We start from the raw sequence: 71227 nt of genomic DNA on the forward strand, positions 1-71227 counted from the left end.
CGGCGCGTGGCCAAAACTGCTAGGCTATTTCGTGCCGCGGCTCCTGAAACTGCTGGGGTATTTGACCGCGCCGGGTTAGACCGCGCCGGGTTAGGATTAGGGTTAGCCATGAGGCTATATGGCTGTGCCGCGGTTCCTGAAACTGCTGGGCTATTTGACCGCGCCGGGTTAGACCGCGCCGGGTTAGACCGCGCCGGGTTAGGATTAGGGTTAGGGTTAGCCATGAGGCTATATGGCTGTGCCGCGGCTCCTGAAACTGCTGGGCTATTTGACCGCGCCGGGTTAGACCGCGCCGGGTTAGGATTAGGGTTAGGGTTAGCCATGAGGCTATATGGCTGTGCCGCGGCTCCTGAAACTGCTGGGCTATTTGACCGCGGCGCGGCTCTGTAGCCAAGGCCGAGTTGCAAACTCTAGCCACACGAGACCCCCTACTCTGCTGTTGAGAAAGAGGGCCTTGCCATCAAATGGGCGTTGGAGAGCTTGCACTATTAGCTGCTAGGACGAGAGTTTGATCTGGAGACTGATCATAGTGCCCTGATGTGGCAACACTATGAAGGATCACAATAGTCGCCAAACCAGATGGTATCTTGCACTTCAGCCCTTCAGATTCTCCATCCGTCACGTGCCGTCACAATGAACATTGTAGCTGATTACTTGTCCAGGTTGCCCCACAGTGTCAACCTTCCGGAGGGGAGGGATAATGTGACGGAGCCAGTCCGTCTCTAATTGTGGTTCGGCGTTTGTTTGCTGAACAACCGTCCGGCCCGTTCATGCCCGTGCGCACAGTCCAACACACACTCGTTCATTCCCGCTTTCCCTGCTGTTTCATTCATTCGCACCAGACGCACCACACGCATCATTAACATCTTCCCCCACACTCCGACACTAATTTGCCAAGGGTGCACACTTGCGCGCATTAGGTTAATTCTAATAATCATTGTCTTGCAGCCTCGCTCCTCCAATGCGACGTGTTGGACCGAAACTGAGGCAGTATTTCTTGGTAGTTTAAATGGCCGCTGTTCCCGCCGTGGTGCTGACCATGTGACATCCGCAACCACAGTTTTACGCATCCTTCTGTTAATTTGAATATGAATGTTTAAATAATGAGCTCTTGCTAAGTAGGAAGAGGCAAAACATAAAACTTTATTTTGGGATTTAATTATCCAAATATTTTGCTCAGTGGGAGGGGCTAGTGAGGGATAAAGGAGAGCCGCTCTTGGCCGGGATATTGAGTCTGTCACCGGCCACAGAGAAGGTAACAGGGGTGAAGAGAGTCTGAGATAGTTAAAGGAGACATGAGTTAAAGACATTTGACTGCTGTAAATATATGTATGTTTGGGTTTTTGGACATTCTTCCTCACTGTAAATATTTTGCACTGTTTTGGCACAATAAATCCACCTGAGCGCTTGGAATTTGACTTTGCCTATTTTGAAAGAGCCCCGCTACAATCATTGACACCACTGCTTTATACCATCCAGACCAGAACCTTCCGCCACAAGAACAGTTTCTTTCCCTCTGCCGTTAGACTCATGAACACTTGACACCTGCCACTTCAACAATTATTCAAACCAATAACTATTCATTGCACAAAAAAGCTCTGTGCTGACCAACTGTAAATTCTCTTATTTTTTATTAGTAAAGTCTTAATTGCCCTTTTGATATATTTTTCTACTATTGTTATTCATTGTTGTAAGTTGCACTTGAATGTCAAAGCAAGTTCCTAGTTTGTGAATTACCGTATTTTCCGCACTATAAGGCGCATGTAAAAGTCTTTAACGTCCTCAAAAGCCGTTCGTGCGCTTAATAGTCCGGTGCGCTTAATATATGGTTTATTTCAGGTTGTGCTTACTGACCGCGAAGATATTTTGTGTGGTACACGGTGTAAGAAGATTTGGGACACGAGACGCCGATGCACGTCTAGCTTTACAGTACTCCGGAACCGGAAGTCCCAACAACATGTTTGCAAAGCATTCTGGGGACAGTAGTCTACCTAATCGCGGCACTCTGTCAAAACGTAAACAACTTTTTCAGTCAGGCACAACACACCTACCGGTAAATAAAGGACGGCAAGAATATTGGCCCAAGATGGCTCCTGCCAAGAGACCATTGGATCTGTTATATTATCGCAATAAATGCGCTTACGGGCTAAATTATCAGTCAACTGTGGTCAGAGGCCGGAAGGCAGGAAGGCCGGAATCATCACTGAACTGCCACGTGGATCCGAGATGCGGGATCACACTGACCAAAGAGATTTTAGCACGGAGCACCATCGACGCTTTGGCTGCTTTTACCATTTGCGCCCCAGCAGAAATTAAACCGGGACACACGGGACGAAGTCTGTGCAAAACTAGGACAAATGCACCGGGGCTGTCCCAGGTAAATCGGGACGTCTGGTCATAGCTATACGACATGTACACGGCGGCATTTAAAGGATTTGAGGACGAGGAATGAACTGAAAAAGTCAGTGTATTGTGTTGTATTTTACGTGTTTACAAGTGATCTTGACTGAGAATTGATTTGGATATGCTAACGTGTCTGTTAGCGGTAGCAGAGTGTGTTTTGATGTTGAACAATGTTGATCTGAATGAGTTGAACGCGTTTAATAAAGCTCAACTGACTCTGACTTATCCGTCTGTTTTGTTTATCTTATGCGCTTTATCGTCTGGTGCGGTTTATGTATGGACCAGTACACATGGTACACAAATGGCTGATGGTGCGCTTAATAATAAAAATACAGTATGTTCACTGACAATAAAATAGCAATAAACCCCTTTCAGACCCTGATTCAAGTAAAAGCATGTTTAACCTTTAAAAATGCAGTAGCCACCCCACACTTCTCGTTTACAGTTGCTACGCTATTCTATTGTGCCTTTTAACTGGTTGTTTGTTTTTTAAAGCTTTAAATGGACTGGCCCCACATTACATCTCGAACCTGATCCAGATTTACACTTTAATTTAATGTTCTTTAACACCGCATACATTTGTGGGCCTCTGTTTTTTTTTAATTTCTTTTACCTATGTTTCTACTTTGTAGTTTGATTTGATTTGACTGGTTTTATTGTTTTGGTAGAATCAAATTGAGCACTTATTATACCTTTTGTTTTTTTAGCCCGGCTTTAAACCTGATCTCGTCCAGTATTATTTCTGAATTTATTCCCAGTTTAAACCAAATTTCGATGCGGTCTACATGTTTAGTTTGGATTAGTTTAGTCTTTATTTGAGGGGACAAAATATAGGGAAATTAAACTCATAAAAAACAGCTGTTCCGCCCCAGATTAGTTTACATCTGCAGTCCCTGATTTACAGGTATGAATTTTGTAATAAAAAGGTGTGAGATTATTCTGACCTGTTGATGTGCTCAAAAGGCTAACATCTGCAAAGACCTAAATTAGCATCAAAATGTGTCCTTGTACATTTCTATGAATTCTTTTTTGTTCTATGGTATTGTCATCTATTGTATTGTGAATCCACCTCATCCAAATGAATGTTGTATTTTTCCAGTTTTAGTTTGTGGAAGATTTTGCACTTATTTGCAGGCTGCAGGTTTGAACCACGGATGTGCCACATTAGATTACCCTCCGTGACGTTCAGCAGGACACGTCTCACACTGCACCAGCTGAAAATTGCTCTGGAAGTCCATCTTGTCACTAAATACATTTCAACTCCGGTCCGCTGTGACACTGCGAACATTTTTCCAAGATCTGCGTATCATAAAACAAGCAGAGATTAATAACTTGACTATTCTCAACACATTTTCTGTAGCCCGTTTCCACAGCGCTGATGTAACTGCCAAAGGGTTGGTGGTGCAATTCCCAGAGGAGCGTCCAGGGGAAATATAGTGCGTTTTAATAACTGGCAAGAAGAATTCATTTATTCATGCTCTTGTTGCTTTTTTCAAACTCCCAGGTGGGCGCACTTGAGTGTTTTAATTTTAAATACCAAGTGATATTCCTCTATGCTTTCCCTTGGTTTTGTTTGTTACTTGCATAATTCAGAGCCCACCACAGCACTGAAACTGCACTAGTTAAAGTCACAAATGATTTGTTATTAGCCGCTGACGATGGACTGGTCTCAATCCTGGTTCTGTTGGACCTCAGCGCAGCGTTTGACACCATTGACCACAACATTCTACTGCAGAGGTTAGAATGTGATGTAGGTGTTGGAGGAACAGCCCTCAGCTGGTTTAAATCCTATCTATCTGATAGGTTCCAATTTGTTAATGTAAACCAGAGCTCCTCACCAAGCTCTAAAGTAATTTACGGTGTGCCACAGGGTTCGGTACTCGGTCCAATTCTGTTTACTCTTTATATGCTACCATTAGGCAACATTATCAGAAAGCATGACATTAACTTCCACTGCTATGCAGACGACACTCAGCTGTATTTATCAATGAAACCTGATCAGAGCGATCAAGTAGACAGACTTAGTACTTGTGTGAAGGAGATAAAAACCTGGATGACACTAAACTACCTGCTTCTTAACCCTGAAAAAACCGAGGTCATTGTGCTTGGCCCTAAGCATCTACGAGACGCTCTATCTGAGCAGATAGTCACACTGGACAATGTCAGTGTAGCCTCCAGTTCTACTGTAAGAAACCTTGGAGTCTTATTTGACCAGGAGCTCTCATTCAAAGCTCATATAAATCAAGCTTGTAAAACAGCCTATTTCCATTTGCGCAACATCGCCAAAATCAGAAGAATCCTGCCTAAAAGTGATGCCGAAAAACTTATCCATGCATTTGTAACGACTAGATTAGACTACTGTAACTCCCTGCTTGCAGCGTGTCCTAAAAGCTCCATAAAAAGCTTTCAACTGGTTCAAAATGCAGCAGCAAGATTACTAACAGGAACAAAAAGAAGAGAGCACATTACGCCAGTGCTGAAGTCTCTTCACTGGCTCCCCGTCGAGTCCAGAATCAAATTCAAAATTCTACTCTTGACCTACAAAGCCATAAATGACATGGCCCCATCCTACCTCAAAGATGCTATAGAACCATATCATCCAAACAGAGCTCTTCGCTCTCAGAATGCCGGCCTTCTGGTGGTGCCAAGAGTCTCTAAAAGTACTGTAGGAGGTAGAGCGTTTAGCTACCAAGCTCCTGTGTTATGGAATCAGCTCCCGACCCATGTTAAATATGCTGACACAGTCTCTTCATTTAAGTCCAGGCTTAAAACGTTCCTCTTCGAAATCGCTTATGGTCAGACTAGTTAGGAACAGAAAGATAAACCCACAGCTTTAGCTACGCTGCCCTAGGAGTAACTATGCTGGGGGAAGTATGTCAGCTTGAGCACTATCCTCTTCTTCTTCTGACTACTTATGCTATCAAACAATATTTATTTTTTGATTCCACTTGCAAACTGTTCACCGCCTTCTTTTCTTTCTCTCACTCCTGAGGACCTGTGGACCCAGATGCCCCTCCCCTGGTGAAGTGGTCCCTGCCCTGTGTGGACGGTCCCTCATCTGCCTGAAGAGTGGCTCCAGTTCGCCTCAGTTGGTCCCTCATCTGCCTGAAGAGTGGGTCCAGCTCGCCTCCGACGGTCCCTCATCTGCCTGAAGAGTGGGTCCAGCTCGCCTCCGACGGTCCCTCTTCTGCCTGAAGAGTGGGTCCAGCTCGACTCAGACGGTCCCTCTTCTGCCTGAAGAGTGGGTCCAGCTCGACTCAGACGGTCCCTCTTCTGCCTGAAGAGTGGGTCCAGCTCGACTCAGACGGTCCCTCATCTGCCTGAAGAGTGGGTCCAGCTCGACTCAGACGGTCCCTCTTCTGCCTGAAGAGTGGGTCCAGCTCCAGTCTCCTTGTGTCCGTCTGTCCGTCTGTGAGAGTCGGATCTCTCCTTCACTGGAACTCCTCCAGGTTTCTACGCTTTTTTCCCAAAGAGGTTTTTTTTGTAGTTTTTCCTGGCCGAGAAGGAGAGTCTAAGGACAGAGGACCCTGGGACATCGTCCCTCGCCACCACAGACATTGTCTGACTTCATCGCCACCACAGACATTGTCTGACTCCATCGCCACCACAGACATTGTTGATTCATTTCTCCCTGTGGCCCTCAGAGGCAACTGTTGTTGTGATTTTGGGCCTTACAAAAATAAATTGATTTGATTTGATTTGATTTGATAATTTTCACACCTCCTGCCACTATTACGATTCCTCCAGCATCCATTTTCAACCAGCCTTGCTTATCTATACTCTCATGCAGAAAAAAACACTATATAACCATAAAGAGCCCACTTGTGTTTCATTGTAGCCTATTTATATGGAAATAGCACTGCAAAAGAAAGAAAAGAGAGCACTGCGGGTTACATTAGACTTTGATGCGTCCATGTGTGGGGTTATTCTAATTTCCTCTTTTCACTGAACCTAATGAAACCCACAATTATCTGCAACATCACAAAACCATTTCTCCACTGGACACACTTATAATCACTTCGCAGGTTCTCTCAAACAACAGGCGTGGTCACATTTGTCTCGGTTTACGCTCAGTTTAGTCCTGATGTAGACCTGGTTTGGTCCCATTCTAGTCCTGGGGTAGTGCTGGTCCAGTCCGGGTTAGGTTACGGGTTGATCCAGGTGTATTCCCAATTTTGATGTGTGTTCAAGCGTGAATGCACCCAACCTTATTTGTTCCAGTCGGGCAATTTGCAGCTCTCTGGCCATGACCAATAAAAACAAGAAAAAACAATATTCACAAATACCACATCATTTAAAACAAGCATTTATGGGAGACAAACTAACAAGCTAAAAACTAGATTGAAAGAAAGATAAAGCAGAAGGATATTCTAATGGGACATTTTATTTGGTCAGATTTGAAAGCCCAAAAATGTTTAGTATATGACAATTATTGCAATTAGCAGTGGTTGAAAGAGCACTGAAAATATACACAAATAGTTACATGGCAACTATAAATACTCAATTACGAGTACAAGTGCTGCTGTCCAAGTAAAAGTATAAAAATTAAAATGATATGTTGCTCATCTAGTTTATTATGCTGATATTTAATTGTGATGGTACAATACACTGCTAAATTATTATTACTTTTGTGTGTTAGATTGTACATGTTAGCACGGAGCACTTTAATTAGAGTGAACGTTCATGAAAGGGGCTGTACCTGGACGGCGTGTGGCGTTAAAAGTAGGTCAGCCACGCCTATTCATTGGTGTTGAGTGTGGCCCAGGTGTGTTGTGGGTGTTGTACCCCTGCGTGCCTCAAATGTGTTATTCTGAACCGTGGACTTAATAAAAGTTGCAAAACGGAATGTATCGTCGTATCATTCAAGGGTGCAACAGATACTCAACGTTAGTTACTGGTTCCAATTTAACAACTTTAATAGCATTTTTTTTTTTTTAAACTTGAGCAATTAAACTCTTTAACCTGAATCCACATATTCCCTGAACTCTGGCCAATCAGAGCAGGCAATGCAGGGCGGTTACGTGTGTTTATAGATGTAGAACGCAGCAGGCAACTGTGCTTTGGTAGGACTGGGACTAATGCTGTACTAAGTAACTCTTATGCTTTTAAATTAAACTAGTAATTACAAACTGAAGCACAAGTACAGGCTAAAAATCTACTCAAACTACCCAAATTCATTGAACATACCACGAGTTACCTCACCAGCAAGTCTTATTTTCATTTGACAAGCTACTGTTGTAACTTCCACTACAATACTATTACTTTCACAAACTTTAGTGATTTTTGATAGAAAAAATTCAATCATTCTAATCATCATTTCAAGCAGGTTTTCTTGTAAATGGCTGGCATTGATCTAATTGAGACATCGCTGCAGACTGATGATTTATCCAGGTCAATTATGTGTGAAACTCTCTCTGTACAGGGACAGGGGAGTCTTTCTGCACCCATTGATTGCCACTTTGACCTCCACAGCGCTGCAGGATAATCAAAAAAACAAATTAACCCAAGACCAGGGTCGACTGTATCTGGTCTTGATTAGCACTATGAGGGATTCTCCAGCCTCACTGTTTCAAGGTTACAGATTTAAATCATTAAACGCAAATTGCTGTATCTTTTCTAATTATGCATTTGTTCATTGAGAATGGATTGAATTGCTGATGTGACAGTTCTGTTCATTACCACTAGAGGGCCCTTGTTTTGGTCTGATGCACATTGTCACACCTGTCAACTGTAAAATAGACCTACAAACAGGCCTTCTCGCATATCATTATACTATATTATATAAACAACGTATTATGTTGCGGGGTGAAAACATGTTGTGTTCCCCAGTTAATTACATTTTTTAAGTATTTTTAATTTTTTTAAAAGATCAAACGTTGGTGATTAAAAGTTATTTTTTTTTAAACAAATATGGTACACACAATTAATGAATAAATATTGTGTCATAATGTACTGAATCCATTAAAATTAGGTGTTGTTTAGTACTATCCTTAAATTTAAAAAAGCTGATTCGGTTTTGGCTTTATCTAATACAAAATGTTTTATGATGTCATTGTCAACCTTCGCCTTTTTAATTTGTTTTCTCTTTTAATTATTATTACGCATTCTTCTTTTTATAATGATTGACTTTATATAAAAAATTGCTGTGTAGGAAACAAGCTGCACATGGAAAACTTTCAGGGACAATAAGTGTAAAACTGGGCAAAGTTGGATGAGTTTAATTCTCCCAAAACACATCGGTGATTGATCGGTTGCCATCGGCGAATCTCCCACTCGCAGGGCTACTCCGATGGCCTTTTGAAATATTGTGTCTACTGCTCATATATAAAAAGCGGTTTTCTGTAACCTGAGCCGAAGCCTGGGCTGCGGCAGACGTTGAGCCGCTCTTAATCTTAATCCATTTGTACAGATTTGTCCTCAGATAGTCGTCTTCTCCTCCTGGATCGGGCACTGTCCAGTCACGCTTTTCACACACATGTCAAAACAACGCAGAATTATGTGGGTTTATGTCTGCGCTAACGTATCGTCTCCAACTGTTGTTTCTGACTCCTGGGTGCGACTCCAGTCTCTACATCAACCATGAAATGTCTTGGAGATGTGTCGTTTTGTGATACAATTCAGTTATTTAAAAGTCTTTTGTTTTTTGGGGAATTTATTGGGGGGGAAAAAAATTACATAAAGGCTTTGCCGCTTTGAAATATTAGCCGTCCCTGTCAGCTATGGTGTAACGACTCAACAATAACTGCTTTTTCTTGACAAAAAGACAGCCAAATCCAAAATTTGAAGCAAAAAGAAGTCAATTATTCCTTGTGTAAGCTTGACATAATGAACATGATAAATACACAGAGTCGTGGCCTCGTACCTGTGATAACTTGAACCACAGTAGACTTTTTGATCAGATTAGGGATGGTATAACCGTTATCGGACCGTCCCTGGATCAGATACACATTTTCATTTTTGTGTTGGCTCGAAAAGCAAGTGTAGCAGAGAACTAACAGTAAACAGTAATATAAGCTTGTGATCCAGACAACATTTGAACTGCACAGACCACTGCAGCCCAGCTCCATTCGATTCTTGTCAAGCTTGCCACTTTTCTTGCTCCCGACACATGATGCAGGAGGGATTCTCTGCCTGATGTGAAGGGCCATGTGACACTTGAGATGGTAGTTACGTGAAAACCTTTTATCGCCGACTAAGCACTTTTTACGTCGGCTTTCTGTCAAAACAACACATTCACAACCCAGTCACAGGTGAGCAGTGGCAGTCACTTCGCGCTCAGTGGACTTTATGCCTGTTTAAATACGTTATACATTGTTGAAAATGAATAATACCAGCCCAAATAACTGCCTATTTAAATGTATTCCAAACTAGTATTTAAAATCACTCGAAAACCTTCCAAATAAAAAGGCTAATTACAGTTATCCATCTATAAAGAATTCATTTATGTCATCTTACTTTATTTCTTACATTTTATATTTAAATTAGACTGTACTTTTTATGTCTAATTCTTCTTCTTCTTACTATGATTGTTTGAATAATCAATCATGTAATGTAATATAATTGTCGATTTTGAAAAAAAGGAAAACGCCCTTGTCAATTACCCCCGAACGCCTATAAATACAGATGAGATCTCAAATTCAATAGAATTGTGGTTGTAATCCATCAAAGCAAAAACCCGGGAGTTAAATAATGGCCTTGAAAAGTGCACACATACACAGGCACATACATGAATAAAGCAGCAATAGCCTGTCCAGTAAGATGTATTACCCAGCGCGCTAACAAACAGCTCTTCATCCTAAACTGCAGCCAAAGAGGCGCTTATTAGTTCTGCAGGTGTCCAGGTGAAAAGTAGGGTTTACGCATTGCAGTACTTTTACCACGCAATGAGGAGGCAGTAGTTTGTTAAAGATTGATTCAACACTCCCATGCAGTCGCTCGGTGTAGAAACAGACACGGCAGGAAAAGCATCGTGTGCCAAAAGGTTCCTGAGGCTACAACTTTCGCTTAAAAAACCAAGTGGAAACCAAAAGTTTCAACGCACTCGAAGGCTGTAATGGTGGCAGACTGTATATGTGGTAAAATGATTGTTTTTCCGGTCACTTAAATGTGGTTCTTCAAGTACAACATGTAAAATAGTAGACTTTGGAGAAGAATTTGGTAGTTGGTAGTGACTGTGCTGTCTCGTATTGGTTATTATAAGGAATAGAAAAGGACAGAATCATAAGCCATGTCAACTGTAAGCACCAGACATGAACAAACATATGTATTTATAGAGTTTCAGTGACATTACTTCCTGATTTGATGGACTTTTGCCTATTCGGATTGTATAATTTGAGTGGTCCACATACATTAATATTTGACTGTGCGTTTCTGCCTTACATTTCACACGTGTAGTAGCAAAGCGTGTGTAGTTTGAGCTTCACACAAAGAACCAGCATTTATTCATTAAAGAAGTCTCCTCTCTCTTACTTCAACAAGCTCTATGTTCAGCCGAAGAAGAATTAATGCATGGCCACACTGCCCACTCTGACTTAAACATGCACTGTGCAACTTTTCTGGCCCATCTCCATCTTCAGGCCAAGTTACAGATCAACGATGAGGCGAGCCAACTCACACCAATACATGTTCTCCGAGGTATGGAAAGCTGTAATGGAATAAATGCACGCTCGATGGAACAGGATGGAAGTAATAGCATCTCCAATGAAACGAGCAAAGAGAAGTGACATAGTGAAGTGCACCATTAAATAAAGTCTTAACTTGTACCTAAAAGCTCTGTGTCTAACGATATATATGCAAAGTAAAGTAAGTTAGTCGCATTTTCCTGTTTACCTTGTTCTCCCTCGTCATCTAAATGGAAAATTATCGATTTCCTTTAAATGGATTGGCCTGGCTTTAGACTTTACTCGACTGTAAAATAATGTGTGTAAATGCCATTCTGCTCCGTTGTCTTCGCAGCAACACCGGAGCGCTTTCACAAAGACGTGCTAATGACGGACCACTCTTAATTCTGATCCTACGAGCTCCACAAAAAAAGACCCCCACCTTTGAAGTCAAGTCTGGCACTGTGCTTGGACCTCTGTTGCCATGGTTTCCCAAAGAAATAACTCGCAATTTGTCCATAACTCAAAGTCGGCAGTTTGAGTATTGTCAGTTCAGCCACGCCAAGAGCACGGGGTAGACGTTTCCTCCTTCCTGAGACCCCGGGAGTACATAATGATGCCACTAAATAATGCAGAAATACACGGGGGGGAAGCAAGAGCGACACCGCCAACAACATTTGTGCTGTGTTGAGATGAAATGATATTGTTTCGTTATCAGGTGTCAAGGTTTTTGTGTGTGTGTAGGTATTTATCACATTGTGGGGGCTAAAATCTGTATAAACTCAATTATTTGAACCTGCCTCTTTCATGGAGAAAAACATCAGGCTCCCATAAAGTAAATCCTTTATTATTATTGAATCAACAACATGGAAAAAGTGGTTGGGTTTAGAGTTCAGATTAAGCAAGTAGTTAAGGTTAGGTGTGTGGGCGGGTGTGCGTGTGTGTGTGTGTGGGGAATTTTCCAACTTGATTTCGATTCTCAGGAAAATGCTCAGTGTTTGCTTTGAATACTGCATTTTTAGACAATTTACAACATTGAGTAATAGTAGTTTCTATAAAGTTACCATACTTGCTCTGATGTAGATCGAGACCTTTCTAAAAGTATTCACAAAAGGGCTGACATCGTCCTACTTGTGCGTTTTCACATAGCAATAGTTGATTAAGATATAGAATTTTGGTACTGGTTTAAGTGTTGATATGAATCACAGCTCATCAGGTTCAGCAGGAAAATCCTTTATTTGATCAATATCCTGGTATAAAGTTATGAGTAAGACATGGGACGATTTAGGTTAAGGTTAGGAAAAAAGGTTTGGGACAAAATTAGGCATGAGTCACGCCAAATTATATAATCTCCTTACAACCGAATGTACAATCACTGGTGTGCTTGGTCGACTTTGTAAATTCTTCATCATCCCTAAATTAAACATTTTGAGCCTCAATTTAGTTGTAGGAAACAAATTAAATATTCACACGAGCACAAGAGTTGCACGATGACAAATGGCGCGGGATTCCTTCAGGGTTCTGTCTCTTAATTGACCTAAATTCTATCTTTCTATGACGGTTACACTTTATTTGTTGATGTAAAAGCTCTGTGCTTCATTTGGCATAGCACGTACCCCAAATCCATAAACCACTGTTGGGTATAGGTCAATCAAATTTCAGACTTAATCAAAGTGGTCCATTTAAGTCAAGAGTACAACAAATGTACCACCTCTAACCACAAGGGGTCAGTAATTGCACAAACACCAATATGTTCTTTTTTTAAATAGGGTTTGAAATCTAAATTGGCAAAACTTTTCATATATAATTCAGCAGTTTCTGGTTAAACAACAGGGCTGGGCAAGGTGGGGATAAAAACGCTGATCACCAGGGTCAGTAAAGCCAACATTTTTAGCGCTGACGTTCATTTAATGGATATGGTTTCATGCTGTTGAAGGGCCAAAGCGTTGATTCCTGAACAAGAGCACTAATGACCAGATATAATATACAAACATGGATGTAATTGAACCATTTTAACTTGAACAACCTTGTCCAGTTCACAACGTTTCAAACCTTTGTCACTATACTAATACTGTCATATTCATTTTTTTTCAATATTCTCCATTGTCCATAATTGTCCAGAAACTCTGATTATTGCCCCTGATGATGCCATTCCAGGGATAAACCAGTACTTGGGTGTTTTAGGTCAGACTGCTAAACCAAGTCTTAGAAACTTGGGTGTTGTCTTTGACAAAGACATGTCTTTAGAGCACCACTCTAAGCTGTTGACGAGGAACTGTTTCTTTCAGTTGAGGAAAATCTCTAAGCTCAGGAAAATGGTGTCTCAAAATGACCTGGAACTTATAATTCATGCATTTGTGTCTTCACGTTTAGACTATTGTAACAGTTTGTTTTCCTGTCTTAACAAGAAGGAACTCTCTCGTCTGCAGCTGGTCCAGAACTCTGCAGCGAGGATCTTGACCCGCACAAATAGAAGGGCCCACATTTCACCCATTCTTAAAGCCCTTCACTGGCTGCCGGTCTCCTACCGGATACAGTTTAAAATTCTTGTTTTAACTTTTAGAGCTTTAAATGGTCAGGTCCCATCGTACATCAGCGATCTGATTAAACCATACGCTCCCTCTCGCTCACTAAGGTCCTTGGACCAGAAACTGTTGTTGGTTCCTCGCACCCGTTTTCGGACCAAAGGAGACAGATCCTTCCAGGCTGTTGCCCCCAGACTCTGGAACGATCTTCCGTTCTCCTTACGGTCACTGGACTCAGTTACTGCTTTTAAGGGTCAGCTCAAAACCTTTTTATTTAGTCAAGCCTTTTAAATGCACTTGTTTTACGGACTGATTTTACTGTATATTGTTGTATATGTATTGTTCAATGTAAGTTTTTTGTGTTTTTATTGTTTTATTCTGTGTTTTGTGAAGCACTTTGTGACCTCTGTCTGTGAAAGGTGCTATATAAATAAAATGTACTTACTTACTATATAACAGCTGTAAATAAGAGTGTCACTAATAAGACCTTTTCTATAAGAGTATTTTTATAAGTTTTTGTATATGTTTTCTTGTTTGTTTTTTATTATTCACTTCTGTACCTACTGTGTGTTGCAACAATGGAATTTCCCCATTGTGGGACAAATAAAGGCTTATCTTATCTTATAGCAACAGAGCAAAGATGTACAATGTTCATTTCCTTCTCTGAACTATACAGCGGAATATTCCACTCTTCTGCATACAAAAACATACGTGTGTTTGAAAGTGCTTTATTTTCCAGGAACTAAATCAAAATCTCTACAAGAACCGCACGAAGGGCTTTGATTTGTCACTATTTGTTTCCCATTATTTCAGAGTGCACTGCTGTGTGTAAAAATCAGAGTAACCCCAGGTAACGGCGCCGCATTATCAGAGGCGACAGAGGCGTGTTGCTGAAAGCACAATGAGAAATCCCAACCTTTACTGTGAGAAAAAATCTGCATTTTCCCTTCGCAGAATCTGATACCAACCCAATTTACTGAGACCACGCAAGCAGAACGAGCAAGGCCAGCGCTCAGTACCAGAGGAGGGTAATGACTTGTTTACTGCGCTTTATTTACTTGAGTAAGCACTTTTTCAATCCACTACAGAGGTGCTGGCTTTGGTGCTGAGACGATGTGGCATTTACCGCCATCTACTGTAGTTGTATACGTCTTCAAAGTGTGTGTTTTAGGCTATACCGTTAAAAAAGAAAAAGGAGAGAGAGAAAGAGAAAGAAAGAGAAAGAAAAAGAGAGAGCGTTGAGACGATGTAATTACCATGTTTTAACTTCTGTCTACGTCAGAAGAGAAGAAGACAAGATGAACATTCTTAATCTATCGCACTGGTTGTTTTATCACACACCAGACTTCTTATCTATGCATGGATAATAACACTGAGAGGGATTTTTTGTTTTTTTTTCTTGTTATTCTTCAAAATATTCATGATTAGAATGACAAAATCGAGAATGTGCTTTTCTTATATATTCTTTATGCGTTCAAATGTAATTATGTTTGTTCTAAAGCAATGTTAAAATGTGCCTGTATTTTTCCATTATATATTATTATATATACATTAATATAATAAACGTGTTTATGCATTTCCCCCTGAAATGTGTCTCGCTGAGTCATTACTACATCTAAAACAACCCAATCAACCCAATATTAGTCACAAAATATTTGAATTACGGCATTTATTTGTACTTGCGCGGCTTTTTTTGAAGTAACCAGACACTTCATAAATGCAGATTTGTGTTAATTTATCCATCTCTGCAATAAAAACATGGTAAAATGGTAGAAAAAAGCCAGCTTTGAACGATGCCTGTATATCTTGAATCAGCAGATCTCCAGTGCATCCATAATATCAGCCCCCCTCCTCTCTCTCCGCTGAGCCCTGTGCATATCGCCATGTTTACTTCATGTTGACATGGAAAATATTTTAGGGTGAAATAGGTAATGATTCATATATACACACTCTACACTGTACTGTGTTTGTCTTTAAACTTCACTTTTCCCAAATCGTGTATATAAGCCTGGTTTAAGAACGCCGCATCACTCGCCAGCCTCTCGTCGAATCGCTGGGACGTAACTGTGTGGACTTTTTATACTTTTGAATGGAAAATTTCTACGGACTCCCGAGGTTGATATGCTGACAGGGCGATGACAGCCCTTGCTATACCGTTAGCCGTTTATATTAGGTCCAACAGACAAATCTTTCATGTTTCAACGAGTCGTCTGTCGTCAAACTTGCTCAAGGGGGATTTGATGTTTATCTTCTTTCTTTTTTTCCCCTTTTCTTTCAAGAACGAAAAATGTATAGACGATCACTTTGACTCTGTTCGCTTGACATGACAGGCGTCTACTCTTTAAGCTTGATAAGTCGAAAAGATGTGTGTGTCGCGCCCCCAAAGATGTCAAGCGAAAGGTTATCCGAAGCCCGTGTGTCTTTGGCACCTGTATCTTTGTGCGAGGAGTGTGCTTGGCTGTTTACACAACACGCGAGGTGGTACTGCCATGGGCCCTCGTCCCTGCAGGGAGCTCTGGGCATCAGGATCTGACTCCGGGCTGGACGCTCTCCTCCAGCGTTTACTAAACAGCCTGCAGAGGACATGACTGTTTTAGTATACACAGAGGCAGCGCGTGTGTTTTGGGTAAAGAGGACTTGGTTTTGTGGGCAGTTTGCGGCTCGCGGTGAACTCTGTGCCAGAGGTGAATCGTACTGAGCATGATTTATTACAATAACTTAAGAAACGTATTTGAATTACATATGATTTACTTGGTATAACTTTATATTTAGTACACCTTAATTAGCCTTAATAAAGCATGAAGGAATGCATATAGTTTATTAAGAATGATTCAGGCTTAATAACTACGTGATTCATGTACGTACTAAGCCTGAATCATTCTTAATAAACTATTTATTAATTGTGAATTAAGTCTTTGTTTCTGCTGGATTACGGTTGACACAAGTGTAGTCATTATATTGGTTGACTTTAAACTTTAATATGACATTAAGTATTGTCAAATTGATTGTTTGCGTGGTACCAATCAACATTTTAGACACTTTTCCATTATTAGTACTTTCTTTGTGTTACCAGGAGTATCTAGTTTCAATACTATTTTTCATTTTATTTTCTATTTTTTTTAGCATTGATTAGGATCTGTTTTTCCGACACATATGACAACCCTAATTGTAGTGACGCTACGTTGAACCACAAAGCTACCGGAGAAATAATTTACGGTTTCCCTTCACCCTGGCCTTTGCCACGTTTACGCGCCGTGCCACTTCCCCGGCTGTAAAAGTCGACCGGCTGTCACGGGTTCGACAGCGGCGCGTGAAATCCTCGTCTTCACAGGCTTCACGTCATCTCCAAACTCGGTAGAAAAACACAAATCTGTCAAGCGCATCAGCTCGGGGTTATAATGGCCGCCTATCGCCGTTTGTAATATAAACAATGGGTGTTGTGTTGTGTGTGCGGCGCCTGCGTAAGTGTGTGGGGCCCGTTCCGTTAGTCAGACAGGTGCGCGGACCACTGCCACGAGCCGGGCGGCAGGTGGGGAGGAGGATTTATAGATTTTAATCATATCACTCTGTTGAGCAATAATTTCATCGCCTAGAGCAAGTTCAGGCTCACTGTTTGAGATTGATGGATGCTGCGCTGGGTGATCCCTGATTCTTAGGAAACTGGTAATATTCGCACGTTGTGTATGTAAGACTTCACTTTGAGACAATAAGTCCTGGATTTACAGTCAACACTTTGAGCATGAGGGTAATGACAAAACATGCAAAACGATTAATGAAAGAGAAGGAGATTAGTAGCTGTCCATATTGATGATACTGGTTTACTCCTGGTTTAAGTGCACGACTTGTACTGTAGCTATGGAAATGAATGAAAAGCAGATGACGCCACCTGGGCAAGGTACAGGTTAACTCTGTGGAGAGGTGACGCCCTTCACAGTAAGAATGCTGTTTTTTCAATGTGTTTTGGGGCCATAATAATACCCAATATGAAATGAATAATGAATAATCGTATTAAATGACTATAAAAATAATCATAATTATTATCTGAACTATACAGACTATTAAAAACATGCCAAAAGACTGTGTCATTATTAAACAAAAATGTCAAAACAGTTCAAACAAAGTGTAATTTTCAGCAATAGTACTTCATTTGTAAATTCTATCAATATAGTGTATATCTAGAAGCCTTCAGTCAGAATGTATTTGTAAAAAAATATATAAAAATATCAACATACAAGCAAATTAATGGTTTGACTAGTCAACTTAAACCAGGGGCTCCCAAACTCTTCAGGCCGGGACCCCCACAACAAAATTAAAAAGATGTCTGTAATCATTTCAAACCATTTAAAATTAGGTTTAATTGTGTTTATTTTAGCAGATGATTATATTATCGGGCCAATTTTACTCAAACTCAATCAAATACACTGTCACAATTTTACCATTACATCCTGAAATCATCTTACAACCCCCACTTTGGGAACCACTTTCAACAATCATTAGTTGTGGCCCTAGAACTAATGAATGTCATCCAGTGGAGCATTCCAGGAAAAGCAATAACATCTCCACAGAGACAAGAAGTGGCAGACCCTCCATTAGAAAAGTGTCATAGTGCACCTATAAATATTGCTTTGCCTTGTTCTGGTTTATCCTATTTATAGAAACTCATTTTTATCCATTAAGATTTCCAAAGAAGGGCACGCACTGAAAAAAAACATGTGCGTCAGATATTATTCAGTGAAAAGGGAAGTCGCCTTACAGGGAAATTGTTCATGCTGAGTGAATGGAAGACGGATGAACGCTCGTCATATGAAGATGAGCTAATGACGAGCTTCATGTGCGTGGAGCGTTCAAATGTCAAGGGCAAGTTGGCGTAATTGCAAAGTCGGACTGTAACATTATAACAGAAGCAATAAAGGGAGCAGGAAATAGCCTCAGAAAGATCAGTAGCGAAATGGAGAATATTAGAATCGGGACTAAAATGTGTTGGACTTTGGACCAAATGGGACACGATTACATGACATGTTTAGTACTGTTTATATTTCTTGCTTGCTTGCTGTCTTTCCGTGTCTCGTTCTGTGTTTTTTTGTGCCGTTATGTATAAATAAATAACGAAATAACGAAAAAGAAAGGTCAATAGTGTGCATTGTGTCGCAAGTTTCACATTACACCGACTAGTTTCAACGCGGCCGGCTGACAAAGTAAATCCCTCAGCTTTAAACGGTTCTTATAAAAAAAATAAAAAAAGAAGAAAAAAGTCTGTCTTCTTTCCCCTCCTGACCACGTCATCCCCGCCGCTGCCATGATTAACGGTTGCAAATTTGCATCCATTGGAAACTGTCTGGGTGCGTCAAGGTGCTGTTAATGAGCTTCAAAAGACCACGAAAAAAAAAATCCTGTTCGTGTTTCTGTTGGCAGGCAGACTCAAAGCAAATCCCGGCAGAATCAACATGCAAAGCGCTGCCCCTATGGTCCTAAAGCCGCCGACTCGACTGCTTGCGCAAAACCTGAACGCGACCATGAACGGAAAGAGACTGGCTGGCTGCTCGGAGTGCCAAGAAAAAAGTTAGTTACATTCGTGACATGTCGGGGCAGTGCGGTTTTATGACGTTTACAAATGATCGTCTTCTTTTTATCTTCTTGTAAATGTCCTCATGTGCAGATTCCTGTAAAAGGGTTTTGCATACTAGTTTGGCACAAAATGTCGGGAGCGCGTTTTGCACAGTTGGGCCAGACGTTTTCAAATGACGCTCTACGTAACGAGGCAATAAAACGTAATTGCGGGGTCAGCGTTACAGTTATGCAAATGGCTGACCGCCGGCCGGTCGCCGATTGTCCCAAAAAGCTCCTCGATCCAAACTCTGTTCTTTTCCTGTCGGCTTTGTGTACAGTGTAAATGTCATGCTGCCGGTGTTGTCGGGTAAACAGAAGGGGCTGATGGCGACACGGGTCAAAGCGTGGCCCAAAACATCTGCAGGACAAACGCAGCCCGGGGAAACACAAGGTCGAGAGACTATCCAAGAACTCAAAGGACAGTTCCAACTACAATAGAGAGATGTTTTGTATTGTCTACGGAAGTGGCCGAGACGTTCCACTTCAAATGATTAATGGTGCTTGACTAGAAGAAGAACATTTACGTAAATTAAGCACATTTAAAGTCGTAGTTGGTGAAAAACTGTAACTAAATTTATATTTGATTTGAATTTTTATTTTTTTTTGTTTATTGTAACAAAAGGCGCTCAACATTCAAGCACAAAACAAAATTAGAGATACATTTATGTTATTTGACCAGGTGTAGGCAGAAGCTAAGGCTTATTGTGCCGACCCTTCTCTCAAACTCTCAACATTAGTGGACATTTTATAGTTCACAAGCGACAGTTCATCAACAAAAACAACACTACATATTACTGGACAGTCTGCTCACAAGTATTCAAGGTTTTATAACAACAAAACTGCATTTTTATTCTGCTAAATATTTTTCTATTTTCTTAAAGATTCTTTTAAACTGAAATAAAGAAGTGGCATTTTTTAATTCATCGCAACAATTGTTCCATAATTTAACTCCTTTACGAGACAAACAATGTTCCCTCAGCGTGGTTCTGTCAAACATACACGCTCCTCTTAAATTATATTTACTTTCCATCTGGGTAAACTTTATCCTCAATGATTTAGGGATTTGATTACATTTAACTAAATACGTCAATTTAGCAGTATACAGGTCTACCAAATCATAAAACTTTAAAAGCTTAGATTGAATGAGCTAAGGGTTACTCGGCGAATTATAAGATGCATGACTCAAATAATATAACTCATTTCAAAATCATTTTTGTTGTTATTTTGTGTTGTTGTGTGGCTCCCCATTAAAGCGGAGTCAAGTTGTTGCTGCTCCTCCTGAGGTCCAACAAATAATTAAAATACAGAAACATTATTTCCTGTAACTGTTGTGAAGTGAATTTTACACCATTAAAAGTTGTGCATTTTTATTGTTCAAAGTCACCGTAAACATCAACGTCAAACTCATACCATACAGATGAGGCCTTACCTTGAAACATGTGCTCTTTCTTTTAACCAAATACTAACATGAACTAATATGATGCAAAAAAATACTTGGTGTGGAATCATTTAATAATACTTGTATATTGTATGGTTTTATCTTGTTCGCCCTATAGATAACAGTTTGTTGTAGGCAATTTGATTTAATTCAAATACACTTTCATACAGATTCATGCCAAGTGCTACAATTGTTTCTCTCTCTCTCTCTCTCTCTCTCTCTCTCTCTCTCTCTCTCTCTCTCTCTCTCTCTCTCTCTCTCTCTCTCTCTCTCTCTCTCTCTCTCTCTCTCTCTCTCTCTCTCTCTCTCTCTCTCTCTCTCTCTCTCTCTCTCTCTCTCTCTCTCTCTCTCTCTCTCTCTCTCTCTCTCTCTCTCTGTGTTGTTTTAGTTCTCAACAACATAGAACTGTGATAATGGGTAGGGGATCAATAATTTTATTGCAAAGTATCAGATTTGTAATAGTGTGATTGTGATTAGATTTGCAATTGAAGTTTTATCAGTGAGATTTTGTTCACAGCTCACATTTAAACAACATTTAAACAGCATTTAAACGACATTACCCAACATTTAAACGCATCCAGTAGAATTGACATTGGTATTCCAGAACTTCATTAATAGCCTTTATGATTTGACGATTGCGTCTATTCCGGGGGAACTTAAACACAACAGTACAACTGTCCTTTACACTTTTCTGAAAGTGGAACAAGGAAAGCTATAAAAAAGAAAAGAGACATAAATCCTACACTTTTCAGGTTTAGCACATCCAATAGCTCAAGCCTTTTGCACATTTTGGCAGATTGTTATGTAACAAGGTCGCAGTTGAGAACCTTGTGAAGCTGCTGGAGTGGAAAAAAATGTATCGCAATCGAAAGCTAAGACAATCGACTAAGAAACAACTAGAATGGGAAAAAAAAGAATTGAGTGATGAAAGCGGTAATGTTGAATTGCAAGATGATGTTTTGTTATGTGATTCTAATGTTTGGCTTGAAATAAAGTGTTTCCTTACTTACCTTCATTAAAGCAGAATGAACAGTTGGTCTCTGCTGGTTTGTTTGTCTCTTTATCTCTGTGCAAAAACAAAAAAAGATAAATGGTTGAACGGTGGATAATAGTTGAGAACGATATAAAATAATAGGTGTATGTTTTTGACTGATATTGAACGGAAATAACCTGGCTAATACAAACCATGAATACATATCATAATACAGTTTTCTATTGTGTAATTTGAGTTCTCTTTTTGCATAATAATACTATAGCTTACATGCTTGGATGAAAGGTTCTAGTCCTGTATTTGTTTTTGTCACGATATGGTCTATATTTAGACTGGACATCGCGAAATACAAGAACTTTATTCTCCTCTGATTCTGTGACTTGATACCAAATGTCAAACGTTGGTGTTTTGGACATACTTTCCCACTGTCGCTGTGGGAACATGAGGAGAGGTGAGTGCTGAATCAGGCTTTTCTGTCCACCTCTCCCCAAACCATACGCCAGACTAACGAAGTACTTTGCATACAGTCAGCAGTGTCTTTGTAAATGCATTATTCAGGGCTGAGCTGGAGGAAGATCCGCTGCGTGCATGGGAATGTGGGGCTTCACCGTTTTTGGAGATACCGTTTCCCATCCATCACACAGGGATCGGGTTTCAGAGACATGCTGGCTCTCGACTCCTGGTCATCGCTTTTTCTCTAGGACTGTTTTCTGTCACTGGGTGCTAAAGGTCCACCCGTTTGTTTAAAATGTGCAACTGTTCAATGAGAGAAACAGAAAGTGGTATTGTCCCATTATTATTACCGTATTTTCCGGACTATAAAAATAAAAAAAAAACATAATAGAGAAGAAAAAAACATATGTAAGTGTGAAAATAACAAATAATATCACATATAAAGTAGCTCCGGAGTATAAGGATAAGTATATAAGTATAAATATAAGCCTGCACCTAAATATAAGTCGCATTCCGGCCAAAACTATGAAAAAAGGTGTGACTTATAGTTTGGAAAATACGGTATTATTGTTTGTGATGAGCTGCATTTACTGGAGTACGGTAATAACTGTTTTAAGTGGTTTCTCAACATATACAGACAATTTTAAGTGTGATTATTTCTATTTGTCACCTATATTTGTCTCTAAAATGATATATTGAACAATGGGATAACATTTGTTTTCGATATTTTTCATATCAACTTTACTTTACTTTGGCTTTTTCATTGTACGCGTTGTATGTTTGATAATTATTTTCAACGCAATAGTTTTAAATATATATACAATTCAGAACCTCTGAGTAGAACATTTGTTTTTTTATTTTTTTTATAATAAAATAAAAAGAAGAATGAAATTGATGAAGATTTTTTTTTTATTCATATCAAAAACAGACATTTAAACCATACATTAAAACCACATAAACCTCAATAATAGATAGCAATAACAAACTCAGAATAATACAAATGATACATAAAAACCACAGTCAGGATTACAGTATATTACAGTTAGCTTCAACACTGCAGCAAGTGAAAGTCTGTGTCATGTTGTTGATACTGTGACTTGCTTGTTGTAATGACATAGCTTCTGTTGACTTAGTGATGGAGGACAATAGCAGATAGCAGTGTGAAAGGACCTGATCTCCAGATAGCAGTGTGAAAGGACCTGATCTCGTATGTGTTAATAATGAGTCAGATCTGATAGAGCGGCTTTAGATTGGATAAAAGCTGACTGGGGATCAGATAGCGTGAGCTGAGTGTGTTTTTCTTTTTTTTTTCAGAGACCTCGCTAGAGCTGCGCTGACTCGGCCGTTTCTGTGGGAATCAAAGCCTTCCTTTTCACTCTTTGTAGTCACGCCGCAGTGATCTCCTACGTAACTGTCAGCGCATCTTCCAAATGTAAAACAAAATCATTTCGATACAACAACAGGCGTGGATGATGGGGAGAAGAAAGAAAGAATATAGGGCCCAGAATTTACCGCTACGCCCCGACGTAGCAAAGTTATTCAGTCTTTATGCCGGTCCCATGCCTATAGAAACAACCAAGAGAGAGTTTCATGTCGAAGTCAGTGGAAATGCCGATTACTGATGCGGTTTGCTGTGGCTACATGACACGGAACATGCGATTTGTGTTTCAAATTTCCGTGCCTTCTCGGTGATAGATGATGCCAGTCGAGCTGAGTCCAGGGTAGAAATGCCCACTGGGGCCGCTGTACTGGCTGAGTATAGGGCTTGCGTATCCCAGTGCAGAGTGCGTGGGTGAGGAGGATAGCACTGGGGGAGGAGGAGGGTGCACTTGCGGTACCCAATCTGTGCCGCCAGAATTGGGCGAGAAACTGCCAAAACTCGGCGGCCTGTGCGAAATATCTATACTGGGCAGGCTGATGGGTAACGGCCTCGTCAAACCGTCGCCGCCGAGTTCCCCCGCTGCGGTGGTCACCCCGGACATCTCCGTCAAGAAACTGCTGAGGCAAGGAGTCGACGTGGGCACGGAGGGGGAGGGTATGCGGTCGGACGGAGGGGACAGGGTGAGGGATGAGCTGCCTGGGTGCTTGGGACTGCCTCTGTCACTGTCGCCGGAATCTTGGGCCATAGATCCACCCTCTGCTCCTGTGAGCGTGTCGGACTTTCTCTTCCTTTTGCGGCGGAAGTTGCCATTGTCAAACATCTTCTCACAGTTGGGGTCGAGTGTCCAGTAGTTGCCCTTGCCTGTAAATAATGAAGAATATGTGGTTAGACTCATTCAATAACTGTTCCGCTAATGCTGGGTTCTATTATTGGTTCCAGTATTCAAATTAAATGAGCCATTCACAAAAATGTATTTATTAAATTAATTAATTATAGACTAATAGACTATCCTATTAGACTATCCAATTAGTATGCATGAATCAATCTTAAAATATTGTAAGGAATAGAAAAATGTAATAATAAAACACTGAAACATTACCTGGATCATCTTCATCTCTTGGCACTTTTTTGAAGCAGTCATTGAGCGACAGGTTGTGTCTTATGGAGTTTTGCCATCCTGCTTTGCTTTTGTTGTAAAAAGGGAAATTGTCAGCCACATACTGATAAATCTGACTTAGCGTTAGTCTTTTATCTGGAGCCCCGTGGATTGCCATAGCAATGAGTGCAGAGTAGGAGTACGGTGGTCTCACTAACTTCATTAAATCTTCTTGTGAGGGCAGGGAGAACCAATTCAGCTCTCCTCCTGGACCTCCAGCCGGGCCGAGGTACGGCCTCTGCATCCCATAGTGCTGCGGGACAAAGGGGGGCCCAGGGTTCCCTGGCGGAGCAGTGCTGCCCAGGTAAGAGGGTGCAGAGTTGTTGAACCAGAGGTAAGGATTCGGAGACGGTGTGGTATAGTCGCTGAGCTCGTAGGACGTCGGGGTGGTGCGCTGCGGACTGGGCAGTGAAGGAGGAGGGTAGTAGCAGTCGCTGTACATGCTGAGCTCTGGAGGCTCCTGTCCCAGAGAGGGGAACTGTGGGCCGCACCGAGGAGGAGACTGGTCCTGGGACTCAAAAGAGGACATCATAAAGACTCTTCTTTCCTCTTCTTCCGAGCTGTGGTGAAATGTTGCTAAAAAAGGAAATCTTTCAACTCTTGAGTCTTGAGCCTAAAAACACCAAGCCTTTGCAACCCTTTGGCCCCTCTACTTGTGCTGAGACTGTTTGCCCTTGTTTAATGTCAAGATGACACCTGTCATACCTGCTTTATCTCCCTGGTAACGCCCCCTGCTTCTGCTGATTGGCTGTTTTCACAGGTGGGATGCCGGTTCCAGGATAGGTCATTTTGCTCCTGTCAGCTTATTCAGTTCCTTCAGGGCTTTTGCTAAATATGCTCCCCAACAGTAAAATAATTTTCCACTCAGGCTGTTGCTGGCTAGTGTGGTAACAGTTAAGTGCAGTTAACTGTGTGTTCATCTTAAATCCTAATCATATTTTGTATATCAGAGCGCCCTGGTTATAAAATTGTCAATAAGTATATAGTATTAATACAATATATATAACCAAGATCAGTGGTTCTCAACCTTTGTACACGCTTTGTCTCACACTCCAAGAAGAAGACTGTAAACTGCATTTTATATTTTTACTGATAGCCTATATTGCATCAATGGAATTTCCCCATGTGGGACAATAAAGGATTATCTTATCTTATCTTATCTTAAAACATTCTTAACAATTTACAATAAACATTTTCTACAAAAAATCCCATTCAATTTAATATTTTATGTTTTAATACAATGGCCTTTAATGCATGGATGAGTATTTTTTATACATTTAATTCAATTTTAATTATTATTATTATTCAATTATTATTTTTTCTCCTTTATTCTACCCACGGACCTTACGCATGCGCAGTTGACATTTCTGATCAGCGCGAGCGCGTAATCCACATTAAACCCGTTTTCTGATCAACTTTTCATCTTGTCATTGACTCACGGTAAGTTAAACGTTTCATTTGTCATTTATATTTAAGCGTCCAAGTTTCCAAACGGTAAAAAAGTTAGTGGACACAAATATTTAGCCAAGTGACGATAGCTAACGTTAAACTGTAACACTTTTTAGCCCGTGTTTTGACGGTGAAGTCGACACGCGCGAGCCTGTGTATTGGTCTTATATTATTACCGCTTTTAGATGTCCACTCCGTCCACTCCGTCCACCTCGTCCTCGCCCCCGGGGTCTCCTCGGACCACCGCCAACAGCGACCACCACCTGGAGCTGAACAAGGACGTGGAAAACGTGATCGAAGAACTGGAGCGAATGTCAGGTGACGTCGATATGAGAGCAAACTGAAAGGTTCAAACTCAATAATAAGGAGAATAACAACGTTGTGGATGTATGTAATTGCATGTCTACTGCTGTCAAATCAATTAGTCTTAATGATGTAGAAGGTCGGTGCTCAAAGCGATTATGTTGGCTGTAGTTAAAGGTGCACTACGTAACTTTCTCCTGCCTCTTTATTAACGTTAGATGACTAAATACATTATTGGTTGTGTAAAAACTGGCAAATGCCCTTAAATTTGATAAGGATCTTGTGCTAAAACAACACAGAGAAATACTAGCAAACAGCATCTTGATTAAAACATAAATAAATAAAAGCAGAACTATTCAGTCTTATACAGTCCAATACACATGTGATTGGCCGTCAGCTATGGGCGTCACCATTTAGAATGTTAGTGTGATCATTATTGAGAGGAAAAACATTAAACACGATTTAACGATTATTCATGATTACTGAGATCACTTCTTCTGACAATCACTATCTGACATGTTACTATTCATCAAGTTTGTGACCAGTTTTATGAAATATAACTTTCTGAAGGACAAGATAATGTTAATACAAAAAAAAGCCATATTTAAAACACTTAAAGTGGTTATTGCTCTCTCTTCACACCAGGAAGGTCCCGGGACCGTTTCTCAGGCGGTGCAGGGCCTTTCTGTGTAGAGTCTGCATGTTCTCCCCGTGTCTGCGTTGGCTTCCTCCTCCAGACCAAATAAATATGAAATAAAAACATAGGTTTTGGACAAAGATTGATATAAAGATAGGCCGTGGCTGGAGAGCCGCGGCGCGGTCAAATTGCCGCGCAGTTTCAGGGACCGCGGCATTTCCCTTATAGCCCGTTATAGCCTCATGGCTAACTCTAACCCTAACCTTAACCCTAACCCTAACCCTAACCTTAACCCTAACCTTAACCCTAACCTTAACCCTAACCTTAACCCTAACCCTAACCTTAACCCTAACCTTAACCCTAACCCTAACCTTAACCCTAACCCTAACCTTAACCCTAACCTTAACCCTAACCTTAACCTTAACCCTAACCCTAACCCTAACCTTAACCCTAACCTTAACCCTAACCTTAACCCTAACCTTAACCCTAACCTTAACCCTAACCCTAACCTTAACCCTAACCCTAACCTTAACCCTAACCCTAACCTTAACCCTAACCTTAACCCTAACCTTAACCCTAACCCTAACCCTAACCTTAACCCTAACCTTAACCCTAACCCTAACCTTAACCTTAACCCGGCGTGGTCTAAAACGGCGCTAAAACGCGGTCAAATAGCGGCGCAGTTTCAGGAGCCGCGGCGCGTGGCCGGCACAAAAATAACATGGCAGTTTCGGCCGCGCGCCGCGGCACTGCAGACACTCCCTTAACAATAATACATTTTGCTTCTAAAATTGTCACTATATTTTTTTTTAGTTCTCATGATTATTGTGACCTGAATACTCTAGATTACCTAGATTAACTGAATCATCTTGACACTCCTACTGTCAATCAATTCATCGACTAAAGGACTGTAACAGCCCTGCTTGTCTCCATGGATATATTATTGCTGAATCTTCCAGAATGGCATTAAACTTCTATCTCCATGAAGACAAGCAGGTGGCGCCATCGGGCCAAGTTACAGGTCAGATCTGAGGAGAAGTGAGCCAACTTGCATTATAGTAAAACTGTTTTTCAAGGTATTTTTGAGCAATAAAAACACAATGGATATGTTTAATGGCTTACTGTGGAGTATCATTTCCATGGAGACAAGCCATGGACAAGTGGACCCTGCACCTGAAAAAGTTATAAAGTGCATCTGTAGATATAGAAATATTGGAAAATTCCCAATCAGGTCTGCAAATAACGATTATTTCGATCAATCAATTTGATGTTTCAAGCGCAAAAGGCCAGTGAAAATAAGTTTTTTTTTACAAAATTTGACCCGAATAGAGGTGAATTGATATCATTTTTATGTGATTCTTGCTCTGTTTGAGTAATAAAACCTCTCTGTGTATTGACCAATTAATGATTATTTGCTTACTCAATTAGTTGACAACTATTTCTAGAATCAATTAGTTGCAATTAATCAAATTACTTGTTGCAGCCCTAATCCACAATGATTCAGTGTGATATTTTTACTTAGTGCTCTGGTCTAGTAAAATCCCACTGGGCTTTATCTGTAATATCAAAACACACAGCAATATTTATTTGAACTTCCACTGTAATAGCCTCGTTTTAATGATTATTATCTGAAATCCAGCAATGTGAGTTGGAACATCTAATTTGTATCTTATAAGAAGTGGTCCAGGTGAAGTCTAGTGGTGGTTTTGGACGAGTTCTGTTCTTTACAGTGACCTTTCTTTCAGTCTTTCACTTACGTTGTTTTTTCGTTGTTCTGCCTACAGTTCAGCTCACCTGCTTGGCCTACGACATGGTTGCCATGAGGACCAATCCAGAGCTGGTTGTGTCGATACAGAAGCTCCAGGAGGCTTATCAGAGATGCAAAGATACTATTTTGGGGGGAAAGCTCTGAAAGGAATCAATTTAAAACAGAAGAATTAGTCTTTCAAACGTACTTTTGCTTTTGAAGTGCAGTAGATGAACAGATTGTGTAAGTTATGTTGGAGTTCAATTAATTATTCTTGATGATATAATATTCTTTATACTGTTGGCATATAGATGTATGTTGTTATGTGTTCTGAAGCTTTGTTCCTCTGCTTCTAAATATTGCATGTTCTTTGTTCAATATCAAATGGAGAAGCATTTAATGAATCAAAATGAAAGGCTTGAAAACTGTGTTCATGTATTATTTACTCTTGCTTATCTCACAGCTATATCATTGTATACTAATTAATTTATGTTTAGCCTTGAAAAAAAACACAAATGAAGAATAATGAATTACATATTTCATTAGATTAAATGCACACAAGCTGCTTGGCTAAGTAATTTCTCATATTATGCGTATGTACCCAGATAATTAAAAGACAGTATTTGTGTGAGCAGAGCTTGAGCGTTGCTGTTGTCATGGAATTGAAATGAATCCACAGTGTCCCCTCTGTATATGTTTCTCTCTGGGGGAAAAAGCTTTCGAATAACTTTCCTCTTCCAGATTCTACGTGTTGAGCTTTGTTTACGTGCAGAGGATGTGTTCGACCAGGGATACAAATTAACTTGGAGAATGAATTTATACCGAAAAGTTTGGTAAACCACAGCTGGCTATATTTTTTCTACCAAAGCATGAACTTAAAATTGACTACGTCTGATTAGATTGGGGCCGTGTTGGTTTACAAAAAATAACCTGAGAGTTCTGCTTGTTCTGAATTGAAACTGAATTGACAACAGGCTGCGACGTGTTCAGATCTTATTTCAAAAATGAAAAATTCAAGCTTTTTATATTGTCCTTGGCATCATTGAGTTTTGTACTGCTGAAAATCTATACTCTAGACTTGCTATATTCACAAAAAACAAGTAATAACCATCTATAAAACTACACAAAAGTGGGCAATAAACTGAAATATTGTCGTGCTGAAGATAGGCAAAATCAAAAGGATAAGGTGAAATTCCTGCTCAAAGTGTGATTAATTTAGACATTTTGAATTTCTCTGATAATTTAAACATTTTATTTTTTCCAATAATGCCCACCTCTAAAAATTTAATATTCTTGTTCTTGAATCGTAAAATATGTTCATATTACTGGCATTTCTATTGCTTCTATTATTATTCCTGCTTAAGCTCAAATTTACCAACTTTTTAAAGCAATTTTAATTAACTTGCATCATCAAAGCAATCACAAATAACATATTGCATCTTTAATTAAAAACAGTGGTGGAATTATCTGTTTGACTAAGTTGCTGCTACGTTCTTTCTATTTTTCAGATGGAAAACACTGAGGAAACGAGTGACAATTGAGGTCGTAACAATGGACTCTTTGTCTAATGCCCCGGATCGATTAGTGCGTAGGTTTTAATCCTCTTTTCCTCTAAAATATCCAGCATTCTTTAAAATGCCTATGACAGGTTGGACTACTCACTGAAGTAAAATGGAGTTAAGATGTGAAATTTGGCTGAAGATTATACACATTTCATTCTAGAATAGCTCATTTTTTAGATTTGTGATTGTACTTCCTGTTTGTAATCGATGACATCACGCTAGGAAATAACCTTGCAACCACTGGGCCAAAACTAATCTTTTTTTTTTTTTCAAATTGCCAATGAAATTATATGAGAGCACCTTTATATTGTTGAATTATTGTTTAAGTGTTGTTTATTTTGTGTAAATTATGCACAAACTTGACCGTCCCTAGTGTGATGTCACTTCCTGTTATCTATTTTCTACAGATTCTTAAACTTTTTCTCCATAAATAGCTACTTGATTGCTTTAAAACTGTAATTTATAGTTACAACAGACACACCAAGTAAAGTAAGAATTAGAAAATCATTGAAAAAAATCTGTCGTACGCACTTTTTTAGGCAGTAAAACCACCGTGACCACAGATTTGCGGTTGGGGCCCCCCGCACACCACCAGCGGCCAACCGTTGTTCATCTGGTCCCGTCCGAGCGAGTGGTGCCGCGTTACAAGACGTCAGTCACACACTTCGCTGATGGGCCGATAGCACCAACTGACACATTTCAAACACTCCTCTGCTCGCCTGTCATGTCTCGGTGCCGTTCAGCTTTTCAAATCATGATGTTGTAACTTATTTGGCGCTTCGGGGGACAGCAGCCAGAACGCGCGCTTCCCCTCGCTAACCTTTAAAGGCGTCGAGGCTGGAGAAAAGACAGAAAGTGGGACAGAAGGTTCAGAGCAGAGACAAGGAAGTGGCATTTGAATGAAAGAGCGTGATCGAATATTGTGGTATTGTGGTGTCGCTTTGAGGAAATTATGCCTGGAAGCTGTTTGAGCAGTTTAGAGACTGTAATTTAGCGTAGCCGCAGGGCAGATTTGCAAGATTAATAGCGACCAAATCATAATAAATATTCACAACTGGCACATCTCAATGACTATTTCAGAGTCGCACTGTAAACGTCTTGTCGTGGACGGCCTGCCACACGCTTGGGCTCCATGAAGATGTCACTGCTTTGCCCGGAAAGTTCCACAGTATTGCATTAAACGTATCTACGGTGTCCGCATGGGGGACCAGCAGGTGAAGTTACAAGTTACATGTCAGATCTGTGGACAAGCGAGCGCACTCACAGTAAGAATGCATGTTTTGTTTTGTTTTTTAGCAATGAAACACTTTATTTTTTTTTTTGATAAATGCGAGATTGAAACGTTTAATGTCGTACTGTGGAACATTCCAGGCGAAGTATTCACATCTCAGCATTCTTGTATTATTGTTGAGGTCATGTTAGTCCTGATGTGGACTTGTTTTGGTTCCTGTTCTTGTCCTTGTTTAGTCCAGATTGAGTTTTGAGTCTCCTCTTAAGTGTTTATCATTTTGAAACATAAATTACAACTCTAATTGCAACGCTTTTCCAGAATGCGTCTTTATTTTCTTGACATTTCCCCCCCAAGTAATTCGGCCCTTCTGGATCGTTCCGCGGAATTGAATTTTTCTCTGCCTGCAGTGCAAAGCCGACTCGAGCTTCGCGATCTAATCATCTGTGTTGGACGCTCTGGAAATCCTGCAGCTCCTCTCGACAGTCAAGGAGAGCCACTAGCAGCGGCGTTAATCCACTTCACAACGTCACGTCTGAAGAGGAGAGGTAATGCAATTTAGTGAGTGGGGATAGTTTATATAGCGCAGTAGGATCAGAGTTAATAGTAATAATAGAGGATTGCTTAACTTCTGGTGGTTAGATGAAGGAATGACAATACAGACAGTTTATTTGTAGATCACAATTCGTAATTCAATTCGATCGCAATTCAAAGTGCTGCACACAACAGGAAATAAATGCATTAAACTGGAGAAAAATGCATTAAACCATCATTATTATGCAAAATTCACCCATTATTTTTGGTTGACAAGACTTGGATTGAACACAACCGCCTAGATTTTTAGTTTTAGATGTATTTATTTAAAGGGGAATGAATGAATGAATGTATCAATGATCATACAATGTAAATATGCCAGAATTAGCTTTCCATCTGTAGTCGCTGGCAGGTCAGGACAGAAACAACATTTAACACATACACAACACACACGTTCAGTACAAAGTTAAGAGTTGACATTATTACAGACCAGGTTCGTCTTGAGCCAATGTTTGAGGTTTGTCTTAAATGTGTTTAATGTCAGACCGTCTCTGATGCTGTCCCATGTCTCTGTGAGAAAGGCCATGTAAGCTCATTAGATAGTTATATTTTGGAAGTATTGAAAATGATTGGTGATGATTAGTAAGGTTTTGTATCTAATATTTTTAAGGCTCTTTTGTGTAACTATTCAATTGGTTTTAAGGCAGCTTGGTAATGGTAATTGCTCTCCACGTTGCCTTTAGTAACAGGCACGCGGCGATGGAAGAAGTGTGTTATTTAAGTAAAAGTACAGATACAGGGGCAAAACAAAAAATGAATGTAAAAGTGTCACATTGAATTACCAGCTGAAAAATGTTCTTATTCAGTAAAATAGTAAAATATATTTCACAAATATCAAATGTAGGGATGTTGATCAAATATTCAGCTGATTTTGTTAAGATAAGATAACCTTTATTTGTCCCACGATGAGGAAATTCCAGTGTTGCAAAACAGATTAGGTAGATAAACAGATTAGGCACAGAAATATAATAATAAAAAACAGATAAGTTATTAAAAAAACAAAAAATAATGTATAACCTTAAAAAATAACACTCTTATTTACACGAAAGGGAGCAACAAAATTGATCGCTTTATTATTCTGTAATTTTTATATGTATTTGTTCAATCTTGAGGACGTCACCATGAACACGATACTATGAAGAACCTCTTTACCATTTCAGTACTTTACTTTTCAGTCAAGTGTAGAAAGTAAACCTTTCCTACTTCTTTCCTTGCCAGCCCTGCGTACACTTCGACATATTCACACCGCCACATTTAGCCTTTGTTCTCGTTACTGCTGCGCTTTGGCCGGGTGCAGGAGGCAACACTGGGGACGCTGCATTCCCGAGCTGCAATCCTTGGCATCGATGAGCAGCAGCGGGATGTGGGCATGATGGGTAATCATCTCTCTCACCCCGGGGAAACTCTAAACAGAGAGACACAGCACACATGAAATGACAGAGGCCTAATGACGCAGCACAAGTCAGCGCCGAACAGGCCCCGGGCAAACGCCAAGATGTGGACTTTTTCTAACACTGCAGAGGAAACGCCGTGGTCCACGAGGTTGGACAGGTCAGATAATTATGTGGTTGAATTTGCCTTTTAACTGTCAAAATGCAAATATTTGGACCCGGTTTGTGGTTAATATCTCTGCAATCACTGAGCTTAGCCACATGAAACAAAACTGGCTTGAAGTTCTCCCTCAAGGCTCAACACAAATTACTTATTATATTATACTTATTTATTCAAACACGCACGCACGCACACACACACACACACACACACACACACACACACAGAAGCTGTCAGTTGAAACAACTTTAAAAATGTGTTCCAGGTTTTCCTAATCGTTACTTTGTTTGGTGTCATTCAAAAGGCAGTTTGTGATGGAAAGTTGACTGGAAACAAAATACAGGAAGTAACAATTAGTTTTATAAAGAAAATCCTCTATCTGTTTCATTAATCCACAAAATTCCATCATGAATTAAGGACAATTCACGCACAAAGAACCATTTTTTTTTCTGGCAGTTTTAGTGGTAATCTAAGAAATGAAAGGTGTTTGTCAAATCGTAACTAATATGTAAAATGATACACATTCTGGACGTTATTTTCAATATGTTTTCTAGAAACCAGTGTGCTTGAAGAGGCTACTTTTGTCCTGTTGACAGAATTCAATTTTCTTTTGCTATGTTATGGAATTGCCTTTGCCACATCTGCTGTCCACGTCCAACCGGGGAATAAAAAATATATAAACCTCCAACAAATCCAGCCGACAAGAGCAAACTTGAGATGTTCTAGCCACATCTTTAGTGAAATGAGCCGTCCAACCTGTCATACACACAAACACGCTCCCCAACAACAAACAACTTGATTCAATAAGGATTTGTTTGGTCATTTCTCTCAAAAACAGCCCCTAATATACAGTACAATAGTGACACAGGCCATACCGTGTTGTTATGGAGGCCAGACCCAAGGAAAAACAGCTGTCCTTGTTTACGAATCTTGATGTTGTAAATCTTGGCTTCCTTCAGCACCATCAGAGTGTAAGGATGCTCCGCTCGGCCTTTGGCGCTGTCTCTGACCACAAATGCACCGTCCTAAAAGCCACACGTGACCATCAAACATGACTCAAGAAACATGTGATATTTGTTTGTTTGTTTGTTTTCGTTTACAGGAGGCTGACCTTGCCCGCTTGTGTTAGAGCCGCCTCTGCCTTGGGCCTGCCCATGCCCCCTCCGTACCACCGTGGATCCAACGCCTGCGTTCAAAGAGCCGTAGTAAGCACTGTTTCTATGTTGAGATGACATGTACGTTCTTATATTGTGAGGGAAATGTCATGCATCTTCCAGTAAACCCATTAAGAACAGCTAGAAGTTGTGGTAGCGTTTACAACACTGCCATCTGCTGGTAAGCGCTGGAAATACCAACTGTAATCGCAGCGTGTACTTTTGTTTTCTACATTTAAGGTTTGTTGAATTGACATGAATAAATAGATAGAAGTAGTTATCTGTTACCTCTTTGCTCGCCGAGCTTTGTGCAGGCAAGGGCTGAGTTTGTCTGAAATAAAAGTTCACATATTGAAGTATGTTAGATTATATATTCATATTTTCCCGACTGAAATTGTCATACCTTTTTGTTGCTATGAGCGAGTAGTTTATCGGTGGAGCCTTGCTGAGCCTCAAATCTTTGTGTGCACTGCCCTCTTGTGGTTATTTAAGGGATTGTGAGAAATGGATGAAAGATTAGTAAGTGTTCTTGTTTTTGCTGGTTTAATAATGATAATAATTCATGGTTACCTGGAGGTTGGCCGTTTACTTTTGACGGCTTCGTTTTGATTTTGGGCTTAACCGAAAAGGGCTCAGTCGAAGCATCTAGAGAAAAATAATTCACATTTTCTTCTTTTCTATCATCTCTAAAAACATGCTATTTAACAAGCTATAACAAGCTATTTCTTCTTTACTTTGGAAGAAATTGCTACTCTTTTGTAGCTTCGTCTTTGTCAAGGAATAAACCAAATCCCTGACATCGTTGTCATACACAGAATCATTTGGCTCCTGAAACACATTTGAGTTTTGCAATTTACAATAAGAAAAATAAAACATCTGGAAGAATAAAAGATGTAACGCTGTATAATATTTGTCCTCTGTAACTTACATACACCTCATAGTCCTCTTCCTGTTCATCGGCTTCTGCTGCTGTTACAGGAAGTCAAGTACAAGTTATAAATATATTTAAAGGCCCACAAATGTATACTTAACAAATGTGGTGTTTACTTTTTAGCCTAATTCTATTTAAATGTTGACTGATTCTGTTCAAAAAGACTGTTCTGATGCACTGAGAACAAGCAGGGAATGGCACACAGCTTTGAACAAATATACCAAATATCTGCACATTTTCCATATCAGACCAACGCCAATATTATTGATATTTGAACCAATTTTTCAGATTTTTCTGTGGTTTAGCCTGTTGCGTGTTTGTGTTATTACCTTGTCTGTGGTTGGGGTTGTTGTTCACTCTAAAAAGAATTAAACAGGGACGTTTTTCTGCAGTTACATTTTGTATTTACCCTGTAACTTACGTACCCCAAACTTCTGTTTGATGTGGCTTTTTGAAACTCTGAAAGTTTTCTGTTGAAATAAGAAAGAGTTCTCAGCTACACAGCAGTTTTCACTTTTTAACAGTTCGTTCTGCATGAATATATTTGTACTTACTCAATATACTGATCAGGAAACACTCTAAGGTCACACTCTGACATTTGCTGCCAATAAAGCACTTTTAATTTTAACAAAACACTATTGTATTGTAAAATGGTAAACGTTAGACTTACCAAAAAGTGTTCTCCGGTTATGTTTTGCTTTATTACAACTTTTTCACAGCCGGATAACTTCTGCAGAGAAGATTCGTTTTTTTTCAGGATTTTTCATTGTTATTAACATGTTAGATTTAAGTGTTAAGCGTATTCATGGGTTTCAGCTTCTTATTCTTTGTGATATTTTTAAGACTTTTCCTCATTCAATATATGTTTTTTTTTTTTTTTTTTTATTATCATTAACTGCTTTGTCAACGTTTGTCAATTTTCATCACTATGAAACATATATATCTTCATAGGAGTAGGCAATATTGACAAAAATTAATAACGACATTCAGACTATATTTTAACAAGGATTCAGGAATTTGCTCAAATGTGTCTGTAAATGTTTTAGTTGAGCTTCTGGTATTACATGAAGGGACCGTAACATTAACCACAAAAGGGCAGAAATATCACTTTGTACTCTTGTTTTGGAGATTACGCTTGTTTTGTCGTTTTAGATCCTTTTTAACAGTTTTATTTATAGACAATATGTGATTAACAGTCTACTTTCTACATCTCCAAAACAACCATTACAATATTATCTATTTTCCAAAATATATCCCCACTTCATACACTTTTCAAGGACTTTTTCTCTTTCAAAAGGTACAATATTTAGTTTTAAATTGCTGATTGCTATTGTAACAGTTGTATAGAATAATGACACTGACCCTCTCCAAACATGACTATATTGTCTAAAAATGCATACAGTTCTAGATTTGCAGTCCTGACGAAGCGTGACAAACACTGAAATGATCTTACCCTTTTCATGTAGCTAGCCAGTGTCTGCGGTTTCCAGCTCATTACTTCAGATTCGGACGGAGGAATACTAAAACTCATTCTTAACGTTTGTCAGCACTCACGCGTCGCTATTGGGTCTTGTAATCGGCATGAAATAACCTACGCATTATACGTTGTTACTTGTGCTGTGCTGACCTTTTACGGAGATGGAAAGTTTCAGTGGTTTAAAAAGTACAGACATGTAAAATTAGCCTGAGGTGACTCTTCGTTCGCAGTCCTTAGTCCTTAAAGATAGCTCGATTGCTTCCTCGCCGCCACGTGCAAGCACAGGCCGAGATGTTATGATAGCGTGCTAATATGTAAGTAGTCTTTAAGTGACCTCGCTGATACACATCACTATTTACAAACGGGTAAATACGTTGTAATCTTTGTCAGATCTTGTCTTCCAGCCCGAGCTCGTCCTTCAGGGTCCCGTGGGTATGTCACACCTGGGTGAAAGAGGAGGGCAGCTCGGGCCAAGCCGTGATCAATCATCCTCAGATCCCCCCTCAGACCCCCAGGCCACGAGACCGCGAATATTTGAGTCCTCCTGGGGGGGTCCTTGTGGGAGATCACCTCCTCCCAGCTTTTCTCCTCTTCTGATAGAGAAACATTACAGCCCCTCCTCCCGACCCCGGGCCCATGTGAAGGATGCAGCGTGTGCTTTAGGCTCAGTCAAACTCTATGATTGGAGTGGAACACAAAGGAAAACACTGAAACATATTGAGCTCAAAGTATCCAGGACATTTTGTTTTTTATTGCTTTGATGAGGTTTAATTTTCATTTATTATTTCATTTGGGCAATGCCAACAAAACACTGATAATGGACGTATCAATCATATAAAATAGGTCGGTATCCAATTTGGATGATCGACAGGTCGAGATCAAATCATGTGAAATCGACTATTATTTGAGAGCGGTTTTGAATCGAGAGTCCACAGTCGATCCTCTGTCTGTAAAAACATGTGATTTAGAGCAGAAGTCAGACTTTAGAGGAAGAAATGTTGATATATTTAAGTCTGTATAGTTTATGTTCATTCAATTATTACTAAAAGCCATTTTTACTTTTCTACTAAGATTTATTTTTTACCCCATACCACCCAGCAACTGTAGGCAACTATGAAGTCTGTCCATGGGTTTCAGAACCATGAAAAATTAGGACTGTTGCTATAACAATTTAAAACAAAATCACTTTTGAATGGGAAAAAGTACACAAAACATTGTATATAACAGGAAGCTGAACCGCATGAATAGAAGTTGCCATTTTGTCATATATTACTGTCATTTTGCCTTTTAAATTAGAATAATAAGACAAGTTGGTGGTCCCAATCCCTCACAAAGAAGTGTTTAGTATATAATAGCACGTACAGAAATATGGGCCTCTTAAATTAGATTCCCCATAGTTTAAAACATTTTATTTTTAAACAAACCTCTGGACCTGGTGCCATGGGAATATTCAGCCCCAATGTTGTGCTTGTTCAGTTAATGGAGCTAAATCCTAACAAATGATGGTCTTGAAATTACGACACCATCCAAGTCTAGAACGTGAGCGCAACCTATTTACAAAAGAGGCTTCAAATAAAGACTGGAGAGAGAGAAGTGATGGTCTCACGTAGGTCAGGCCTTCGTTAAGCCACAGCGGGGCATCGGGGGAAAAACTGGTCATTTCCACAGGTAAACAGACAAATGGGAAGAGCGGGCGGCTGCGTTTTCCTCTGTCAAAACGTCAGATGTTTGTGGAGACTTGAAATTACGCTTTCTCTCTTTTATCATTTGCATATACGACGTAAACAAACTGTGGATAACTGTGCCATCTGTGGAATAAATCTGTCCAGCCATTTCTCATCAAGCTTATCCTTTATAACTTGTCTCATGTTCTACCTACGTTTATAGTTAAGTTTAAATAAAATGGTCAGCCGCCTCCCCCTTTGCCCCAGGCGCAGACCCCCTGGTGCAGGTAATATCCATGCCGTCACTCATTTAACTGGGACGCTGGCAGATTTATGACACATCCAGCTGAGAGAAGATTTGGGGAGATGCAGGGGGCCGGGGGAAAGGTGCCTGCAGATCACAAGGCGGAGATAAGGATGTCCCAATTACTCTAAACTTTGGGGCAGGAACAGATTCTCCCGCTCTGATGTACTTATGTTTTATGCTCTGTTCTGTTTTTCAAAGTTAAGTCCCATTTGTGGCAGAAGTCAGAATGTTGAGAGACAAAGTATTGTTTTTACTATAATTTCGGTTTGACCTTTATGAGATTTAAAGTAACTTGACATTGACAATAACATAATTATTTTTTTATGGGCCAACAAAAATAATGGGTGAATTAAACTAGTTTGGGTTTAAATGGCCATGACATTTGAATGTATACTAATAAAACCACATATTTTAAACCGAAGGCTGAATCCGAGAATGACTGAAATATTGTGTTTGTTTGTGTTGAATCAGAAATATAAAGATAATTGGCTGCATATAACTCCTGTCACACACAGACTGACCTGTCAACACGTTTCCTTCTTTACTTTGATGTATTAAGACACATTTGCATGGCCTGGAGAGCTGCAAGGCCCCACAGACTATCTTTGTTTATTTATCAACTCTTTTATTCGCTTTGAACAAAGTAAGAATACACATTGACTACAGACTAATTGTGGATCAGCTCTGGATCAACACCTGGGAAGGTGTGAAGAAACGCTCCGCTATGCGTGTAATCCCCATTATAAGATGCACACGGCTTTCTTATTCAGATAACATGAGTCTGCCCTGCTCCCAAACTCAGCTGGTCTGTCCCCAGCCCGGAATAAAGCCACATGGTTGTCATCATTTTAAGTGTTACTTTTATTTGAGTGACATACAATCCATAAATTAACACAAAAACGAGACATTAAAGTGCAAACAATGAACAAACTTAACGTCTTTACCAACGAGCTCAGACTGTTTCTTTTTCTAGTGCAGAGCCATATTGTCGGTTTTGTTACGCTGTTAGTTCCCACGCATGTGGTCCATTGTCAAAGGCCATTGTCAGTGAGACAGTTATGTCTTCTGCCCTCGGTGTCTCCTCTTGAAGCCGTTGCCATCGTGACCGTCCCGCTTGGCGCACACGTGCTTGACCACCACGTGCGCGCACCTGTCACAGTTCACCTGGCAGCACCAGTGAAACTTGCAGTTGCAGCTGCTGACCACCTCCACGCGCCTCTCCTCCACCCCGAGGCCGCAGTCCTGGCACAGCCTGCGGCAGCTCCGCGTCTCCCACTGCGTCAGACCCTCGCCCCGCGTCAGACACTCGCGGGCCTCGGTGCCGTAGAGCCCCATGCTGCTGTTCCTCCGGCAGTAGTCCGGGGAGTCCTCCAGGTAGATGAGCTCCGTCGGGGCGATGCTGCGCAGCGCGTCCAGGATGGCGCCGCGGTTGTCCGCACTGTTGCCCGCCCTCATGCGCTTCGTGTCAATGTCCAGCTTTTGCGCCTGGCTGTGCTTGTTTTTCAAGTAATTTCCAATATCTCTGAAGTCTGACAGCTGCGTCCAGCAGGTTTTGACGCTGCAGCTCTCAGACATGCCGTGGCATCTGCAGACGCGCTTCATCGTGGCCTTCACCGCCTGTCGACAAAGAGTAGGAGTTTGGAAGTGTGTCGAGCCAATACCATATATTTATTTATTTGTTGATAAATCTCTGCGCACCCTCCTAACTATGCATATTTCACTGTAATAGTCCTTTCCTCCTGTATCTACCTGCGTTGTAACACCAACATGTCCCCGTGTGTGGACATTAAAGGCTATATTATCTTATCTTAATGTGGACAACTTTCTTCTTTCTCTCTGGAAGTTCTGTAACCAAGCACGTTTGTTATTTTTTATTTTTTTTATTTTTTGTTGTTGCTTTTTGCTTTTTAACGGTTTTGTTTTATGTTAGTTATACATGTATGTTTGCTTTATTAGTATTGTTAATACATTGTATACGTTTGGCAGAGGATTTAGTGAACGGTCATGTGATAAAACTCTTGGGATTTATGTGTCATTGACGGCAAGCGTGATATTTTTACTTGTGTGTGATGTTCTTATGTTGAAAAAAGCAATAAATAAAGTTAAAAAATAAATAAAATAAATAAATCTCTGCGCGTACCATACGACCAGCTTCATTGTTGTGGATATTCACCGCGGCTCTGGAGTCCTGTCCCGTCTCCTGCGCGTCCACGTACTGTTTGGAGATGGTCTCACCAAAATCCACGTTGTCACTGCAACCTCCCCACAACCAACCACGTCCACCTGCGCGCGCACAGGGACACAACAACAATGCTATAACACTCAGTCACGTTATTAATCGTGATTTACGTGCAACAACCAGAAACCTACACGATGATAGTTCCGTCACGTGACTCACCGATTTTCCCGTTCTTGGACACGTCGCACCCGCAGTTGTCCAGGTCCCCGAGACTGCAGTTCCTGGTCAAAGTGTACATGACCCCGGCCGCACTTATGGCGTGGATGAAAGACGTTTCTCTTGTGGCTGCAGTGGACAAGAAACAGTTTTAGAATCACGCTTTGCCCGTGTTTATTATAGGCACATGATGGAATGGGCCCCTCGCGTTACATTAGGAGTGACCCACCTCGTCTCAGGCCCCTGAGCTGAGTCGCGCTGTCAGGGCAGTTCCATCTGTCCAAGGCAAACTGATGCCTGCACTCGTCGATGCCAGTCTGTGTGCCAACCTGCACACTCCGGGCATAGGTCAGAAAAGCCTGCGTTAAAAAAAAAGGCAAAACACGTTAAGTTTGAGCCTTAATTCACTCCAAAACTGAGCTGCTTTACCACGGATCAACAATCATTTCACCTTTGGTCCCGTCATCAAAAAGTTACTCGCCACCCTGAGTGAAAGACACATTGGAGATCGGTTAGATGCAGGTTTTCTTCAGTTTAATTACATTATAGTAAAGAGTCTTACCAAGCCTGTGTGGGACACGGTCTGTGCAAAAGAGGCAGGAGCCAAAACACGAGAGGGAGCATTTTTAGCAGCACGGATCAGCCTCAGATGTTTGGACTCTGAGGATCCTCTTCTACTTTCTCTTATTTAAACTCAGGGCAAACAGTCGTTGTGAGCCACGCTCCGAGCCGCTGATTGGGCGAGTGATTCAGGAAACGCCTCATGCACACTTCAAAGGTGGCATGAGGGGAGTTTGGTGCGCGAGGCTTGTGACACCTTGGTGCCAATATACAAAAAGAACCACATTTTACATATTTTAGCTCGACTGGAGACGTGTGTTTTATAATATACATTTATTTAAAAAAAAGAAAAAGAAATAAATACTATTTACAGTCATTCCACAATGCATTATCACTTTTACATTATCTACATTTATCTTATTGCTGAAATAAAATTCAAACGGGCAATTTACAAATAATAAAATAGAATATAAAGTGCACTATGAAGCTAAGTGAACATAAAATAGGCCTATTTACAGAAGCAACATTTCAGGGACGGGGCCTGCGACGCACGCGTTTGGACTTGCTCTGGTATTTCCCCGCACCGCGTTTACGTGCGCAATAATATTTGGTTGCGACGTGCGTGCACTTCTGACACTTGACCGTGCAGCACCAGTGGAATTTACAGTTACAGCTGCTGACCACGTCGATGCGCTTCTCCACCACCCGCAGGCCGCAGCCGTAGCACAGTCTGCGGCAGCTCCTCTTCTCCCACGCGTTCTTCCCGCTCCTCACGCACTCGCGGCCCTCGGTGCCGCGGTATCCCAGGCTCTGGTTCCGGACGCAGTAGTCGGGAGAGTCCTCGAGGTAGATGAGCTCCGTCTTGGCGATGCCCCCCAGGGTGAGGCCCCGGGCGCCGCGGTGAACTGCGCTGTTCCCGACCCGCGCCGGCTTCTTGTCCATCTCCAGTTTCTTGGCCCGTTTGTACTTCTGCTTCAGGTGGTTACCGACCTCCCTGAAGTCGGCCAGTTGCATCCAGCACGTCTGGATGCTGCAGCTTCCAGAGACACCGTGGCACTTGCAGGCTTTCCTCATTGTGGCTTTGATCGCCTGTAAAAGGAGGGTCTATATTAGCACAGTTTATATGGTACAAATAGAGCATAGTTTTAGTGTTAAACGTAAAGAACATTACCAGTCTGCCTGCCTCGTTGTTGTGCAGGTTGACAGCTGCGCGTGAGTCGTGCCCATCTTCCAGCGCGTCCACAAACTGTTTAGAAATCTTCTCTCCAAAGTCTACGTTGTCACTGCATCCTCCCCAGATCCAGCCTTTGCCCCCTGTCGAGGGGAAATGTGCCGATGTTGACTTTTACATTTTACGAAAAGACAAAATAACGTGCATGAATATAAATATACCTGGTTGTCCAATCCTGGAGTCATCGCAGCCGCAGTTGTCGAAGTCTCCCATGCTGCAGTTCTTGGTCAGGGTGTACATGACTCCAGCCGCGCTGATCGCGTGGACAAATGACGTCTCCTTCGTGGCTGCAATATGAGAGAGTTATCTGAGTATGTTTTAATGCAACAAACACATAACTGTTTATCGTTGATATGCCTAAAACCTCGTGCGTAAAACATGCGTAAACGTGCGTAAAACATGCGTAAACGTGCGTAAAACAGATCCCTCCTCCCTATTTTGAACGTTTGCGTGAGTAAAGTGTCTTCAGGGTCGAGGGGGTGTTTTACCTGAGCGCAGGCCCTTGTGTGTGGACAGCTGCAGCGTGCTTTCTGGACAGTTCCATCGATCCAGACCGAACTGGTGCTTGCACTCCTGGATGCCGCTCTGTGCGCCGGACTGCACGCTGCTGGCGTAGGTCAGGAACGCCTTTGGTCCGGTCATAAGAAAGTTGTTCACTGTCCTATAACGAGCAAGGGAATTGTGAAGGTAGTGTTAATGCAATTGTAATACAAACCAAAGTTGTGTATAAATGAATGCATGCGTAATTCCATACCAGGTGGAGGCGCAGTGAAAATGACAGCACGTTTGCAGCAGAACCATGAAGAAAACGAATGGTCCCATAGCTGCAGAAGCTTGACGTAGTCCGCGTGTGTGCCAGATGTTATAAGAAGAGAGACTGGCTGAGTTTGTGGCCGGGCTGAGCGCAGATGATATTTATATGGTCATGCCCCTTTGATTGACAGGTATGTCCTGCAGGTAGCGTTTCGTTGTGAAAAGCGTCAACGACGACCCTGATTGCCTTGTCCTAGAGACAAATAGGAGCCGTAGGTGCATGAGTGCACTTCAAAGACACGACGCAGACAGTAACAGCCCCCTGTTATTCACCTGTGTTCCCAGGCTCACCCCACATTCCCACACACACGCAACTATTGGCCTTTTAAATGGGTTAATACATGGTAGACCGCGTTAATCATATGGTGTAGGTCCCGTGTTTCTAAGTTTGTCATGATAATAATAATAAAAAAGGCATATGCAGATAAATAAGCTTAAAACATGTTGCCTTATCCTGGAACCAATATCAGGTGTATAATAGCGAAATGTCCCGTTGGGTCCGTTGTGAATGTGGAAGCGTTTGGGAAATGGCACCAGTGTCCTACGGGGCCCAGCAGTGAGTACAAAGCCATAAAGTCTTTCAGGAGCTGCTTGGATATAGTCATGTAAATACTGCCTCACACATCGGCGGCTTTGGCGAGGCTGTGATAATAGGATAATAGATGTTTCCTTGGGAAACAACACGGTGTGAAAACAGTCTGGAATTTACAAGAGTGTAAGCAAATAGAGTTTTAATGGCAAATAAACCCGTACTGTGGCATTTGGCGTTTTGGTTTTGTTTAATGGTTTTGCTGTTGTTAAAAGTGAAATATTGAACGGTTTAAGTTGTCCATAATGCATTGCCGTGCGAGTTTCGCCCTCGAAAGTAGTTAGCCAATTAAGAAATAAACAATAGTTTCCCCAAATCGCACAGGCCTATCCTATACATGCCTAATCCCCTGTAAGCCACTCACAAAGTTAATAAAAGCCATTCAGTGAGTGTTGTGGTCAATGGTCATGCGATGGGCGATGGGCGCAACACAATGGCAGAGGCAAGTGCCAGAGAGGATAATCCCCACTAATTAGATATGAGCCATATCCATTATGTTTATGACTGAAACTTAGAACCATAACACCTAATTAGGAAATAACACACAACGATCACAAATCCAGCTGAAGAGCGCAGTTAAACCTGCAGAGGCGGGTTAAAGCTGAACACGTGAGCGGGGCGGGCGGAACATGATGGATTCATTATAAAAACGAAACTATGGAAACCATTCAAATAAACACCTACTAAGTAGGAATTGATCGTATTTGAACAATGGTTTAATCAAATTGACCCTTAATCTGATTATTATGACTCTTATGAGGTTGAAACCGGGGTTACAATGGAGAAATGCACGTTAGTTTAATGAACTGTAACAGACGCAAACGAGACATTATGTCGCGCACAGGGTGTTAATAGATGATTTATGACAGCTCCAAGTGTGATAAATGGAGCAATAAAGGATCAGGAGGTGGTGGGCTTCACAGGCCGTGGGGGGACACGCAGGAGCAGCGACGCCAGTGCGTCACATCAGGAGGAGCGGGGCCTTTACAGCCCGATGCAGACTGTCATTATGGGGTCATTATGAAACCTGGCTGAAAAGTACCCAATCTGTATCATATTGTTAGTCCAATCATTTTATTGGCTTTTATATCTGCTTCTCAATTTTTTCTTATTTGTTTGGTGAGGTAATTATCATAGTTTTACGTGAGTCAAGTTGCAGTTATAGAGAAAACATAAAACATAAATAAATGCTGAAAATGATAATTTCATGACAGTCATAAAGGTTTTATCATGTTATTATCATTACTGTTGTGTAATGTATGTGGTTTTTGATCCGTGTTAACAGTGGAGGCTCTGCTTATGTCACATCACAAAGAAGGGGAAATATCCAAACGTCTTAAATAAAATCATGTTCACTATAGTTTCAGGGAAAATGTGTATTTATCCTGTCAGATGCGAACTGTAAGGACCTTTATTTCATTGTCCTATTGTAATATATTAGTTACTATTAGAAAAATGAGATGATTGTTATAAACGTTTATGTGCCATTTTTCTATTTTCCTCGACTATCAGTAGGCCTAGAATCTAGATTGTTAACAAAGGACGTAAAAAATGAGTATTTATTTGTAAATTGACTTAACCATTACCTGCACAAGTGATATAAGTTGTCAGAGCAGTCGTTTTTGAAAAGTATCTGTTACGCTTAAAGTTAATTACATTTGTCGAATTCACAACTTAACATTTATTGTGATTTTGCATGTTTTTAATTGAAATCGACAAATTTTGTAGGTTTTTAGCTCCGCAACCTTCAGAGAATTCTCGCTATGTATTGTTTATTTATTGTTAATATGTCTTGGTAGGTCTTGCTATGATGGTCAAACATTGTCACAAACATTCTGAAGACGCTGTTGTGGTTACAAATGAAGTACTGTAATTGTAACAGACACAAACACATCTCCACGTCTTCATATTTATTTGACAAAGAAAAGTAAAAAGTTGACTATGAAAACATCCCTTTGATTATCCAATTCCCTCTTCATCTTGAACCTGGATGCCTGCTTCTCGCTCTGTGCTTTAACTCGACACCACTCCCTAGTTTGGCAATACCGGAGAACATTGGCTATACAGTGACAAAAGCAAGCAGCCAGGTAAACCCTCCATAAGAGAGCTCCCTCGTAGGGTGCCGTATACCCTTACAGCACCCCGGGGAGCTCAGAGCACCCACTTACAGAGACGAACCACATATTCAAATACTGTTATGATCAAAACAAAGTGCTTTTTGCGGTGGCATCTTTCTTCTTTTCTTCCCGTGCTCATTATAAGTCAAGGCGTAGCGTCGCCTTTCCTCTCCTGCTCGATGGCTGGAAAACAGAAAAAAAAAAAAAAAACATGGTTACGTCGGCGTGTTTACTGCAGATTGGTTGTTTTTTCAAAGAATCGCTGATGTAGCAGTTATCTCCTCCGCGCCTCTTTTGGATTGACACGTTACAGCGTTGGACGTGCCGGAAAATGAAACGTGCTTGACAAGCGAACACGCAGGACACGCAGGGGACTCACTTTCTTTGGTGGGCAGGGGGTTTTTCTCTTTGGTCTCCGTCTTCTTCAGCTTTGTCTTGTCGAAACTAGCGATTTCGGTCATGTCGGGCTTGTCAGACATCTTGGCTGCAAAAGACAGGGCAAAACACTTCAAAAAACGTGCAACTTTTACCTTTCCCGTCGTTACCACAAACACTAAACGGTTGCGTGAACAGTCGTCGCTGTCGGCTGGTATCATGCGGCGGTGGGAAGGGGCCCGAGCACTGCAGGCACGTCAAGTTCACGGTGAATGGTGGCACGTGCCGTCCACTCCCACCTACACCGCACGGCTGTAACGTGTTTTTTTTTTTTTTTTTACCTCGCTTTCCTTTGTCTGTGCCATCCCGTGTTTGCGGCCTGGCTCTTTGTTCCCAATCCTCTTCCAATCCAACCACCTTTAATCTTTTTCGGACAGAGACACTCCCGTGCAAGCGCTACCGCAGTGTATTCCTGACCCCAGCCCTGGGAATAACCCTAATCTTCCTTGGAACAGCATGGCCGGTCACGCCTCTTTCAAACCACTGCTCTGTCTGCCAGTGTGAGGAAATGTGCTAAAGCCGACTAGCCCCGCAGCTACTCATTTGCAAGCCGGGCGACTGTAAAATCAGCAATGTGGATTTGAATAGAACCTGATAGAATTGGTTTAGGCACAGTCGGCTGTCGGCTTGAATGTTTGAAAATGTGCTGCACTGATTTTTCCCCCCCCCTCCCTCGAAGACGGTCAAACGAAGCACTGTTAAACATCAAAATCCACAATAACACCTTTCTATGAGACCGTTTTACAGCAGCATCATCATCATCCACAGCATCATTTCTCCTCACCCACATGCAGCCACACCCCACTCCTTTGTCTGCCTTTCCTGTGATAAAACCCCCCAAACGAAAACAGCTGAATCCGACATAAGAGAAAGCACGGATGAGTCTGGGCTTACCGGTTTTTGAAAGAGCAGTGGGCTAAACGCACCGGCGGCGGGTTGAGCGGGGAGGGTTATAGAGACGGAGGCGGCTAACGGGGGAAGCAGAGCAGAGTGCGCCAGTGCATCCAGGGCTGGGTTTAAGAGGGAGGGATAAGATGCACACGCAGAGAGGAGAGAGAGGGAGGGTGACTACAGGCTTGGTCAGCCTCCTGTTTTTGTCATCAATATTAATGTTCAGTTATGCAGCTTAAGCCGCCGCGTGAGGAAACAGCAGTGAACTCAGCAGCTTATCTGAGATCGATTGTAAATAAATATAATAAAATAATATAAATGGCGTCAGAGCGGATTTGAGCTGCCACAAAAAACTATGAACCATTCGGAAACAATTATAAGTCATGAGTAAAGAAATCTAGTGAAATAATAATAATGATGATGATAATAATAACCACTGTAAGCATAATGACCATAGTAAGCATAATAATGATAATCATAACAATCATAATAAGATGTATTGCACTGAACAAAAGCAATCACAGTGTTTTATTGTTCTGTTTTATTCACCACACTATAAATTATCAATGCGCCGAAAGGAAATTTGAAAACATTTTTGTCAATTAAACACAAAATGTCAATCAGAACGACATGATTCACATGTCTTAGCGAACCTTATTTTATCATTCATGTAAATTGTTGGTTATTTTTAATTTTATTGCCGCAACACATCACAATCGGACTCAAATTAAGCTTGTACTTGTGTTGTTTGTATGTTGTTTTATATGTGTTGTCACTTATATGTATTGTTCTCTGTACAGCACCATGGTAAGCGCTGGCTTTTTAAAATGTGCTTTATGAATACATCTGATTTGATTAACAGACCTTTTAACGGAATTGTAAAACGTCTCAGTTGTATTTATTTTTATCTTTATCTTTATCTTTATCTTTATTTTTATTTTTATTTTTATTTTGTTTTTGTTTTTGTTTGATTGAGACTGATATGGCTTTAGGACATTTAGGTCATTTTATTTTTCTCCCAACACCCCTTTTGGATACTATAGTGGCTTTCGGGTTATTATAAAGAAACTTACTTTGTTGCTTTTGCTTCTACTTAGTCGCCAGCTTCCTTTGCTACTTGATGGCTTATGTCATGATCCCATTATGGATTTAACTTCATAGCAGCTGACATCATACATTTCTCAACTCTACTTTTAATCCACTCAGAGATCCAGTTACTCCACCCTGATGCGAACACTGTGGCTCTGCGCTCACTGACCTCAGCCTGTAAAACACAGCAGTGACCACACTACTGCTGCGTGTCAGCTCGTGTTACTGCATGACATCAGCCTGCACCGTGAATGACTCGAATGTTTTTACTGACAGGAGCTGCACGCGTCATTATGAGGTCACTGTCACTCTGGGGGGCTCTGAGAGGAGGCAGCAGCACCACCTGCTGGTACAACTCTGCCATTACATCGTTGTGCTGTAGACGCAGTGTGATCATGGAGAGAGTTGGTACTGCAGTTAACCCAAAGTACTATGAGAGAAATACAAGTACACTGACTCATAAATATAATGCATTCATGTTTAAATTCTGACTATAATACTGATATTGATAATTATGATTGATTATACTATACCGCATCCTAGCAATACTGCATTCAACTGCAAGTATTTTGGCTTGAACTGTGGTCCTACAATTTCTGCTTGCTTCAAGTCTGTTTTCTTTTATATTAAGAAAGGACAGCGATGGAAAAGTATTTCAGCAAAAAGTACCTTGTTGCTTCCCAAAGTAATTTTCGCTTTTCACTATCTGTAAAATCCATAGCCTGCTTTAAATGGATATGTTGTTGCTTTGCCTTTTAAAGTTCCATAGTATGACATTGAATTTATCTAGACGAGTCAGGATATAGGCCAGGTTATAGGTCAGATCTGTGGAGAAACGACACCCGCACACAGTAAGAATGCATGTTTTTCAAGGTAATTCTGTATTATGTTGTTTTAAATCAATGTTGGGATTTACAATGAACAAAAGGTAAAATAATCCACTAATGTAATGGCTCATTGGTACCAGAAAAGTCTTACATACATCACATTTGAGAGTTTTTCAAGGTTTTTTGGAGTGATTAAAACATCTGTAACTGAACAAATCATAAATACGTATGTTTTAATGCCGTACTGCGGAGAATTTACGGCTACACAATAACATATTGTGGCAGGGTTACCTTAGTCAGGTCACATGACAGACTATAAAGGTCAGAGGTCAACTAGTTTACGTCCTCTTCCTGAGCAGGCCTGAGCACGTGGTGGTTTCTGGTAGGAGATTTTAATTTAGTAAAATCTCACGCCTCCTTGATAAATTGACAGCTCTGGCTTTATATAGTTTATTTTGTACCTTTTAGTCTGTGTTATCTGATAGTCCTGCAGTTGGCATAGTTCCTGAGGTTGCTGGGGAGGATTGGGGCTCACTTTAGTGGGTGATTTCTTATTTATGGTTATTGGTGATGGTGACACTTGTTGTTGGGTGTTTTCTGTTATGGAAATGGTTTGTTTGCTTTAATCTTGTTTCTTTGTCACTCGCAGCGTGCCTCTCCCTCCCCAGCTTAGAGTGGAACCTCACCAATTCATCAACCAAACTTTCGATCTTTTATTGTAAATTAAAGCCGCCTTAAAGCTGTTTGACCCACACTGACAGAGTTATTGAAGCATATTTGCGATTCATGAACACTTAGCTAGTGTTATACCTCCAGAGAAGTTACAGGGATACATACTTTACAATATCAACTTTTAGGAGCTTTTAACCATGTTGTAATGGTTTCCCCCTCTTTATCAACTCAAATTTGTATTTCCATGGATTCATGAGTAATTCTGTATTATGTTGTATCAAATCAATGTTGGGATTTACAATGAACAAAAGGTAAAATAATCTACTAATGTAATGGTTCGTTAGTACAAGAAAAGTCTTACATAAATCACATTTGAGAGTCGGTGTCTACATTTTTATTCAACTGATTTATTTTATTATTATTAACAGGAACAAGCCGTAGAAAATAAATGAAAGAATTTAAACAAAGTAAGACAAAGCCCTGTCATCACTCTTTGAATCTAACGTGAACTTTTGGCAAACAAGTCTTGTATTAGCCTTTGCCTTATGCTTTGCTGAACCCATTGACCTGTTTGTTTCTCGAAGAGGGGAAACGGTATTCGACCTTCTCCAAACCAACTCGCTTCCTCTCATTAACCTTTTCTTTGTGAAATGTTTTCAGATGCGAGGCCTGAAGTTTGGATGTGCATCGATAAAGGGTAAACCACACGGGGAACTTTCTCCTGTCAGATCGTTTTGGCATTATGAACCGCAGGCTGGAATTAAATGAACATTGTAGAATAGATCAACCACACACCACAAATATAACTATGGTAAGCTTAGTATTGTCACTTCACTGTAAATATACTAACAGCTTGATTGCACTTTCATAATTTCTTGGTCATTATCTGAACAAAACACATGATGGCAGCACCGGGCTGTCTGTCATGAGCTGTTGTTTCGTTGGTAACAGTTCTTCAATGTCCACTAGGGGGAGCTGTACTCTAAGCTTTGAGAGTTACAGTTAATCTATGTAACCAGCACAGCAGCTTGTGGAGGCTTTAACTGCATATGTCAGAATTTGCAAACCAAAACATGACACTTTATTTCCAAGCAATAGAAACTAGCATTACTGATTCAAAATGTATTATGTGGTGTAGAAACACATGGCGACAAAGTTAAAATTAGCTTAATTGATATTTTACAGGCCAAAGTAATTGGTGATGCCAGTACGTTCTTTCAGCAAAGATTCTGATATTAGACTGATACTTATATAAGTAAAAGAAGCTCATACTCACATGTTATGGCTGCAACCAAGAGACTTCAAAATATATTTGTATATTTCTTTTCTTCCCTTGGACAGATGGGTTTCCAAAGAAAGTTCTCTTCCTGCTTTCAATGTTTTGTAAACTAACTGGGCTTTTGATTCTGAATGTACATCCGGACTCGACTCCCTTCATGTGACTTACAAAGAATAGGCTGGTGATTGTTATTGTCACGATTGTAACAATTATTTTATTGTCAACTCGTCAACTAGTCAGATGTAACAGTGTAATATATATATATATATATATATATATATATATATATATATATATATATATATATATATATATATATATATATATATAGATATAGATATAGATATATAGATATATATAGATATAGATATCTATATAATTATATATTTGTATGTGTTTTAAAGTCTGTATATAGTCCAGATAGACAATTATGATCAAAATACGACTACGATAATTTTTTTTCTCGTCACGATTAGTCGATTAATCAGTTACAGCCCTAATTGTGATCATAACATTTTGAGTGTTGAAAAGGTTTAGGCGACTTACAGACACAAGTACTCAAATATTTAGCCAAAAAATAGGTTTTATTGCACTAAAAATGTATTTAAAACAGTGTCCTGACTGTGAGCGAGTGACAAAGTTTCCTCTTTCTTGGTTTGAAAAAGACTCATCCTGCTTGTTTCCATGGAAATATCATTCGTTTAGCTATAATGTTCCACATTATGGCATAAAACATATCTGCACAAAGAATATTCCAAAGTATGGTTTTAACTTGATGTTTCCATGGAATTAATCTATGAATGTGTTTCCACCTCCATAACGTTACATACTGTGCCTTTAAAAGTCCACCCACTGTAGGTCATTGTTGTAGCTAGTATGTTTCACACGGTCACACCAGAGTAAAAATGCATGTTTTTCAAAGTTTTAGTTTTGTTTGTTAGGTTTTCACAATAAAAACACCTGTAGTCTAATATCACTGTGCGGCATCTCCATGGAGACAAGTAGACGGCGTACTCACCACCAGAAAAGTTACACAGTGCACCTTTAATCAGTTAGTTTCTCTGTAAATGAAATTCAGGATTCAATTTTCCTTTGCAAGTCAACATACAAATTAGCCAATAGTTTTATTTTCCACTTCACTTCATCGATAAAATCCCCGTAGTGTTTGCGGCGAGATGAGATACAAAACAGTCGATTTGCACAAAAAGCCAGAAGTCATCATTATTCTTCCTCTGGTTTAATTACACCAACGTTCACACAAATTACATCCTGACGGCGCCAAACCAACAGAACGCTTCGGATGTGCAGAGGCCATACTTTGCCCGTCATTGTAACAGCATCAGTTATCTGCGATCGCTCGCGGGGGAATTAGGCGTAAACATAACGGCGCCATTTTGAAGACAAACTTTGAGTGGATAGTGCCGTTTCGCTTAGATAAGGGCGCCGACTAACGACGCGGCGCCGGATTGGTCGATTTGGGCGGCCAATGAGCTGCGAGGGCCGTGGCGTGTGGGAGTTATCTCGCCGGAGCAGCCGGGGGGACAGTGACAGAGATGAAGGGGAGCGGTGGAGGAGGACGAGATGGCAGCAGAGATGGAGGAAGGGGAACTACTTGGGGGAAATGCATTGGACAGATCGACGAGGGATTAGGGCGAGCGCTGAACCCCGAAACGTGTCCGTAACGCCTTTATCGGGAGTATTTGAATGTGATGCTTCCCTAAAGTTTACAAAGAGTCGTTTATTTTCATGCTGTTGATGTGCGTTTTCTAACTTTCAGGCAGCAGAAGAAGAAGGTCAAATACTGTATAACTCTAAATGTGAGATGAGTTTACGCTTGATCTGCATTTGTGAGGTCACATCGTTATTTTGGGTGATTATTTTCCTGGTTGCTATTCCTATTGTGTTCTGTAAACTGGTAACACATATACAGTACATCAATTTGATTAACACTGGCTTGTCACTGACCAAAAAATTAAGTTTACATTGCAGTGGTTTTACTTCTGGCTTTGATAGTTCTCGTTTTTTTCTGAGTTTTTCATTAATTCATTAATTCATTCATTTTCTACCGCTTGGGGTGACTGGACCCTATCCCGGTGACTTTGGGCCTTAGGCAGGGCAATTGGTTTCATTTATTTATTTATTGACTTTTACCGTATTTTCCAGACTATAAGTCGCACCAGCCAAAAAATGCAAAATAGACTCAATAGAAGAACTCTTATAAACACAAACTCTTATAAACACAAACTCTTATAAACACAAACTCTTATAAACACAAACTCTTATAAACAAAAACTCTTATAAACACAAACTCCCATAGACAAAACCTCCCATTTCCCAACAAGGGATGGAGGGGAAAAATAATAAAGATAAAATAAATAAATAAATACCATTGCATGTGATCACAACAGTAATTGCACATGAATTGCACAGTAATTGCACATGGTTAGGTCAGTATTGCGAGTGTTCAGGACTAACAGTGTTTGTTATAAAGTCTGACAGCAGCAGGAAGGAAAGACCTGCGAAACCTCTCCTTCACACAGCGAGGGTGGATCAGTCTCTCACTGAAGCTGCTCTCCAGAGCGGACAGAATGTCCTGCAGGGGGCGACACTCATGGTCCAGCATAGATGTGAATCTAGCCAGGACCCTTCTGTCCCCCACCTCCTAGATATAAGTCGCACTGGAGTATGAAATGCGGTTTCAAGTGTGAAAATAACAAATAATATCACATATAAGTCGCTCCAGAGTATAAGTATAAGTATATAAGTATGAATATAGGTATAAGTCGCACCCCGGCCAAAACTATGAAAAAAGCTGTGACTTATAGACCGGAAAATACGGTATTTATCCAGTTAAGAACCCATTGAGATCGAAGCTTCTTTTTCAAGGGTGACCTGGGGGAGGGAGGAAGGAAAGAAATAAATCACTTTTAAATCGCAATTACAATTTGTCACGCAAACTTGGCTTTTTCCCCTATGTACATAATTTATTCTGTTCATAATTTGGTCTGGACCCATTCATCCTCTGATTGTACAACATTTCATTTTGCAGTCAGTGTGGATAATCGTCCAAAACAAACAAACAATCCAAAAACATGCATTTTTGTAATATTCTTTGTGGGTCAATGACTTCCCTCATGCATTAGCTCATTGCACAATCTATGTACGAGCGCTATTGTTGAGTTGTGTGTGTTTGAGGCTATTAAGGCTATTGTATAGAGCAGTGGTGTATTGTTTTATGACAGGGAAGCTGGGGATCAGGTGCAGAGCTGCAAAGCCCCAATTGTAATGCTGTCAATACTGTGGCCTTATAGGATTTATATATATACAGCACATTCATCTTCTTTCAGGGATGAAACAGTAGAATAGGTACTCTTCAATGACTAAAACCTGTGGAACAAAAAGCCTGTTTGAAGTCTTGTTTTCTAAAATCGTATCAGGAAATATCCGCGATGCCTGTAACATGAAGACATTGCACAGTGTGAATTGGAAACACTGCTATATTTACGAGTTGAGTAATTCTGTTTATCTCCCAACTTCCAGGCACAGCTTAAGCTTTATTTACCAAGCTGATCACATCAAAGTAAATATCACTCATCCATCTTTTTTCTTATTTTTGTACCGATTTTCCCTCAAGCCTTTGTCAGCTCGCTACCACGACTGCAGATCATGATTATTATTCAAACCACGTCACCACAATTTGAATTAAAGCAGTGAGTGACAAGACCTACAAGTGTACTCATTTGTTAAAACTGCTACCATGACGCTGACAGAAGCATTCTGCCTAGAGGAATGACGATGCTTCATACTTTCAATGAGGCTGGAAGAAATGTACGTTTGTTCATGTGTGCAATTTTTTACAATTTAAGTGTAATGTTTGTATTTCAGCGGTTTAAAATCACATTCAAAACAAGAAAAATATCACATAGAAAGTTGCAAGAAACTCAAATGATATTGTGTAAAAAGAATTAAAAAACAGACACTATTTAATACTACTATATACTCATTTGAAGAATTGATACTAAAAAGAAAATCACATACCGTATTTTCCAGACTACAAGTTGCACCTTTTTTCATAGTTTTGGCCGGGGTGCGACTTATACTTATTTATATATATTTATACTTGTATACTTATACTCCGGAGCGACTTATGTGTGATATTATTATGTTATTTTCACACTTTCAACCTTTCAACCTTATTTCATACTCCAGTGCAACTTATATATGTTTTTTTCTTCTCTATTATGCATTTTTTGGCGGGTGCGACTTATACTCCGGTGCGACGTATTGTCCGGAAAATATGATAAATGGGACAAAATGTGGTGCTTCCTAAACAATCTTAAAATAATATTGAGCTTTAACAGAATTCAAATAAAAAGAACATGGTAACGCACAGAAATAATTATTATTCACTGTCAAAATTACAAAAAAAAATTGTTATCATTGATCCAGTTATCATTTAAAATCGTTAGAGAGTATTGATCCTATTTCTTTATATCGAAATCGAGTTTGAAATGTTTTTTATTTACTAGTGCTTATGTTTTTTCCAGTTAACCAGCTTTTAGTCTGGTATGGACCCATGCATTTTCATGTTCCACAATAATATCTCGTATCAAAATATATATAAACATACATTTTGATTTATATTTCTGTTATATATATTCTTTATTTAATGTATAATAAATGTATGCTCCATCTCCAAAGTACAATTGATAATGTGGACTTTATATATTAAACCTTGTGTCTTTCTTATCAATTATACAGTGTAATAGAATGATAACACAATGCCACAGGTAAAATTGTGACGCTGACCTAAAAACACAATCTGTTGTTGAGTTGTGTAGGTTAGAGGCAATTGTATAGAGCAGTAAAGTGCATTGTTTTACTGCAGGAAAGCTGGGGATCAGGTGCAGAGCTCATGTGTGCGCGCAACACTGTCAATACACGTCTCCTCTCATGGAAAAGCAATCGGCATGTGCATCATTCACTTATATCTGAGGTTTGCTGAATTATGAAACCCAAAGACATGATTTTCTTTCCTCGTGTCCATTAGTAAAAACACATAGTGATGGCGTCTGTTCTTGCATGTTAAAAGCTCTATTCATGGTTAAGATTCAGATGTGTGGGCTGGCTGAGTCATAGCCCGCAAGAACCTGTTGCTTCTACAGTACGTGCCACTCTTTCACTCACAGATATTCAATAAACTGAGTAATGACGACGTACACAATCGAGCATATTATTACGACTATTGACGAGTGTCTCTCCATCACAGCGCCTGCTAGTGGCCGCGGGGGTATAATTTCAAGTGAACATTTTGTCCTTTAGTTTTGAAATGAAGTTAGTAGTCTGCAACGGAAGTCAAAATATCAAATTTTTAGTCTGAATCAGAATCAGAAAAGGTTTATTGCCAAGAATCCACAAATATAGGAACTTGCTTTGGTAATTCGGTGCAACATAAAACACTGAATAATGATATAAAACAATCTCTGTAAAGTCAAAAAGAAAAGCAATTAGAATCTGCTATAGGATAAAAAATAAAAATAGGCTTACTATGTACACACATTTACAGTTGAAGTTATGATCATTGGGAGAAAAAACTGCACGATTCAGCGATTATTTGCAATAATTGAGACTGTGGCTGAAATCTTTAATTTTCTTTAATTCCTGTGCTCTAACATGCTACTGTTCCTCAAGTGTGTGACCAGCTTTATGAAACTGAACGTTTTGAAAGACAAGATAAAGTTAAATGTGACAAAAACAGCCAGATGAAAAAAAAGTTATTTACCGGTACATTTAGATCTATTTTTTAGACTATAGCTTGATCAAAAAAGATGCAATTTTGCTTCTAGAATTCTCACGATTATTATTATTTTTGGTTCTTATGATTATATTGTGACCTGAATAATCAGGATTATTGATTCAACCTAATAATGTTGACATCTCTAGTAGTCTTCCACCTGTTTAACTTCCCCAGGATATATTTATCGCATTAATTCTATGTTTTTTATTGCTAAGATTATTTGGTTGATCGACAATCATAATTATTTAGGTCACAGCATTGGAAGAACACACATAATAGTCTAGGAAAAGTAATTTTAAATTGAATCTGAGGTCTAAGCATGTAAACCGAAACGTAAAGTACTTTTTATTTGTCCGTTTGTGTCACATACTACTAAAAGAGGACTGGTTTCACACGGAGAAAGAGAATTAAAGTGTATTATAGATTTAACCATTTTTCATTCAGGTTGTTTCATTCTTGTTAAATAATTGCGACACTAAACATTGACAGGACATTGATAGCGTCACCTGTTTGTTTACATCGGAGAAGTTAAATTCCATACTACATAACACAAAATGTACATGGCGCACCTTAAAATCAATATTACTGATACATAGTCGGCGACACGTGCGTAGAACATTGAAATAGATGATTGCGGTGATAAATTATGTCAACTAACATATGGCAGGGGCTCAGGTGCCGGTGAAAAAAACAGATCCGTCATGGCAGAGTTGATCGAAATGGTCAAATCTTATCCGATGTAGCGCTTTTATGGTAATGGTGCGAGAGTTCGAAAGGGAGAAAAAGCCTACACAGAGCGGTAAATCATCCCATCATGGTCTGAAGTGTATTTGATTTAGCGATGATGAATTGTAACGGCTTTGTCAGCGCTGTCAGCCCGGGATTTCAGCGCCTTTGAAATAAGAGATCAATGCAGAGCTTGACTTGCCACATGATGGAAAGTGCCAAGGTCAGCGCGTGCGCAAAGTAACAGTAAAAGCAGCCAAGATGTTCAGGAAACTCACACCGTCTTAGCAATAATTCACAGCTAAATAAGTGTCCGACAACTCCGAGCAGTTCTGTTTCTCTATTTCTTCTCCTTGAAATTCAAATATTCCTGTGACGAGCCAAATGTCTGCAGGTTAAACTAAGCTAAAGAGGAATAAAAAAATGCAAACTATGTAAACTTGTACAAACAGCAAGTGCATAATTGTGTTTTGTTCTGTAGTTGTGCGTCACACCGGAGTGATACGAGGGGACAGCTGTTCAGGAATCCTTCCTAACACGACGCAAAAAGCTTTATTGCGCAGAGTCTGAAATTGAGAGATTAATAAATGTCCCTCTCGCCATTTAAGGATCAAGCGGCGCACACATGAGCGCGGCGTGCACGGAAACGCTCCGGCTCTGCATCATCCGCACAATATGTGTACGTTATCTCCACACAGCCACCTGTTTATATGAAGGCAGTCAACAAACATCATCAGAATTCCAATAAGGCTCACCGCACACACTCTTCATCACCGCCGAGACGCTCAGAGTAATCTCAATCCCACATGTGAGAGCTGTAAAAGACACAGGGCCACTGCACACAGCGGGCAGATTAGAAGTGGCAGTTTGCAGTCGTGGGCCGTGTGGAAAGAAGGGTTAAGATAATGGCTCTTTAATATTAGCATGGATTGAGCACAAAGTTAATTAGCACGCGACATGCTTGTCATAAATTTGACAAGTAAACCGCAGATACCAAGGTGCTGAAACGCCGCCAAGAGGCTTTTGTGTTTCATCAGTCTGTCTGCACACTTTCCAATATGAAGTCTTTCCAAACCTCTTTTTCCAGCTGATAAAACAAGGCAATAAACTGTTGGATTGTTATATTCGCCTCACGTGCCACCCCTATTTTCAGGAAGGAAATAGGACTTTTAAACTGGAAACGTGTTGAGAATTAAAGCTGCTAATCCAGAGGATTAATACAATTGAGTTTGCTGGATTTTGGTAATGCCCTGTTTCCTAAGCTTTGCCCATTAGGCACCTGCTGCTGTCACACTCCAGCAGCTTCACAGGAAATTGGCTGTTTTTAGAAGGGCAGGCTGTGTCGGGGCATTTGAACTGAGACACTGAAGACCACTTGACAAATGGACACAGAACATGCACATGCCGCACACCGCAGCGTTAGATGTGAGCGCACTTATCCTCTGTCTTCATGAGTACAATTACCGGCTCTGTGTTTGTGTTCGTGGCTGCAGCGCGTCGGCAGCAGGTACACAAGCCGACCCTGACAGGCAGATTTCATGCATCACAGACCGTGATCCCTGCGGATAAAACACGTCTCTGGAGATGACTGGGTGCAGAGGAAGTGCTTTCACAAGTATACAAAACAGGAGGAAATACCTGTCCATCGATCACCATGCTGCTTTTCCCCACACAACCTGGAGAACGACATACATGTTTGTGATGTAACACTGAAACGTGCACACTTAGATGGCTAGATCGATGTTATTCCTTATGCTTTCCTATATTTGTTTGCCTAAATCCTATCCATACAGGACACAAGATTGATTCACAACATAAAATACATTATCAGTGACATACAATTACACAAAGAATGAATGAAAAGGAGCAGAAAGAAGAACTCTTACATTATCTGCCCCCTTTTCAACTTGTACTTAACACTGATACTTTAAAACACATTATTACAATAAACATTTGCAATGAAATAACGCACAAAAACACATTGCAAACAGATCTTCGGTCCATTCAGGCCAACTATGGGCCTTTGATTGACAGTAAGTTCCAAAGCAGAGACAGGCCGCTTTCCATTGACTCTGACGCTGTCTTTTGCTTATGTCAAAAAGTTTAAAATGCAATTATAAAACACTGCAGTATCTTGTATGGGCTGTTGTTTCGTTTGTGTACCTTTGGATATACTATGTGTGTATGCTCGGGTGGTAAACAAGCTTTCTCCAGATGTAAGGCTGGCTGCCAAATGAACCTGACAGGCAGGGTATGGGGGAGCTTTAATAGGGACATAATTACTGTAATAACTTTCATTCAGAGGAGCGCCACACGGGGATATGGCTGCTGATTTGGCAAACATTCGCAATGCCTGTCACTGCGCTAACATTTATCATCTAAAATGTAAATGTCACTTTGTGTTTTCCTCGTCAGACCGTGTGAAAACAAGAACTTGAACCAAACTTAATTATGAGGTTATCCATTTCTTGTCAAAATGCTTGTTTCTCACCCACCCGGACTTGGCTTGTCAACTTTTACTTTGAAATCCATCATTTATCAACATTTTTTAGATGTATTACTGATTTCTAAAAGTAAATTAGCAATTTAGTCCTACATATTTTACATTTGTATTGTTGTTGGCTAAAAACTTTTGTCAAGTTTGTCTTTTAAAGTTAAGATATTTATATACAAACTATTTATTTCAGGAATCTGGCTGCACTACACTCCCCCACACAGCTGATTTTAACACTTGGTAGGATATTGTGAAATTGGTTTTACTATGAGTGAAAAAGTCCCTAAACTTTTTTTTATTTCATGAATTTTAGCTGAAATATTCCCCAATGTATTAGTACTGAAAGCTGCTTCAGTCTGTGTGTGCCCATGTGGGTAAAAATGGAAAGAAGAGAAGAGCATTTAGGTTAAAGATGAAAAGAAGAACATAGCAAACTTTTGTTTTCCTTTTTTGTGTGTCTTTTTTAATTTTTTACATTTTTAAAAGCTTAAAACATAACACACATAACAGACAGAACAGAACCAGAGAGCCAAATCAGAAATAATAACTGCGGGAAAAAATAAAAATAAATACAAAAGGACATCTACCAACAAAAGAAACATAATCATGAAAAATATTTATTCAATTAAAAGTCCAAATTGGTCCACTGTCATTTCCAAATTAAGTCCAAATATTAGTTTTTCCATTCGTCTGTTCTAAGGTCAGTCCAGTCCTTGATCGTTGGTGGTCTTTGTGTCAGCCATGTCTTAGCGATGGGCTTTTTCCTTGTCTACATTCAAAAAATATCTGTTAACTGTGTCCATAGCAGGAGTTCTGAGGTCATAAGTACACAGTTGTAAAGTTCAGAGCGATGGCAGTGTCAAAAACAGTCTGCAGCGCATCGTGAACTTTAGTCCAATATTCTTGAGCGGACGCAGACTTCAACATTATCCACAGGACATTCTTTGTTACCATGCGTTACTAGTTCTGACAAAGCTCAAGATCATTCTAAAACATTATTATTATTTTTTTGAATCGATACTTGCTCAATTGAATATCTACCGCTGGTTTCAGTACTAGTTTTAGTATCGATTACCGTATTTTCTGGACTATAAGTCGCACCGGAGTATAAGTTGCACCAGCCAAAAAATGCATAATAGAGAAGAAAAAAACATATATAAGTCACACTGGAGTATGAAATGCGGTTGCAAGTGTGAAAATAACAAATAATATCACATATAAGTCGCTCCGGAATATAAGTACAAGGAAATAAGTATAAATATATAAGTATAAGTCGCACCTTGGCAGAAACTATGAAAAAATGTGCAATTTATAGTGCGGAAAATACAGTAATATCTGATATTTGAATCTTTGACAACCTTAATGTTTGCACAATCATCATCAAAACTACAACCAAGTCATGTGCATCCCAGATAAATACATTTGGACAAAAGTGAAAAGTTAATTTATGACCTCTTTCCTCACACGGTTCAAAATACTCATCAGCAATCATATTCATCAGCCAATATCAGTTATTAGCCACAATATCGGTGTCTGAAACATCCATAAACCACACAGTTGTTGGGCGGGTGAGCAGCAAGGCCAGTGCAGCCGCCAAACCCTCTAACAAATGTATCATGTCCAAGGCCGACCCCAAACAAGGCTCTCTGTGATGGTAAACAAGTGTGTTCAAGGCTCCTTCCTCTCACACGCGCTCGCTCTGCTCCAGGATGCTGTGTACTCTACGCTTTCACACTGGCACTTTGCTCATTTCTTGACGCTCGAACCACTACGCTGCATATAAATAGGCCAACTTGTTATCCGACGTGTCTCCTCCTCCTTCGCATGTTACCACCAGAAACCTCCACCAGGCTTTTCGTGGCGGCCGCGGCTCCGCTCCGCTCCGCTCCGCTCGCAGATCCGACGTCTTCATGTGCAGCGCCCTAGAGCCCCAGAACTCCTAATTACCATGTTCATACAAGCAATAAATACCACAAAGGGGGGAAAAAGAAAACAACTTAACAACAGGCATTGCAATTTATAGTCTCAGCAGAGATCTTTAGGATTATTATCCCGCTGGTTGGACTTTGGCTGTTGCAATTGTTGCGTTAGACACAATGAAACAGAAAGTCTGTTCTGGAAATAAGATATCCAGGAAAGATAACTTTTTTATGTCATTAATAAGACAGTGTATCACATTTGTTCTAACTTTTATTCTAAATATATGCTGACCTTTAAAGCCTGTTTTATTTTACAATTTTAGGCCTACTGTTTAACTCTGTGCCACAAATTTAGCAAAATTATACTGCAAATAAAAAGTGGAGTCGATGTAATGCCTCATTCATGCAGGAGTGGGACAAGGTCATTCTAAAACAGTGATGACTACCTTTGAAACCTTGTCTACAGTACAAATAGAATATATCATATTATTAAAGGTGAATTTTGGGTCTTAAATCTCCTGCATAGGACAAATATTCTTTATTTGAACACTTCTGTGGACAAAGGGCACCGTGCAAAATGTGATAACACTCCTTCCTTACGGGTTAGTATAAAAACAGGGCTGTAGATGTTGAAAACACAATTTCTACTGGTACAATTTAACTCTTGTATTATATAGAGCAGTGTACTGTAGACCATTGAGATTCAGCTGCCAGTATGTGTTATTTAACGTAATAATTGTCCCTTTTAGAGTGTCCAGAGCAAACATCTGAACCAGAAAAGACACAACATTACAATATTTACACCTCTTTTTGTCTAATTGGAGCCAACCATTTGATAATGTTTTAGTGGATGCGTGTCACAGCAACTTTTCAACCGTGAAAAGTGTGCCGCGACTCAGAAAAGGTTGAAAAACACTGGTATAGACGGCACCGCAATGGCGTTGGTAGCAAATTACAGGCAATTTTCTGAGGGAAATGATCAAAATACAAACTGTTTCCAGAAATCACCAGTTCAGCCCCTCGCTCTCCCCCACACTCCCCCTCCTCACATACAAAGCCCTGGGGGAGTCATAATTAGTATGCTGGTACATCCTCCAACTGAACACCACGGCCGTTTCCGCCTCTCACTTAAATACAGTACTACAAATAAGACTCATTTTACACAGTGGCGGAAGAAGTACTCGGTTCTGTTATTGATGCAAAAACTGTACTCAAGTAAAAGTATCATACAAAAATCCCCTTAAGTCGCTAACTGTTAAAGAGTGAAATGTGGTGATGTTTTTTAGCCATTTTGTCACTATTTCTAGACTTTTTGTTTGTATATTTCAATTTCTTTTTAATCAAAAGCCAAGAACTCAAACATTTATTCAGGATGTCACCATAAATGTGCTCAAAAATAACCTTTCAAACCTTGTGAAATGTACTATTTGCTTTTCTTTCCAGGTCAGTAGAAAGTACAAATACCTGCTCTCAGATAAAAGTGAAAGTAAAAATATCCCCTTTAAAATGTATTTGAATAGTTAAAAAACACAAAAATGTGACTTAAGATTTACTTTTGTATTTTGTTACTTTCCTTTGTGATATATATATACTATACTATTTTAAATATACAAAAGAGAACAAAAAAACACAGCTAAAAGAGCAAGACCCGAGAAAACTGAAGAAAAAAAGGACATTCGACAAAAATGAAGGCACATATAGTCCAAAATGTATGTTCCATTTGGTCCAAAATCTGTCAAACTTCTTTTATTTCCATCTATGACAATTATAATATCAGCCCAGTCCTTGATTGTTGGTGTACTTGTTACTTTACTTACTCTGCTTTCTACCACTGTCTTCACATGCATTTTTTGATTCGATTCGAGCTGCCACGTTGCGTTCTCGTCTCAGGTTTAATATTGACGACAGATGTGGTCCAGCACCTGCCTCGTTCAATCCAATCTTCCTTCCTTTCTTCCTTCCTTCCTTCCCTCCTTCCTTCCCTGTCCGTCCCTACGTGCGCACGCGGGGGTTACATAAGAATCTACACGAATTCCTGCGCGATATGTACTTGTTTCGTTTGTGCCAGCGCAGAGGAGAGAGGCGCGAGGGAGTGTTACCATGACGATGGCATTAGAAAAGGCAACCTTGCATCAAACCCATGTGTGTCATCCTGCTGCGTTTTCTTTGCCTTTGGGGGAAGTAACATGGTAGCCAAAAAAGAAAAAAAAGGGAGGAGAGAAGGAGAGATGGAGAGAGAGAGAAATCCGGGGGTTTTATTGATGCTCTGTGAATGGAAAGAAGAAGGAGGAGGAAGGAGGAAAACGGTGTGGTGAATGAGAGGAGATTTGGTGATGGAGGAGGAGATAAAGAGAACACGGAAAGACAGTTAATTATTAGAGTGAGAGAGGGAGAGAGTGAATGTGGTCACAGATGTTTCCAAATGATCCAGTGAAAACAGCTCTCCCCCTCTTCCTCCTCTGCTCGCTCGCTCGGAATGTGTTTTTTTTTGCCGCGAGCAGCACTGCACCTTTGCCAAAGCGATGACTGTATGTTAGTGAAAAACTAGGATTGGGAAAAAATAGAATACATATTTTATTATTGTTAAACGTGTCTTTAAATGTCATGGGTGAGGTCCAAGCGTCACTTTATAACCTTATTCGAATGATTACACCCACCATTTGTGTATTTTTAACGTTTACTTAGCTCTTTTCGCTGTATTCTACTTGTTTTATTCTGGAATATACACTCAATATCCTTATGTTGCTTAACTATGTGGTGTAAAAATGTAATGTCTTTGCCTGATGCCATAGAACTTAGGTCAACATATGTGTAACATCTGTGTCACACTTATTATGGCTCTGCATGCAGACATCCCTGGGTAAACAGACTGACAGCTGCAGATCCAAGGATGTCTCGCATGCGGTAGAACATTGAGTGTGTTTTTCTGCAATATGTGCATACGTGGCACCTGTTGTGCCTTAATAAGCTGAACTCAATGTGTGCTCTGGTCAGATCAGGGAGGGACAGAAAGGCAAATGTCAGGGAGAGCTTTTTTGGCTGTGCACGGCTAAAATAAAGAACCACTTTTGAACAAGACAACTTGGTTATATTTTGCCTCATTTTCTCTGTCATTTGTTATAGAATAGTTTCCGCAACAATTACAAAACAACAATTGCGATATTACACTAGTTTAGTTGAATATTTCCATCTGTCAGACAATAGAGATGATGTATTACCGTGCAATATTATGCATTTTTTTATACAGAGCACGTTTTACTTCTCGTTCACTGTAGTTACAATCATTTTTCCTCCTTATAGTGTAGGCTTGTTTTGTGTTATTTCGATCGTTCCATCACCTCCAAAATCCCTCATTTCATTCTTTGAAAATTGCTCTCAGAGGCCCTTATTTAACGTGATTCTTTTCAGGCTGAGTTGTTGAGTATTGCACAAACAAAAGTCTATTGATATTGGCATTTGTGTGTAGCGCTGGCAGGAGCTCTCAAAACTATAAAGTATCTGACAAAATATCTGACCCAAACTGCACAAAAACCATAGTAGACTCTATGTTAAAACTGAAATCAAACTCATGATTCACTCCCAAAACTCTCCGTGCTTCCTCTTTACCGCCGCGATCCACATAAATCTGTTATAATATCAATAAAATAGGCCTAGAGCTCTGTGAACGTGGTGCCAGAATGTGAATGAACGTTCTTGAGAGTGGCTTTTAATTACAGTTGCTTTAGGGACTGATTTGACTGTATATTGTTGTATGTGTTGTCTGTGTTGCTCACTGTACGTTCTTTGTGTTTTTATGATTTTATTCTGTGTTTTTTTTTATTTAATTCTGTGTTTTTACGATTTTATTCTGTGTTTTTATTATTTAATTCTGTGTTTTTATGATTTTATTTAGTGTTTTTACGATTTTATTCTGTGTTTATTTTATTCTGTGTTTTCATGATTTTATTATGTGTTTTTAAGATTTTATTCTGTGTTTTTATTATTTTATTCTGTGTTTTTATGATTTTATTCTGTGTTTTTATTATTTTATTCTGTGTTTTTATGATTTTATTCTGTGTTTTTATGATTTTATTCTGCGTTTTTATGATTTTACTCTGTGTTTTTGTGAAGCACTTTGTGACTTCTGTCTGTGAAAGATGCTATACAAAATGTACTTACTTACTTGCGCTTGTGTCTGACCTCCTCCGCTCACTCTGCCGCCACGTCTGACCCGACGGCGCGAGTCTTGACCTCCCCAAACCCAAACATCCCAGACAGAGCACTGCACACTGACCCCTCTCATGACCATCACATGAAGCACATCACCGGTGCCGCTGATTTGCTCATTTGGCTTAATTCGTGGCCAGCAGAGCCATGTCACCGAGGCTACTTCTCATGGTGGTGACTGAGGGGAGCATTGTTCGTAGGCTGTGGATTATAGGCTTATTAATGACTGACGGCCTCGTATTTAATATTAAGGAAACGCTAAGACTGCACAGCTCACGGTGACTGTGACGCTGAGTAGATGATCGGTCGTTCGAAGCGTCTAACAAAACCAGGAAACAACAGAGGAAGTTGTGTTTACCCCGTCATTATTTCTTAACCCCGTGTTTCTGCAGGGTCACTGTGCACCGTAAACACACAATTAGCACAAACTTGTCTATTCGGTCATTGTTTCGTCTCGATTTTAGATGTAATTTATTCCTCCGCTTCATATTTAAAATGACAATAATCCAAAACGCTGCATGACATATCCTTTACTGGACAGGGCTGTTGCATGAAAAGGGTGGAAAGATGATTAAGTTATGTATAAGGCCGAGGTAACAACCACATAAAGTAAAGGTTTGATTCATTACTGTCAGAGATAGTAACAGTATTAAAAACGTCATTTATTATCTATTTGTATGTGCAGTTTCATAAACAGGACCGATCTGTGTCCTCAGATACAAGGTTAACACATCAACAATAGCTTTTAGTGATAACAATTGTAACATTGATTTATTTTTCATTACAAAAGACTGGACATGATGTTAATGTTACGATTTTGGTTCTGGTTCTTGAGCGTCAAATGAGAGACGTTTGCCAGTTCCTCTGCCTGAATCCAGCGTGATTAACCCTCTGCGTCCTCATTCTGATCTGAACCGTCACTACCTAAAGCTCCTGCACTAATCATGAATGAGCTGAGCCTCTGCAGGAGGAGAAGGAGCTGAACACGAGCCATGGCCGGTCCATAAACTGAGAAGGTTAAGACACTGGCAACCCAGGTTCAGTCGTGGCGGTTCCCTTTTCAAACCTGTAAGAGCTTAGTCGACACACTGTTCCTTTAAAGTAATAATGAAGATAGACATTCATGTGGCTTCTGATTGTATTAAAACAAGCCACGTTTCTGAATGATCCGATAGAATTGTGTTGACTCCGGGCTGAATAAGATGTCGTTGTTAGCTCGTCTTTCGGGTTATTGTTTCAGCTCTGGGTGATTTGCACCTCAACTCTCGGGCCCCTCTCGGGACGCCTGTAACAGAGTCATCAAATTCGCATGAATGAAGGTGCGAATTGACTCGAAACCAACTGGGTAAACATATCAGAATAACACTGCAATGCATGTTTCATTTCCCCTGAGATTCACAATGGCCTCTGTTATTGTCACACCAGCCATTTTAAATGTCAGGAGTCAGGAGCAGCTAAAACAGATAGAGTTCAATTGCTTTTTTGTTTTATTAAAGCGAATTTAGGGTCTAGTCACAATTAGAAAGGATCAGATTCAACACATGTTCAATAATTTAAATAATACATTGGAATTAAATACATATTGATCTCACCAACTTTGTGCCAACTCCATATATTAATATCTGTAATTTTAGCTAATACATCATTGAAATTCAGAACAATATTAACTTTGACTTGTTGTTCATTTTAAATAATAATTCAACTGAATTAAAAAGGTATTGCATTACAAATCAGAGGCATGTCTTAATGATATCTTCCCTTTTTTGCTATATTGGAAATGTGAGTTTTCCCTCTCTTTTAGTGGTATAAAAATACTATATTGAGAAACTATTTGAGTAAGAATGATCATTTATGTGACTCAAATTGGGCCCAAATCAGGACCAAACCAGTGTGAACGTGCCCTTACTCACAGTAGCAGTAACAGTAATCAGTCATTTTACTAATTTAAGTTTAATCAATCATCACAAACTAATTGATTTAAACCATTGTCAACTAATTGAGTAATCCAATTATTATAATCAAAAATCAAACTACACAGATTCAAAAAGTTTCCCTGTGCTGTGGAATGAGGTTTTATGAGTCAAGCACAGCAGATAGTATGCCAAAATTACATGGGAAAAACGTTAACAAATATAGAATGAATGAAAAAGCGATGTTTATAATTATACTGTATTGGGATGGACTCAAGCCACTCCCTTTTAGCTTCATCTGGGCTTTAGCTTTAGCGATAGTAACAAACTACTCATTTAATCACAAGAATATTGTTAGTAGATTCATCGATTAACAAAAAAATCATTAGCTACAGCCCTAAATGTGACACTGCGATGCACAAGTAAGTGCGGTGTCTTAAAAGTACATTTGTATTGAACGTAGTTGTTGTTGTGGATGGGGCTGGTCCAAGACAAGTTTCTCTCCCATTGCGTTTAGTCCTGATCTAATCAACCCACTGCGGTTTGAGTGTCTATTATTCTTGTGTTAGCAAATGTTGACTTGACTCTAAGCTGCAGCGTGGATATGTTTTAACAAGCCCTGATCCTGCTCTCCTGGCTCACACAGATAGGCAGGGTTTGTATTGGACTAGTAAACACAAAAGTAAACTTTATGTTTATTCATTTTGGAACCACAATATGTTAATGTTTGATGGTCAGAACAGGCTACGCACAAAATCAAACACTTAAATAATCAACAAAACTAAGTCGTTTTGGGACCAGATTCAGTAACGTTCAGAGCCAAAATGTGATTACTAAACCTGAGTCATTCTTTTCAAACACTATGAAGGAACTATTTGTAATGTGCAGTTATTATAAAGTTGTTGTTCGTTTCATTTTTAATAACATTTTCTTTGTTGTTTTATTTTGTTTTGTTGTTATTAATACAAATACAAACCTAATCTCCAAGAACTGATAGTTTGCTTAAACCTTCATTGGACACAGACATGTGGCTAATAATAATAATATATTACTGATCGATGGAACTTGATGAATCACAGATATTATGATGAGTTCAAAATCAGTCTGGTCTCAACAGTGATCAAATTTCATATTGCCGCTCTTTTGTGCATTTAATCAGCTATTTCTACACCTTTTGTCTGTTGACAACGTGTGGCTAATACAATTACCCACTGATAGTCTCATTGATTAAAGCAGCTTCAAAATGTCAATACAATTCCATCTGTTTTGAGTTTTCATTTGAGCAAATTCAAACAAAAGGACAACATTATGCCTTTTTCTTCATAGTACCAGTATTAGTTTATGAATCAAAGGTGACCTCTGTTGGCTAAAATAAAAAGAGAAGTAGAGACAGATCAATAGGGAGAGGAAAAGGAAAGGGACAAAGGAACAGTGTTGGTGTGCGTAGGCGCCATGTGCATGTGTGTGGTCTGTGAGTGGTCAAACTGTCATTCAAGCTTTGGAGGTTTATCTTTAGGAGAAGGGCACCGGGCTGAGCTGTGGGGACAATATCAATGTGCAGGGCGGCTCTGAGAGCTGGCAGCAGGAGCCCACAAGAGGTCATAATGAAGCATGCTTAACACATCTACAGCCACACAGCTTTGAGATGAGCTCCTTTTTATTTCACTAGTCGAAAGTGAAGCTCAAAGGGGACAAATTATACAACTTGAATGTGCTTTTAACCCTGTTACAACAATGTTTCCTTGTTGTATTTTGTTTGTTTGATTCATGCATGTTTAATCCTTTATATTGTCCTCCAATTTAGGGAGTGCTCAGAAAAGTATAATGTTCACCTATCCTCTATCCCCTCCCACATCCCTCTACTTAGTGATTATTTATGGTGAAATGTCACTATGAAGAGGAAGTCAATGGAACTGTTTCTATTACTAAATCATTTTGGATCAATATTCAATATGAACTAAATGTAAAAGGATAATTGTGTGTTTTTTCCCCCAATATTAAGTACTTTTAAAGTAAAGGCTACAGGTGTGTTTCCGTGTGGAGAAGGAGTGTCTATAATAGTTTCATGTTTCTCCAATAACTATTGGACAGGCCTTTTGCATTTGTTATGATTATTTG

The 71227-nt window shown here is 40.0% G+C and overlaps 6 protein-coding genes across 7 annotated transcripts; 1 reads left to right on the top strand and 5 right to left on the bottom strand.

Annotated features, from left to right (window-relative positions):
• Positions 1 to 23656: 23656 nt before the first annotated feature.
• foxi3b (forkhead box I3b) lies at positions 23657 to 25330 on the bottom strand. The gene is made up of 2 exons (XM_072439807.1): positions 24498 to 25330; positions 23657 to 24259 (listed from the first exon to the last, which is right to left on the bottom strand). Exons 1-2 carry the CDS (start codon positions 25084 to 25086, stop codon positions 23685 to 23687), a joined length of 1164 nt encoding a protein of 387 aa, XP_072295908.1. The 5' UTR covers positions 25087 to 25330; the 3' UTR covers positions 23657 to 23684.
• Positions 25331 to 26188: 858 nt separating this feature from the next.
• On the top strand, positions 26189 to 29250 carry syce3 (synaptonemal complex central element protein 3). Its single transcript, XM_072432355.1, has 2 exons — positions 26189 to 26321; positions 28728 to 29250. Exons 1-2 carry the CDS (start codon positions 26189 to 26191, stop codon positions 28853 to 28855), a joined length of 261 nt encoding a protein of 86 aa, XP_072288456.1. The 3' UTR covers positions 28856 to 29250.
• A 4077-nt stretch (positions 29251 to 33327) lies between these two features.
• On the bottom strand, positions 33328 to 34974 carry lcp2b (lymphocyte cytosolic protein 2b). Its single transcript, XM_072433797.1, has 3 exons — positions 34737 to 34974; positions 34501 to 34650; positions 33328 to 33479 (listed from the first exon to the last, which is right to left on the bottom strand). The coding sequence occupies exons 1-3, from the start codon at positions 34779 to 34781 to the stop codon at positions 33345 to 33347; spliced, it is 330 nt and encodes a 109-aa protein (XP_072289898.1). The 5' UTR covers positions 34782 to 34974; the 3' UTR covers positions 33328 to 33344.
• Positions 34975 to 40214: 5240 nt separating this feature from the next.
• LOC140346351 (protein Wnt-8-like) lies at positions 40215 to 42019 on the bottom strand. The gene is made up of 5 exons (XM_072432361.1): positions 42005 to 42019; positions 41783 to 41912; positions 41557 to 41682; positions 41299 to 41441; positions 40215 to 40775 (listed from the first exon to the last, which is right to left on the bottom strand). Exons 1-5 carry the CDS (start codon positions 42017 to 42019, stop codon positions 40215 to 40217), a joined length of 975 nt encoding a protein of 324 aa, XP_072288462.1.
• Positions 42020 to 42583: 564 nt separating this feature from the next.
• LOC140347377 (protein Wnt-8a-like) lies at positions 42584 to 44408 on the bottom strand. The gene is made up of 5 exons (XM_072433809.1): positions 44100 to 44408; positions 43834 to 44006; positions 43507 to 43632; positions 43286 to 43428; positions 42584 to 43203 (listed from the first exon to the last, which is right to left on the bottom strand). Exons 1-5 carry the CDS (start codon positions 44165 to 44167, stop codon positions 42643 to 42645), a joined length of 1071 nt encoding a protein of 356 aa, XP_072289910.1. The 5' UTR covers positions 44168 to 44408; the 3' UTR covers positions 42584 to 42642.
• A 2234-nt stretch (positions 44409 to 46642) lies between these two features.
• Positions 46643 to 48336, bottom strand: tmsb2 (thymosin beta 2). Of its 2 annotated transcripts, none has more exons than XM_072439809.1 (3): positions 48194 to 48336; positions 47244 to 47348; positions 46643 to 47047 (listed from the first exon to the last, which is right to left on the bottom strand). In XM_072439809.1, exons 2-3 carry the CDS (start codon positions 47341 to 47343, stop codon positions 47010 to 47012), a joined length of 138 nt encoding a protein of 45 aa, XP_072295910.1. In that variant the 5' UTR covers positions 47344 to 47348; positions 48194 to 48336; the 3' UTR covers positions 46643 to 47009. The 2 variants fall into 2 exon arrangements, with proteins under 2 accessions (XP_072295910.1, XP_072295909.1); XM_072439808.1 differs by having other exon boundaries at positions 47244 to 47351.
• Positions 48337 to 71227: the final 22891 nt, after the last annotated feature.

This window comes from Eucyclogobius newberryi, unplaced genomic scaffold (assembly GCF_026437365.1).
Source record: "Eucyclogobius newberryi isolate DKJ021-1_F unplaced genomic scaffold, fEucNew1.0.hap1 SCAF_11, whole genome shotgun sequence".
In the NCBI taxonomy this organism is placed as follows: Eukaryota; Metazoa; Chordata; class Actinopteri; order Gobiiformes; family Gobiidae; genus Eucyclogobius; species Eucyclogobius newberryi.

Bases quoted from the DNA above. Each gene is read 5' to 3' on its own strand.
- foxi3b (XM_072439807.1), bottom strand. From the start codon at position 25,086: ATGATGTCCTCTTTTGAGTCCCAGGACCAGTCTCCTCCTCGGTGCGGC. The intron at 24,260-24,497 runs GTAATGTTTCAG...CATTATTTACAG, and splicing joins AAGAGATGAAGATGATCCAG to GCAAGGGCAACTACTGGACA.
- syce3 (XM_072432355.1), top strand. From the start codon at position 26,189: ATGTCCACTCCGTCCACTCCGTCCACCTCGTCCTCGCCCCCGGGGTCT. The intron at 26,322-28,727 runs GTGACGTCGATA...TTCTGCCTACAG, and splicing joins AGAACTGGAGCGAATGTCAG to TTCAGCTCACCTGCTTGGCC.
- LOC140347377 (XM_072433809.1), bottom strand. From the start codon at position 44,167: ATGGGACCATTCGTTTTCTTCATGGTTCTGCTGCAAACGTGCTGTCAT. The intron at 44,007-44,099 runs GTATGGAATTAC...TGCTCGTTATAG, and splicing joins TTTCACTGCGCCTCCACCTG to GACAGTGAACAACTTTCTTA. The intron at 43,204-43,285 runs GTAATGTTCTTT...CTCCTTTTACAG, and splicing joins ACAACGAGGCAGGCAGACTG to GCGATCAAAGCCACAATGAG.
- lcp2b (XM_072433797.1), bottom strand. From the start codon at position 34,781: ATGGGCAGGCCCAAGGCAGAGGCGGCTCTAACACAAGCGGGCAAG. The intron at 34,651-34,736 runs GTCAGCCTCCTG...TGTGGCTTTTAG, and splicing joins CTCTAACACAAGCGGGCAAG to GACGGTGCATTTGTGGTCAG. The intron at 33,480-34,500 runs GTATGGCCTGTG...CTCTCTGTTTAG, and splicing joins CTGGCCTCCATAACAACACG to AGTTTCCCCGGGGTGAGAGA.
- tmsb2 (XM_072439809.1), bottom strand. From the start codon at position 47,343: ATGTCTGACAAGCCCGACATGACCGAAATCGCTAGTTTCGACAAGACA. The intron at 47,048-47,243 runs GTGAGTCCCCTG...TCTGTTTTCCAG, and splicing joins CCCCCTGCCCACCAAAGAAA to CCATCGAGCAGGAGAGGAAA.
- LOC140346351 (XM_072432361.1), bottom strand. The intron at 41,442-41,556 runs GTGAGTCACGTG...GTGCGCGCGCAG, and splicing joins GTCCAAGAACGGGAAAATCG to GTGGACGTGGTTGGTTGTGG. The intron at 40,776-41,298 runs GTACGCGCAGAG...CTTTGTCGACAG, and splicing joins ACAATGAAGCTGGTCGTATG to GCGGTGAAGGCCACGATGAA.